Source organism: Acanthochromis polyacanthus, chromosome 3, assembly GCF_021347895.1.
Source record: "Acanthochromis polyacanthus isolate Apoly-LR-REF ecotype Palm Island chromosome 3, KAUST_Apoly_ChrSc, whole genome shotgun sequence".
Lineage (NCBI taxonomy): Eukaryota > Metazoa > Chordata > Actinopteri > Pomacentridae > Acanthochromis > Acanthochromis polyacanthus.
The window spans coordinates 38,384,838-38,456,470 of NC_067115.1; the positions used below are offsets into that span (position 1 = coordinate 38,384,838).

The following is a 71,633-nucleotide window of genomic DNA, read 5'->3' on the forward strand; positions in this document are numbered from 1 at the left end:
CACACAGTCAGTAGGCTTTGACACTGAGTTTCGTGTGGAGCCAGTATTTATCGCCGCTGATGAATGAGCTGCAGGTGTGCGTCTTCCACAGCTGTTCTGCATCTACGCTGACTCCAGCAACGCAGATGCTGCAAGTTGAGAGACACACACCCGCAGCAGAGGGGCAGACGGCAATAAAAGAGGGGGGTGAAACCCTGGCTGTGACAGCTGTTGCTAATTGTTCTCCTCCTTTCTCACCTAATTGTCCAGGAGAAAACTATGAGAATCTTATGACATAAAATCCAAACTAAAACAAGGTGGAGATGAAACTCACTATTTTGTCTGTAGCAACAGAGGAGCAAACTTTGAGCAGTAAGAGTAAGTACAGTACAATAAGTAAGTAAGTACAATAATGTATTAGCAAAATACAAAACATGTCATGGGCCTTGTCTAGCCCTGCCCCCTTTCGGCTAGCCTCTCCCCTGCCAGTGTGTCTCTAGTCTGTGAGGCTCTCTGCAGCTGCTGATCAGTGGTTTAGGTGCAGCTGCGAGAGCCTCGCACCTGCTCATCACACTGCTATAAAGACCAGCTTCACACAGCAGGGACCGTGGGGTCATACTGCCTTAGTTGCTGTGAGACACTGCTAGTATCAGGGAGACCCTGTGACTGACGGAACAGCCTGCTTCCCCCCCAGCCATCCTCTGGACCGAGGACGTGGTTTTTCCAACCTTACTCCAGAGAGAGAGGAAGTGGACCCTTGCCATCCTCTTCGACAGAGGACATAGACCTTTCCTGCCGGACTGCCCTTGACTGCCCCCCAGACTGCTGCTCTCCTCGAGCCTGACTCCCCCACCCCCACCCCCCCACCCCCACCCCCCGTGTCCAGGTTGTGAGTGCTGGCCATAGTCTGATTATTATTATTTATACAATAAATTCTGTTTTGACCTGCCTACCGACTCCTCTGAGTAATCTCATTTGGGTTCTTAATTCCACACGTCCCATGACAAAACGTGAGATCTTTTCTAGAATGTCAAACATCCATGTAATCCTCAGAAGAACTGTTTAATTTAATTTTCAAATAAAAAACATTTGTTTAAAATGGCTTTTTTTCCCTTCCTTACACCAAGTGTACAGCTGTTCTTCAAATCAGAATTACAGAAAACAGTCCACTCCAATTCTCAGTTCACTGCTCAAGTCAGTCTGTCATTTTAAGTGCCAGGCACAGATTTTTATGCCGTATATTGCAAACAGTATCCCATTAGAACAAAGTTCCCTTGGTGGTGGAGGATATAATTGCAGTGGCTCGAGCAGTTCCCAGCAGAAGTCTAGCCCAAAGTTGAAATCAGGCCCTTTCCACTAATAAGCTTTCTTACTGACCTCCATCGAGGAAATGCGCTCATGCCCTTTTGAATATCCCAGCACTGCCTCCCAAATGATATGTTAAGCAGGTTTTGGGGATTCCAAAAAAATGTCCCCCTCCCTTCATTCAGTAATCTGGCTGGAGATCAATGCATTTCTGTACCTGCAAAGCCCAGCCAGGTCAATCGTTGGCCTCATCTTTCTGAGGACTTTTTGTACTCCTCTGATGCTTTCCAATAAACTTTGACGAACCTGTCTGGCTCACACCTTTCTGCTGAATTCTTTTGATCTCATACAGCCTTAAAAGACCCCCGTTCTCAGCTGGACAGCCTTATTCAACTTTCATGTCCACTAGCTGATTCACTAGCAGTAATTTTTTCATTTTTTATTTTTTGGCTACTTGGAAGCACAGACAAATTATCAACTTTAAGACATACACCTCCTGCGGCAACTGAGCCCCATATCTAAGCTTATGTAAGCAATTATTCTGTCTTACCAACAGCAGGAATTTTACCTTCAGCTAATTGAAACAGCTATCACACAGATGACTGTACACATAGATCATTTAATTTTTTTATTTTGATTTGTATGAGTCATGACTTCATGGTAAAAAAAACAATGAGGTAGAGAAAATGTGATTTAACATTAACGGACATCAGAGGGCTGCATAAGTAATGCTTTGCCAGTAATTTTACCTGTACTATAACCTACCTCTAATTTGCAGCAAAAAGTACAAGACAGGATGTATTTCATAACTCATTTATAGATTGACTCTATTTTAAGGTTATATAATTTCCCAGAGGTTTGATGCTTTGTTGCATGTTTTTGTACTTGAAAATTCCTGTCTGTTGTAAAGTTACACAAATACCAAAGGTCAAAGTAATGTGAAACAGTAAAATATTCTGCCTGTAATTCATATCTTTGTTGTTGTAAGCATTAAGGGACCAATAAAAGAAATTATTTAATTCATTAAATATATGTTTTTAATTAATCGGTTATCAGAATTTTTTTCTGCCAAACTGTTGTTTTTCCTCCAATGCTCCTGAAACACCTGCCTGGTGGTAGCAATTCAAACAGTTTGTGGGCAGGGTTTGAGTAGTCCCTGACAATGTTCAGTGCCCTGCTCCTACAGCAGCTCTGGAAAAGTTCTTGAACAGAGAGGAGGTAAACTTCAATGACCCCCTCAGCTCCCCTGACTGTCCTCTGCAGGGCTTTTCTGACTATAGATTGTGTATATTGCACATTTTTTGCTATTATCAGCAGATTACAACAGATTACTGATTTTATCTATAAAATGTACAACAGAACCAAAGATGTCATGTTTACAAGCTCACAACATTATTTGTGTCATGGTGGGTGGGGAATTTGAACCCAAAGTGAGAGAGAACGGAACAGTCTGGTTTATTACAAAATACCACTAACTACAAAAAAACCCCAAGGCAACCACTCACGACAGGTGAGGGAGAGGGGACCGCATGCTCCAGGGGAGCAGCTGTCTGGCGAGGCTCATGCCGGTGCTCACCACATCCAGGGGGGAGAGTGGCAGGAGCCAGGGGAGACACCAAGTCCTCTTCGGGCCAAGAGCCAAGGGCCAAGGGCTCCCTTAACTTGGCCCTGCCAAGTTAAGGGAGCAGTAGGGAGTCCACGTCCCCTATATGGGGGACGGCTTCCAAAGCCTCTCTTGGGAGGCTTTCTAGAGGGGAGTCCAGGTCCTCTATCCGGAGGATTGTCTGGAGGGGAAAGGCAGGCTGCTCTGGTGTCCGCACTGTGTGTCCAGTGGAGAACAACAACAGGAATGATCCAGTGCTGCACTGCACGCAGCACTGGTCTTTATTGCAGAGGTAATTGTGATGAGCTGCAGGTGTGCAGACCTGGCAGCTGCTCTGCATCTTGGAGACAAACCGACAAAGGAAAGGATGACCAGAAGGGGGTGTGGCTAGGCTGAGGCCGTGACAATTTGTCAGTTTAGTTGCTTTCCCTAGTTGTCCAGCTAATTGTCCATCATTTTTTTCTCATTATGAAAGACAGTTGGCAGCAAATTCATCTGTGACAAAGCTGCATATTAAAAGCAGTAGTTAAACAATTTGGGAAATAAATCTACCTTTTCTTATCGAGCTAGATATAAATATGGGTCACCTAGCTTGAAAGGGTAAAAACTGTAAGCAAGAAGCTAAAAAGTGCTAAAAAGTTAAGAGTTGGGTTACAATGTTGTAGTTTTGCTCTTTTCTGTTCTTTTTTAAATAGCAGCTTTGAATAGAAGAGTATTAATATCGCACAGATCGTCTTTAATGCACATTTTTTTCTATTATCAATGTCATTTTATCTATAAAATGTAAACAGAACCCAAGATGTCATGTTTACAAACTCACAACAAAACACACTTAACAGAGTTTGGGATAAAATGTAGCCTTAACGTACTTATTACAGTTTTTCTCAATTGGGAAAAGACACTAAATTCCATTCTCTGCACACAGCCACCAACTGACTGCACACATTTCTCAAAAACAGGACTGTCAAAATTTTGGACACTATTTATGGTTTGCACAGTTTCCAAAACTCTTTTTGTCAGGCTGGCAGCTGCCAGATCCAGATAGTGCTCTCCCCTCTCCCTCTCCTCCTCCTCTCTTCCTCCTTAGGTGCTTCTCTGGAGTAATTACAGTGGCGTGTGTCCCTCATCAGCTGGATCAGGAGCAGCTGGAACGAGCGCCAATCAAACCTCACTCCCTCTGCATTTAACCAGACACCACTCTTCTCTCAGCGGGGTCATTCCAGGTGAAATGACCAGATATTCCTTGGGGGTGTTGCTGCACCATTTTCAAATTAGTCCTAAATTTGCATGCCATTGGATAGTCACAAAAGTACTTTCTATGGAAAATTGTAGGCCTGTAGCTCAAATAGTTTCTGAATTGTAGGGGTCTGAAATTTTCAGAATTTGGGCTATAAAAAGCCTCGCCAGCGGTTTTTTTTTTTTCATCTTTAAGTGGTTATTTCTCAGTCTCTAGACATACCAGAGAGCTGTGAGTTGGTAAACAAGACCTCTGCATGTAGCTAGTGCCCCACAAACATCCCCAGGTGTTTCCCTACACTCTGCAGGCCATGGGGGCTTGCTAAAAATGCTAAAAAATTAAGAGATACCTACTCACTAGTGGGGTTTGGGACCTTAAAAGTACTAGAAATACTGCACAGAAGTGTTCTAACACCCCTGGGTTCCATTCTACACAAACTTGTGTGATAACTTAGCAAACTGGAGCTTTCTAGGTACCTCAGTTTGGAAAATATGAGCTCCCAAAGTTGGATGAGATTTTTAATTGGCTATTTTTGGTGGCAAAAATCTCAGTGTGGGACAGGTACCAGAGACCCCAAATTTTTCTACGAGACAGTTCCATCTGTCTTCTATCACTGTAAAAAAAAAAAAAAAACAGCAGGGTTATATTTGTAGTAACTGAGATATTCTTACTCAAAATGGCATGGGTAATGTCAAAATCGTTTTTTGCTTTTCAGTACTTTAAATTTGGATACAAGAATTAGTAGTCATTTCAATGGTAGTATTATTAGTGTTATTTTGCTTGTAACATGGCATTGTACAATCCCACTGCACTGATACTGTAAAATTCAACATGGCTGCTGTTCTGTGCAAACTGTCATGAGACATTTTTATTGTGATATACCCTTCACTGCTGTTAGCTTTTGTTTTAATAAATTGTTTGAGATGAGGAAATCACTATTGCATGTTTCTACTTAAATGCTCTACTTTCATGATTTAATATCACCATCGCATTAATTTTTACAATTTCCATAAATGTCACCTGAAAGTTGAGTAACTTTTTGTGAGTAGTGTATGTAGACATGTAATGTAAGCACACTTAAATAATATATCTGCTGCAGTAGTGCAGTTTATCTAGCTTGGTGTGACATATGTTGTAAGAAACAACATACTGGTATGTTGCTGATATGTTTCAGATTGAAATCTGCTTGAAAAGCACAACTGATTATCTGTCAAAATGTGTGTACGTAGAAGTGTGCACTTAACACTGAATAAAATCTCTGTAGATTATAGACAAAACACGCATCTTTCATCACAAATATATTTGTATTCACCCAAAGTGCAAGAGTAAAATACCAGTGTACTTAAATAGCTAAGAAGGAAAAGAATTTCTAAAAAAATATGATTACTTTTTCTAAAAAAGGCAGGAATAGTGGACAATGCAGTTTATTTCTGTGACAGTCGCTCCAGCACCGACACCATACGTCCCATCACTCCAGCCAAGGTGTTTGAATTTTCATCCGTCCTCTGGATGTTCTGGAGCATGGCAGTGGTCAGGTCTCGGTGTCTTCAGATCTGTTCCAAGAACCGTTCCTCTGACGTCTCCAGATACTGCAGCAGATCCACAGTAGCATCCTGGTTCCTTTATCCAGCATAAAAGCACCCAAGCAGCATTAGTTGTCAGTAATTCTTTTCTATATTCATGAACACAGTTAACTTATTACCTCCGCCAGGAGGTTATGTAATCATCGGAGTTTGTTTGTCTGTTTGTCTGTCAACAGCATAACTCAAAAAGTTATGGACGGATTTTGGCGGCCATCTCTCAATTGCACAGAGTCCTTCAAAAAAATCCTGGATCCAGACGGGGATCCAGGTCACCCCCAAATTCTAATCGATTGTTACTTTTGCTCTTCCGGACATTCTGTAAAAATTTGGTGAAAATCTGTCCATAACTTTTTGAGTTATGCTGTTAACAAAGAGACAGACAGACAGATGACCTGGCGGAAGTCTGTGCTCTCTGCGTGCTTTTCTAGTTATTTCTGTTGTAGAAGTGTGTGTGTGTGTGTGTGTGTGTGTGTGTGTGTGTGTGTGTGTGTGTGTGTGTGTGTGTGTGTGTGTGTGTGTGTGTGTGTACTTGTTTCTGCTATACCGGTGGGGACTTTGACCTGACTATTTGCTATAAAGGTGGGGACTTGTCTTACGGTGGGGACCTAAAATGAGGTTCCCACGGGTGGCAACACCGTTTTCTTGGCCATATTGTTGTTAATAAAAAATGTAAAAGTGCAAAAACGTTTGTTTAGGGTTAGGCATTGATTTGGTGATGGTTAAGGTTAGGGTTAGGGTATGGGTTAGGAGTTAGATATGAATGGGAGTCAATGGTAAGTCCCCACCGGTATAGAAAAACAAACGTACGTGTGTGTGTGTGTGTGTGTGTGTGTGTGTGTGTGTGTGTGTGTGTGTGTGTGTGTGCGTGGCTGTATGACTGTCTGTGTGTGTATGTGTGTGTGTTGATAGGGAGTATGATGGGAGCTGAGTTGGGAGGGATGTGGGGCATTGTCTTTTTATTGTTTGTTTTTAACTTGTTAAGCACTTAATGCTACTTTATGTAAGAAAAGTGATATAGAAATAAACTTTGATTGATTGATTAAAATAAATGTTGTACTTTGTGATTTTAGGATGGGCCAAAAGATAACATATTGGTCATGTTGATGTCTGCATAGTCTAAACAAATCTTGATTTTTTTTAATTGTAAATGTATGGTGTTTATTAATTAAATCAAAATCTTACTTAATTTGGTCTGTAGCGAGGAGGACAGCATGACGGAGCTGCAGGACGGAACCAGTAAGCTGCAGAGTAGTGATCCTGGTAACTGGACCTCATCATCCTAGGCCGACAACTAAATAAAATTAACAAGAAATGTTGTTGATAGCATCTGTAATTTAAAACCCTTTTCTCCATTAATTATTAATTTGTCCGTACGATGTTAGAAAATGTTACAAAAAATGCCTGTAATAATTTCCAGCAGTGCTAAATGCCTTGATATATTTGAGCAACAACTAAAAACCATCAAAGAAATCTGTGTATAAGTAATGAATGCATTGAATTTCCACATCTGCAAAGCTGGAAAATCACAGAACAATCAGCATTTTACCTTGAAATTATAAAAATAGCTGCACATTACCAGTATTCCTCAGTTCATTGTGTTAATTTGATCTTTTGAATAAGTTTTAGACTCGTATTAATAATGTTAAACAGTTTATTGGTTCTTCAAGGGAAATTTCAATGATTATCATATAGTTCAGCAATATGATTAATGGGCCATTGTGTAACAACGTGGGAGGTTCTGAATACAGGTCTGGTAATGAAATATTGCTGCTGCTTTTCTCAGGTTTTATAAGACGGTTTTCATAGCTTGCTAGCTTAGCAGTGGCTAACTGGTTAACAAATAGTCGACCTCTGATCCTGTGTCCGGACCACGTTAGCTGGCGTAGCGTTCATAATATTGATGTGGATCTGTTGTAGCTGGCGTATTCATAGTCGGCTAACAGCAGGGTGTTTAAGAAATAAAACTTACCTAGCATGATCGGTACTGCGGCCTGCATCAACTTCTGCTCAGCTGTTGCGTTCAGGGACCTGGTTGGAATCATGGAATGCAGCCGGAAAAAAATGGGGCTCTTTTTGGCCAAAAACTGCTGCATCCCAGCTGCCTTTTCTGGTTCTTGTAGTCATTTCTGAACTTTTTAGTTGTTGAGGAGTTAGTCAGGCTCCGTTCGTACAGCTGTAGCCATCTCCCACTGGATTGTTTCGAACACTGGTGTGGTCCAAGAGGCTCCCTCTAACTTCCACTGAATTTCATATGAAGACCACAGTTCCAGGAAGCTTTGGGTCTCCTCCTCAGACCGTTGCTGCTTGGATTTTGCTTCTATATTTACCAATTTTTAAAACACAAACGCTGAACATTACTGCTGCTCGCTCGGCTGTTTAAAAACGGCGCTTCTGTGTTTCCGCTGTTGACGGTTGGACTGTAACCCCAGCCCCTGACGTACTGGGCTCTCACCTCGGACCACCTCTGGCCCAGCAACGAGTTGGGGCCGGTGCGAGTCCCAGTTTTTGGAGCCCAGAGGCAGCCCACCGCCTGTCGAAAAACAAAAAAACGGAGCCGAATCGGCCACCGGCTCCAACCTCGAACCGGAACTGCCTCGGTCGGAAAGGGGAGACTCTTCTTCGTCTTCTTCTTTTCCGCCAGTATGACTCACTGCTGCCTCCCCTGGCTGACTAAAATGAAAAGGCCAACTACACGAGACGCTCATGTGAGGCGGACTGGTACGCACGGTGCAGAAATGTTCTATTGTGTATGGCGACCGCACGCGTGTGTGAACGCGTAATAGTATTTGTCAAACAGTGACAGACAGGCGTGTACGCGCTGCTTCATACGCACGCAGCTTCTTGTCACGTGTGAAATACAATCTGCACATGACAACGCACGCACGCACGCGTAAGAAAATAATCATGCGTGCACAGACACGTTGCTGCGAGTTGCTTTGATTGTTTTGACACGATTCTGACGCCATAGTGCGTGCGTGTTTGCGCGTGCGTGTTTGCGTGTGCGTGTGTGAGATTAAGTGGTACTCAAAATATTTCGCCAAGGTTGGCAGGTCTGCTTTGGTCATCTCCACCCAGGCTCTGGTCCTGCAGTGAGCCCGGTTGAAGTTCTGTTGGGGGCCTGGTTCAGGGTCAGGGTATGAGGTCATCTGCCTGGGTTGTCATGGTAACCCCTGTCACCCAGCAGAAGGCCATCAAACTCTCCTGTAATGTATAGTGGATACATCAGAGTATATTAAAGGAGAGAGACAAATGAATTATATTGTGAAAATCTTTAGGCTGCTGACCACGCTGCAGTCTGTTGCTCAGGTTAGACTCTTCATAAATCCTGGAGTCATGAACAGACCCAGACCACTTGGCCTCCACATTAGAAATGATGTATGCAGCATCACATATGATCTGGACAGTGCAGAGAATGACAGATGTTGAACTATGATGCAGTCTTTAACATTTAGAAACCGTAGTCAGTCTACCTGTAGCCTACCTGCACATTTATGCTGTGAATGGACTTCCTGTTCATGATGTGAGGGAGCTGTGATGGGGATGTGTGTGCATCTATGCAGCCAATCACACTGGGAAATCCTAGAAGAAATTAAAATGACTAATCCCAGTCTGAGGTTGCAGCACAATGTCATTAACAGAATATGATTTAAAATGAATTTAACATATCTCTATATCATTCACCTGCAATCCTGTGGAACTCTTCCTTGATGCTCTGACAGGTATATGTCCAGGAAAACCACAAAGATGAGTAAAAGCCGTTTCAGGGCCAGGAACACTTTTCTGAATGTCCTCCATACAGTTGCCTTACTCTGCATCTCCGACATTATATAAAAACTTCCATTTGCAAAGAACTGCAGCGCAACACACAATATCTGCTGGATGTGAGAGCATGACTACGGTTGGTAATGTAAATGTAAGGATGGATTAGGTTCTTTATGTAGATTATGGACTTAAAACGATTACGAAACAGTACCGCTCAAACAGATACTTGTCCGGAAATGCGAGAACATTTATGCTCGGTCTGATAACAATCTACCGACGAATATTTAATTATCTGTGCAGTAATGCTGCTCCTTTATCCACTGGATCATTAATAAAAGTTGTTCTACGCCAAAACTCGCTTGCTTACTGACTGAATGAATGAGGAAATGAAACAGCGTGTGTGGCTGAAAGAGGGCGGAGACAGAGAGAAACTCGAAGTTTTCTCAGATAAACCTGCTGGCAACCAGGTTCAAGTCATAGAGTCTATTACTGCGGTAAATGACCGAGAGTTTAAGTTACCCCTCTTTGTGAAACAGACTCGAGTTACCCCTCTGTCTCAGTGTTAAGTTACCTCGCTTCATGAAACGGAAAACTCTTGAGTTTCCCTCATTTCAGGGTTAGCAAACTCAGAATTTTCAATGAACCTGCTTCGTGAAACAGGCCCCAGGTGTTACCGGTTGAACACAACAACTCAAAATTGATCACACTTGTGGCTAATGATGTGAGGGTACATACAGTGCCTTGTGAAAGTATTCGGCCCTCTTGAACTTTTCAACCTTTCGCCACATTTCAGGCTTCAAACATAAAGATATAGGATTGTAATTTTTTGTCAAGAATCAACAACAAGTGGGACACAGTCGTGAAGTGGAACGAAATTTATTGGATATTTTAAACTTTTTTAACAAATAAAAACCTGAAAAGTGGGGCGTGCAATATTATTCGGCCCCCTTGCATTAATACTTTGTAGCGCCACCTTTTGCTGCAATTACAGCTGCAAGTCGCTTGGGGTATGTCTATCAGTTTTGCACATCGAAAGACTGAAATTCTTGCCCATTCTTCCTTGCAAAACAGCTGGAGCTCAGTGAGGTTGGATGGAGAGCGTTTGTGAACAGCAGTCTTCAGCTCTGCCCACAGATTCTCCATTGGATTCAGGTCTGGACTTTGACTTGGCCATTCTAACACCTGGATACGTTTATTTGTGAACCATTCCATTGTAGATTTGGCTTTACGTTTTGGATCATTGCCCTGTTGGAAGATAAATCTCCGTCCCAGTCTCAGGTCTTTTGCAGACTCCAACAGGTTTTCTTCCAGAATGGTCCTGTATTTGGCTCCATTCATCTTCCCATCAATTTTAACCATCTTCCCTGTCCCTGCTGAAGAAAAGCAGGCCCAAACCATTAGGCTGCCACCACCATGTTTGACAGTGGGGATGGTGTGTTCAGGGTGATGAGCTGTGTTGCTTTTACGCCAAACATATTGTTTTGCATTGTGGCCAAAAAGTTCGATTTTGGTTTCATCTGACCAGAGCACCTTCTTTCACGTTTGGTGTGTCTCCCAGGTGGCTTGTGGCAAACTTCAAACGAGATTTTTTATGGATATCTTTGAGAAATGGCTTTCTTCTTGCCACTCTTCTATAAAGGCCAGATTTGTGCAGTGTACGACTGATTGTTGTCCTATGGACAGACTCTCCCACCTCAGCTGTAGATCTCTGCAGTTCATCCAGAGTGATCATGGGCCTCTTGGCTGCATCTCTGATCAGTCTTCTCCTTGTTCCAGGTGAAAGTTTAGAGGGACGGCCGGGTCTTGGTAGATTTGTAGTGGTCTCATACTCCTTCCATTTCAATATGATTGCTTGCACAGTGCTCTTTGAGATGTTTAAAGCTTGGGAAATCTTTTTGTCTCCAAATCCGGCTTTAAACTTCTCCACAACAGTATCTGGGACCTGCCTGGTGTGTTCCTTGGTCTCCATGATGCTCTCTGCACTTTAAACAGAACCCTGAGACTATCACAGAGCAGGTGCATTTATACGGAGACTTGATTACACACAGGTGGATTCTATTTATCATCATCAGTCATTTAGGACAACATTGGATCATTCAGAGATCCTCACTGAACTTCTGGAGTGAGTTTGCTGCACTGAAAGTAAAGGGGCCGAATAATATTGCACACCCCACTTTTCAGTTTTTTATTTGTTAAAAAAGTATAAAATATCCAATAAATTTTGTTCCACTTCACGATTGTGTCCCAATTGTTGTTGATTCTTGACAAAAAATTAAAATTTTAAATCTTTATGTTTGAAGCCTGAAATGTGGCGAAAGGTTGAAAAGTTCAAGAGGGCCGAATACTTTCACAAGGCACTGTATAAGCCAAAGCACTGGTTTGTGAGGCACTACAATGGATAGAAATCTAAGAAGAGGAGCATGGATATGGCATGCCAGGTTTTTTTTTTCCCCCCTGTTGTCTGGCCAGAGAAAATTCCGCTTCACAAGTGCTGGTAAAATTACAGAAAGTGTACATGACTGACTTTTCCCTCTGTTTTGTGTGTGTTTGTTCCAGAGAGTTTTTCAGTTGGATTTTGATGATACACATAAATACACCTGGGACAATGTTAGTTTTCATGGAGGACTATTGATTTGGGAATGGTTCATTATGAACCCTCAAGTTACTGTGATTTTTCTGCCTCCATATTCTCCCTTTCTGAATCCTATAGAAGAATTCTTCTCTACATGGAGGTGGAAGGTTTATGAGCAGCAGCCATAGTTTGGGAAAATGTTTTGCCATCAATGGTCTTGACATGTGGTGATGTTTCTGTTGATGCATGTTAGGGCTGGATCAGACACACTAGGTCCTTCTTTCCAGAGAAAATGTGGCCTGTGATGTAGATGAAGTCCTGTGGCCTGACCCAGTACGGAGAAATGATGCTGTGGCAGAGTAATGCACTTCTTTTCTTTGTACTTCATTTGTAAATTTTTGTGCTTTGTTTTTACGTACAAGTGCTACATGTAAATGCACAGGATTTCTGTTTTTTTGTAAATTCTTTTTTCTATGTACAAGTGTTGCAAATGCCCAGGTATTTAGTTTTGCACATGCATTTAGCCTAAATAAACATTTATTTCTACCGCTTCATGTCATGAGCATTGTGTTTTCCTTTTTTCTATGTAGTGTTTAGTGACTGCTCAGTAGAGTATTTAATTTTGATTTACTTGAGGCATGATTTGACAGTATAGTTCAGTTTTGAGCACAAGTTTGGTTTTGCAAGAAGAGTCAGAGGTTTTGTGAATGTAGCTTGAAAATTGGGTTTTGTGTTCACAGTTTACGGAAAAGGAGAGCAGCTTTCCAGAAATGTGTCTTAGCAATCGAGAAAAACTGTAAGACACAATAAAAAACTGAAAAATAAAAACTGAAAACACTTTTGCCAATGAACTGCACACTATAAAACCTGCTGGGAAATGGAATTAGTTGTTCAGAATGGATATCAGAGGAGCAAGAGGTCATGTTAGAAGAAGAGGACATGGACGACCTAGACCATGACCAGAACCTGGACCTGCCCATGCCCCTGATCCTGTACCACTTTACAAGATATGTAAATGTTGTTTGTCACTGCAGTGACATGTCTGTACTGTGACAATACAAGCAGTCAGAAATGTTGGGAGAATACTGTAAAAAAAAAAAAAAAAATCTAATGCATAATTCTGGTTCACAAGTGCTAGTAAAATTACAGAAAGTATACATTACTAACTTTTTCTGTTTCGTGTGTTTCTCTGTTTTTAAATATAATGTGCAGTGCTTTGGGAAATGTGTACTATTTTTCAGGAACAGTGTCTTATCAATAGAGAAAAACTGTAATTGAAAAGGGGCTGCGTCGTCGTTTCAGCACTAAAGACGAACGCTCACTCATCTCTGCATCTTTCACCTCCCAGCAGAGGAGTCAGTATAACCAGTAATAACCAATAACCAATAACCAGTAAGCTAAAAACAACATTTTCTGTTTTACAGGTTCACTTTTTCAACTTAATGGTGAACGGACTCCGGTGAGGGCCAGAGTTTGAGCGATCGACCCACAGAGGTACTGTACCGGTAGGGCATTGTCGAAGGCTAATGGCTCGCAAAAGTCACACCAGATAAGGCAGCCTGCTGAAAAATTTAAATGTACCCAAACTAAATATCACTCCAAGCACAGAATATTGGAAAAATGGAGCAGTGCTGAAGAGAGGGCAAGTGGGACAGTGAGTGTGTGAATGAGGGCAAGTGAGTAGGTGTGTATGAGTGAGTGAACATGTAGAGGAGATGATGCTATCAGAGCTTTGTCAGGTCCTGTTGGCTTTTTCTATATAAACAAGTGAACAAGGAGGCTTGTGCTTCATCTTTCTATCTATGCATCTCACACAGTCTCTTCCTCTACATTTCCCCTTTTTCTCACATCATTAGTCTCTTCGCTACTCTCCTTGTTCTCTCCCAGGAGCTCAGTGAGGATTTAGGCCTCCTCTCCTCCTAGACTCACCTACATCCTTTCATCCTGTTCCCTTCTCTCATCATCCTTAGTCCCCTCTCCCTCCTCTTCCTTCTCTTCTTCGTCTCTCTCTCTCTCTCTCTCTCTCTCTCTCTTTCTCTCTCTCTCTCTTCACGCCTTGTTTAACGTGCTTCCTGGGTACCCCCAAAATAAACCCCAACACACATTACACACTGTGCACGTACATACAGAATCGAGTCCAAACCCATCTGCAGCCAGCAGCACAACATCTAATCCTCGTGCTAGGGGAGAAGGAAGGACCACACAATCATTCCTGCTCCTTTTTCTACCCCTCCATTCATTTTTTATCTCTTCTGTTCTTCAATGATTTCCTCTTTACTTTAATGCGTTCACAGCATCCCACAGGGAGGTGTTGCTTTTGACACACTGGAAAAGCTTGGGTCCAGCATTATCACTCATGAAAGACACTGACGGATATCAGGCTGTTTCCCTCATTCTCCTAATAAAAAATGAAATAAGCTGATGTAGTGTTTAGTTTTCGGTGAAGCCGGCAGCCTGTAATCTCTGCGTGGCACATAACTGAGATCCACTGGTGCTGAAGTGATGCTGCCACCGTCCTGCTGCGCTGGATGCTGCTGCAGCTCTGTGGCCGCCTGCCTGAACTGCAGCCCCTCTCCTATAATGACCATTTTATTTTTTTTTTTTTTTTTTTTTTAGAGGAGTTGCATCACGAGCCCCCTCTTTGCGAGCACACCACCACAACCTCTGCCTCCCCTCTCCATCCACATCACCGCCACCCCTTCCTTTCTGGGTTGGATGAATATTGCTGAAAGATATATAACGTGTTGCTATGGTGATCAGCTACTGGGTTTTTTCTCATGGCGTTTGTGGAAGACAGGGACATGCTGGTGCACAGGGAGCTCTGAAGATCTGGTGTGTGTGTTTGAGAGAAAAGGATGGAGGAGGGGGCCTTCAGAAGAGGAGGAACATTCACAAAAACACAGCAGACCCAAAAATAGGAAACAATCTCTAAGACCGGGTGTTTTTATGCACGCCACGCACCGCTCACCTACCAGAGCCTGTGTGCACAAAACTGAGAGCCCCGACTAGCAGCCATCTCCTGGGAGTGTTTAACCTCTCCTCCTCCTTCCCTGGTTCCTCCTCCAGCACCTCCTCCTCTCCATCTAACCACCCCTGGTTTCTTGCTGCTCCATCTCTCCAGGGACGCATCCTCATCTCGCCTGATTGGCTTCTGCTTATGTGCATGCGCCAATGTGTTAACACGCCCGTGTGTGTGCATAAGCATGCCGTAGTCTATCAATTAGCGCAAGCTGGTGCAGCAATTACAATCACCCATTGTGTTTATGTGTTTGGGGATAACGAGTGCATCCTTGATCACCAGCTGTCTGCCATTGAAAACAATGGCAGACAGCCATTGTCTTCAATGGTCAAGCTCACACACACACACGCCATTGCTATGATGGAATGGAAATTTTTTTTGCGATGGTTCGTCAGATACGAGACCAACTCTCTGCTTCAGACCAGACGCATGTCCACGTGTGTGTGTGTGTGTGTGTGTGTGTGTGTGTGTGTGTGTGTGTGTGTGTGTGTGTGTGTGTGTGTGTGTGTGTGTGTGTGTGCAGCCCAGATGGCCATCTTCGAGGGGTTTTCTAGAACATTCAGACACTTGTTGCTTCTCATCATGTCTCTTTTCTCTCTCTCTCTCTCTCTCTCTCTCTCTCTCTCTCTCTCTCTCTCTCTCTCTCTCTCTCTCTCTCTCTCTGTCTCTGTGTCTCTCTTTCTCTCAGTGCTGCTTTTGAAGTGTGAAACAGCTTGCGGTCAGCTCTGCTCCCTCTTCCACTGTTCCATCAAATAGCAGCCTTCTGAGCCTTCAGATACATGATTAAGCAAAAACAACCATGCAGCATTAGCAGGGGAGAGGAAGAGCAGATATTGATCCTGGATGTGGCAGAAGACTGCGCATTTCTTCATCCAGCTCCACAGCGATGTATCAAACTGTGACGTTTACTCAGGCGAGGCCTAAAAAATGCGAGGTCCAGTGTGTACTTCTGACCTGGTGGCTCTTTTCTTTTCAAAGATGATACGTAATTAGTGCCGGTGGTTCTTTGGCGATTGCGTGAAGATGGACAGCTCTGTGTGTGTGACCAAATGTCCCCACAACTGTAGGAAAACCGAAAACAATGTCACTTGTGGGGACCTCATTTCGGTCCCCACAAGTTTAAATAGTGTTTTCTTGGCCATGTTGTTGTTACAAGTGCAAAAACGTTTCTTTAGGGTTAGGCATTTTTTTTGTCTGGGTTAAGGTTAGGGTTAGGGGTTAGATATGAATGGGAGTCAATGGTATGTCCCCACAATGATAGAAAAACATAGAGTGTGTGTGTGTGTGTGTGTGTGTGTGTGTGTGTGTGTGTGTGTGTGTGTGTGTGTGTGTGTGTGTGTGTGTGTGTGTGGTGGTGTGGTGTGTGAGTTCTATAATGATGGGTCATTCCAGGTGAAATGACCAGATAGTCCTTGGGGGTGTTGCTGCACCATTTTCAAATTAGTCCTAAATTTGCATGCCATTAGATAGTTACAAAAGTACTTTCTATGCAAAATTGTAGGCCTGTAGCTCAAATAGTTTCTGAGTTGTGGGGGTCTGAAATTTTCAGAATTTGGGCTATAACACCCATTTGCAATGCATACATGCAATTATAACTTACACATACAAATTACATGTACTAACTTGAATTCAGGGAGCTCTGTAGTAGTTCATGGTTGATTAATTTCAAAATAACAACAATAATGTTGAATTTTAAAGTATCAGTGCAGTGGGATTAAACATGTTAAATTTAATTGTACAATGCCATGTTACAAGCAAAAGAACCTATACCTAAGTTATAATTTAGGTATAGGTATAGGTTAGGTATAAAAGAACCTATACCTAAGTTATAACCTAAGTTATAACTTAGGTATACCTAAGTTTACCATACCATTACACTTTTTGAAGGTAATCACCTTTAACAACTAACATTTCAAAAAGAACAAAACATACATAATACTACCATTGGAATGACTAATAAACACTTGTATCCAAATTTAAAGTACTGAAAAGCAAAAAACAATTTTGACATTATCCATGCCATTTTGAGTAAGAATATCTTAGTAACTACAAATATAACCCTGCTGCTTTTTTGTACAGTGATAGAAGACAGATGGAACTATCTTGTAGAAAAATTTGGGGTCTCTGGTAACCTGTCCCACATTGAGATTTTTGCCACCAAAAATAGCCAATTAAAAAATCTCGTCCAACTTTGGGAGCTCATATTTTCCAAGCTGAGGTACCTAGAAAGCTCCAGTTTGCTAAGTTATCACACAAGTTTGTGTAGAATGGAACCCAGGGGTGTTAGAACACTTCTGTGCAGTATTTCTAGGACTTTTAAGGTCCCAAACCCCACTCGTGAGTAGGTGTCTCTTAATTTTTGTTAAGCATTTTTAGCAAGCCCCCACGGCCTGTAGAGTGTAGGGAAACACCTGGGGATGTTTGTGGGGCACTAGCTACATGCAGAGGCCTTGTTTACCAACTCACAGCTCTCTGGTATGTCTAGAGGCTGAGAATTAACCACTTAAAGATGCAAAAAACACTGGCGAGGCTTTTTATAGCCCAAATTCTGAAAATTTCAGACCCCCACAACTCAGAAACTATTTGAGCTACAGGCCTACAATTTTGCATAGAAAGTACTTTTGTGACTATCTAATGGTATACAAATTTAGGACTAATTTGAAAATGGTGTGGCAACCACCATCTGGTGAAACCACACGGAGTGACCCTGATGTGATTTTCGCTGTAGTGAAATTTGAGTCAATGGTGACTTATGTAGGATTAAATTATTTATTTATTTATTTATTTACTAACCTTTTTTTAACCAAGGTAAGCAGCAACCAATACAAAACACAGTTACAAAATTACGCAGTTAAAACACTAAAAAAGAATACACTTACAAGCAAATTATGAAAAACGGATGCATGTTGTGGAGTTAAACTGGAAGTTTGGATTTTTAATCGCTCAATAAGATTAACTCGTTTAGTTTACGGTCTTTCTCCAACATCTTCCATGTAGTGCAGAGTAAACGAAAGCATGGCCATATGGAACAGAAAGCAACAAATGATCAGTAGAATGGCAAGACTAAAGATCAGCACTTTTCTGTTCAGTTAAGGAACAAATGTAGATATTCAAGTATTGAATGTAATATCCAAATATTGCCTTATATGTGAAATACATATTGTTAAAAAAAAGACCCGATAAGTTCCAAACAAAGTTTCTACAGTTGAATTCATTCTTTCCATCCTGTTGATGTCTGAAGCCACAAAGATCCAAGAGTTTTCATTATTTGTCATACACAGAATGTTCAGTGAAATGCAAAGTGGATGTTATCAAGGCTGTGCAATAACAACAAGAAAAGCACTCAGAGAGCACAGTACTCCACCTAGGCTGCTGAGTCGTTGTATGACTTCCATCGGATAAGTCTTGATAAGTCCGCAGCTGTGGATTTGTACAAGGATCACAACCATGTGCTCGTCAGCAGGCAGCTGACGTAGTGCTCATTTGTCATAGGGATGGCATGGCTCAGTGGGTAGAGTGGCCGTCTTGTAACCGGAAGGTTGCCAGTTCATGTCGAGGTGTCCCTGAGCAAGACACTATGAACGAACCGCTCCTGATGGGTGGTGGCAGCTTCCACCATCAGTGTGTGAATGTGTATGAATGGGTGAATGTGATGTATTGTGTAAAGTGCTTTGGGTATCGTTTCAGGTACAGTAAAGCGCTATATAACTAAAGACCATTTACCATAGTTACAGTAATGCTGTGCCTTCTTGCAATGATATGAAATGTTTAAGAAAATGAAAATTTTATCCAAATTTGTTGAGTAATGTTGCTAACAGACGAGATCATCACATAACTCCGCCACATTGCTTGGTGAAGTAATAAGGCATTATAAAGGACAAAACTTTACAAAAAGAAACAATGAGGTAGAGATCATAAACAAAAGTGCAGTGTGCGTTGTGCAATCCAGATTTTGATTAATTATAATTTATAAACATTTGTTGCTTCGTTCTATTCAGCTGTTGTTAATCATTATTCTATTTTGTTTCTCTTTTATTTTTCTTTTATCAAATTTTTTAATTTTTAATATATAAGAAAAAAGTTTGAATACAAAAACAGAGCTATCACCTTTTTAGCATTCAGAAAGCTGAGTCCACCTGGTATTGTAATGTTTTATTGACGTTTTATTTTATTGACTTTTTACTGTCTTTTTTTAAATATATTTGTAAAATTGAGCTTCATTAAACTTATTTTTTCTGTCTTTTTATCAGCTTATCAGTCAACTGTGAAGTCCTATGAACTGCACAAATAAAGCTGATTAATCCATTCAAATTTATTGGCGATAAGAAAAATAAGTCTGACATTTTTCAGTATTAAATTTCACTTCAAATGTGCCAGGCGATTATTGCATTACTGTTAAATTATTTGCGGTGTGCCTTATAGTAACTAATGGTCAACCAAATACAAAGTTTGGATATTTTGAGCTCTGGCGTGGATGCAAACATTGTGACAAATAAAGAAATCATATAAAACATGTGGAGAAACACAACAAATGCTTCCACACAGGGTTGGTGCAATGAAACAATTAAGCAATTAACAGCCTGTCATGCTTTGTGGTGTGTATTAAAATACCGAGCAGATCCTGCTGATTCTGATTTTGTTCAGGACAGGAAAAAAAAAACATATATATATATCAAAGTGACTTTGATGAAGGATTTATTCATTTGTTTTTGTTCAGATGGCATGAGCTTCAGTAATGCAGACTAGCCAGCTAATTTCAGCAGAAATGAAATTGTTCTAAGTGATCACCTTTATTGTTAACATTTTTATCCAGATAAGAGTGGTTTCTTTCAGGATGACAAGCCCTTTTACAAGTGCGCAAAGGGCCACTGAATGGTTTGATCACAAAGCAGTCTAACACCTTTGGACTGACATGTTAGAAAGCACACCCCAGAATCAAAACACCAATTGAGTGAATATCTTTAGGAAAGATGGTGTTTATACCTGCAGTAGAGACTCATTTAAAGCATTAGGTGACTGTTTGTTTCCTTTAATTTGTCACCTGTCTGTACATGTCATAATAGGAAGGTGTGTCGATTTTTGGAAAATTCATAAGTCAAAATAAAGTTAGTCTTCATTAAAACTGTGGATTTACCACCACTGTGCATGAATGCTATGAGCTGAAACCATGTATCATCAGCATTTGGACACACAGGACTTGCGAGCACCGTATATTATATGTATAGGATAACAAAAAAACCTAAAACAATTCACCTTTCCAGACTGATTTTGTGGGCTTAAGTACAAAATTTTGCAAAGACTGGATGAAATTTGTAGGAGTGGTAAGCAAAAAAAGTGAAGACAATTTCTGTGTAGGAGGGTATGGTTGTGGCCTATTTGGGCAAATAAGTGTGGCGGTAAAAAATTGCTTGTGGTTTCATGGTTTTGGCGCTAGTTCCTTGTCTGCTCATGATATTCAGAAACATGCAAAGGACTGAAAATACAACAGTGTGAGCAGAGATCTTAAGCTTTCAAAATGTCTCATAATCATGCCACTCTGAAATGTTTTAATGACATTTTATAATGCTAAATGCTGTGCAGGTGAACTCAGAAACTACCACTAATTACTCATCAGCTGTGCATCAGTGTGTCAACCTCACACTAATGCATGGAGTCACCTCAAATGGTACAATTTGAATAATTTTGTCATGCTGCTTTGGGTCCTAAGATTGCTTATTTGTTCAATCACATCCTCTGTTATTTTACTTGGCTGTTTTGTGATGTTTATTTGCCCTTCAACAAAATAACACTGTGAAACAGAGCTAACAAAGACATTTGTCAGGCAAGAGTAACAAATAGAGGAAGGAAAAATAAATAAAATACATGCTGTGGGGAACAGAATCAAACTTGCCTTAAAGGTCGCATTTTTAGATCTCTGGAGTTGGAAAGTGCAGGTATAATTTCTGAAAAATTCCTTATTAGTTTATGTATGTCAAACTGTCATCTGTTATGATGTCCCATCCCTGTGTATTGCAGCACAAGCTGGGGCCTATTTCACGAAGCAGGTTTAGTGAAAACTCTGAGTTTGTTAACCCTGATATGAGGAAAACTCAGAGTTTTCCGTTTCACGAAGCGAGGTAACTCTAACCAGGGAATGTGGGGTAACTCGAGCCTGTTTCACAAAGAGGGGTAACTTAAACTCTCGGTCATTTACCGCAGTAACAGACTCTATGACTCTAACCTGCTCGCCAGCAGGTTTATCTCGCAAAACCTCGAGTTTCTCTCTGTCTCCGCCCTCTTTCAGCCACACACGCTGTTTCATTTCCTCATTCATTCAGTCAGTAAGCGGGCGAGTTTTGGCATAGAACAGCTTTTATTAACGATCCAGTGGGTAAAGTAGCCGCATTACTGCACAGATAATTAAATATTCGTCGGTAGATTGTTATCAGAGCGCGCATAAATGTTCTCGCATTTCCGGACGATTATCTCTTTGAGCGGTACCATTTCGTTTCAAGTCTATAATCTACACAAACAACCTAATCCGTCCTTACATTTACATTACCAACCGTAGTCATGCTCTCACATCCAGCAGATATTGTGTGTTGCGCTGCGGTTCTTTGCAAATGAAAGTTTTTATATATTGTCGGAGATGCAGAGCACTTCAGTAAGACAATGGAGGACAGTCAGAAAAGTGTTCCTGGCCCTGAAACGGCTTTTACTCATCTTTGTGGGTTTTCCTGGACATATACCTGTCAGAGCATCAAGGAGGAGTTCCACAGGATTGCAGGTGAATGATATAGAGATCTGTTACATTCATTTTAAATCATATTCTGTTAATGACATTGTGCTGCAACCTCAGACTGGGATTAGTCATTTTAATTTCTTGTAGGATTTCCCAGTGTGATTGGCTGCATAGATGCACACACATCCCCATCACAGCTCCCTCACATCATGAACAGGAAGTCCATTCACAGCATAAATGTGCAGGTAGGCTACAGGTAGACTGACTACTGTTTCTAAATGTTAAAGACTGCATCATAGTTCAACATCTGTCATTCTCTGCACTGTCCAGATCATATGTGATGCTGCATACATTTCTAATGTGGAGGTCAAGTGGTCTGGGTCTGTTCATGACTCCAGGATTTATGAAGAGTCTAACCTGAGCAACAGACTGCAGCGTGGTCAGCAGCCTAAAGATTTTCACAATAGAATTCTCTTGTCTCCCTCCTTTAATATACTCTGATGTATCCACTATACATTACAGGAGAGTTTGATTTTATTTGTTAAAAACTATAAAATATCCAATAAATTTCATTCCACTTCACGATTGTGTCCCAATTGTTGTTGATTCTGGACAAAAAATTAAAAATTTATATCTTTATGTTTGAAGCCTGAAATGTGGCGAAAGGTTGAAAAGTTCAAGGGGGCCGAATACTTTCGCAAGGCACTGTACATTACAGGAGAGTTTGATGGCCTTCTGCTGGGTGACAGGGGTTACCATGACAGCCCAGGCTGATGACCTCATACCCTGACCCTGAACCAGTCCCCCAACAGAACTTCAACCGGACTCACTGCAGGACCAGAGCCTGGGTGGAGATGACCATAGGCCTGCTGAAAGCCCATTTCCAGAGCCTACGTCACCTCAGGGTGACCCCTGAGAGGGCCTGTGATATTACTGTGGCATGTGTTGTTCTTCATAGTATTACCACTATTAGAGGAGAGCAACACCCTGCCCTACAAACTGAAGACCCAGATGATGAGCCCATCCACCTGCAGCTATCCAGGACAGCAGAGCAGTCAGACACCATATGCAATAATCACTTTAGAGTTTAAGTCACCATCATCACCACCACAGCAAATAAAGACATGATACACATTTCATTTGGTCTTCTTTATTTCCTACAAATAAAAGAGATAGTTCAGTTAATGTTCCAATAGTTAACATAATTCATCTGTGACCATCACCCACCTCTAACTTGTGCTCCAGTCTTTCAATTTCCAGATCTGCCCTCCTAATCTGTTTTTTGGATTTTTCTCAGCAAATGCAGTTTGTAAATCCATTTTACTGATAACTGGGAATACATAGAGGACATTCAATTATACAGTTGCACATGAATTCCACAGAATGAACCTCTGGTGTTTCCTGAACATCCATCTCACTGCAGTGGAAGTTGAGGAACCATCCTGCTGCTGTCCAGCCATGTTCTGTTAAAAATGATGAGAATGTGCAATACTTCAGTGTAGGCTAAATGTCACGCTCTATATTCCACCCAAATGTGAATGGGAAGAGAACAATCAGTAACATACCTCTGTATGCCTTTCTGGATCCCCCTCTGTAAAGGCAGCAGACACAGTTTCATCCTCTTCATCCTCGATCAGTGACATGTTTCAGTACACTTAAACTACCATTTGGATAAATCTTTGGAGTGTTGCCTACTTACAATTACAAGGTATATATATATATATATATATATATATATATATATATATATATATATATATATGCATCCATGACATTTTATACCACCGTTTTACAGGCATCTGCTTTCTTTCTGTTGGCTGAGCAGAAGTCTGTGTTAGTTTAAATAGGCTCAATTATTTAGCAGGACATGATATGGATGCAGACATTTAGGCTATGTGTGGATAAAACAACTGCACAGTCAAACAGCCACTTAATATTTAGGCTACTTTACAATGTAAAACATGATCAACTTGAAGTACCTCCATGAAATAATGCCGAGGTCTGACCTGTTTGAACAATGTTTTTATATTTCATCTTAAGCTGCTGCCCCGTCAGGATTTCACCTAAATGAAATAACTTACTAGGCTGCCATTCAGACAGTTATTCCCTGTAATATTATTACGATTACAAAGGACTACATTTAAACTTACGCATTGATCCGGGCAGCAGTGTTCTCTACGCCGTCTCTCTCTCTTTTGCAGCTGCAGCAGTGTTGCACTTCTTTCTAAAAACGTGTTCAAACTCGCCGTATGAGCGCGTTAAAAACTTCCAGTTCAAAAACGCAGCCTTTCGCTTCCCCATTTCCATGGTGACTCGTCGAATCGGGGTTCCATTGATGCTGTCTTTTCAGACTTGCGGTGCACGCGCGTAACTCCGGGTCAAACTACTCCGAGTTGATTAACCCAACTCAAATCAGCCGTTGTGAAACCGAGTTTTCTATCTCAGAGTAGATCAACTCAGAGTTGTGGAAGAAACTCAGAGTTTGTAAAACCTGCTTCGTGAAATAGGCCCCAGGTGCATTTATACGGAGACTTGATTACACACAGGTGGATTCTATTTATCATCATCAGTCATTTAGGACAACATTGGATCATTCAGAGATCCTCACTGAACTTCTGGAGTGAGTTTGCTGCACTGAAAGTAAAGGGACCAAATAATATTGCACACCCCACTTTTCAGTTTTTTATTTGTTAAAAACTATAAAATATCCAATAAATTTCATTCCACTTCACGATTGTGTCCCAATTGTTGTTGATTCTTGACAAAAAATTAAAAATTTATATCTTTATGTTTGAAGCCTGAAATGTGGCGAAAGGTTGAAAAGTTCAAGAGGGCCGAATACTTTCGCAAGGCACTGTACATTACAGGAGAGTTTGATGGCCTTCTGCTGGGTGACAGGGGTTACCATGACAGCCCAGGCTGATGACCTCATACCCTGACCCTGAACCAGACCCCCAACAGAACTTCAACCGGACTCACTGCAGGACCAGAGCCTGGGTGGAGATGACCATAGGCCTGCTGAAAGCCCATTTCCAGAGCCTACGTCACCTCAGGGTGACCCCTGAGAGGGCCTGTGATATTACTGTGGCATGTATTGTTCTTCATAGTATTACCACTATTAGAGGAGAGCAACACCCTGCCCTACAAACTGAAGACCAAGATGATGACCTCATCCACCTGCAGCTATCCAGGACAGCAGAGCAGTCAGAGACACCGTATGCAAGAATCACTTTAGAGTTTAAGTCACCATCATCACCACCACAGCAAATAAAGACATGATACACATTTCATTTGGTCTTCTTTATTTCCTACAAATAAAAGAGATAGTTCAGTTAATGTTTCAATAGTTAACATAATTCATCTGTGACCATCACCCACCTCTAACTTGTGCTCCAGTATTTCAATTTCCAGATCTGTCCTCCTAATCTGTTTTTGGATTTTTCTCAGCAAATGCAGTTTGTAAATCTGTTTTACTGATAACTGGGTATACACAGAGTACATTAAATTATACAGTTGCACATGAATTTCACAGAATGAACCTCTGGTGTTTACTGAACATTCATCTCACTGTATCAGTCTGTGCAGTGGAAGTTAAGGAACCATCCTGCTGCTGTCCAGCCATGCTCTGTTAAAAAGGATGAGAATGTGCAATACTTCAGTGTAGGCTAAATGCCACGCTCTATATTCCACTCAAAATGTGAATGGGAAGAGAACTATCAGTAACATACCTCTGTATGCCTTTCTGGATCCCCCTCTGTAAAGGCAGCAGACACAGTTTCATCCTCTTCATCCTAGATCAGTGACATGTTTCAGTACACTTAAACTACCATTTGGATAAATCTTTGGAGTGTTGCCTACTTACAGTTACAAGGTCTGTGGTGTGAAGGGGCCAAAAGATAAAAAAGACACAAAAGAGAACTAAATAATCATATATATATATATGAATGCATCTTTTATACCACCCGTTTTACAGGCATCTGCTTTTTTCTGTTGGCTGAGCAGAAGTCTGTGTTAGTTTAAATAGGCTTAATTATTTAACAGAACATGATATGGATGCAGACATTTAGGCTATGTGTGGATAAAACAACTGCACAGTCAAACAGCCACTTAATATTTAGGCTACTTCACAATGTAAAACATGATCAACTTGAAGTACCTCCATGAAATAATGCCGAAGTCTTACCTGTTTGAACAATGTTTTTATATTTCATCTTAAGCTGCTGCTACGTGCACTTCCCCCCCGCCGGATTTCACCTAAATGAAATAATTTAATATTCTACCAGTCAGACAGTTTTTCCCTGTAATATTATTACGATTACAAAGGACTACATTTAAACTTACGCATTGACCTGGGCAGCAATGTTCTCCACGTCGTCTCCCTCTCTTTTGCAGCTGCAGCAGTGTTGCACTTCTTTCTTAAAACGTGTTCAAACTCACCATATAAGCGCGTTAAAAATGTTCAGTTCAAAAGCGCAGCCTTTCGCTTCCCCGTTGCCATGGTGACTCGTCGAATCGGGGCTCCATTGATGCTGTCTTTTCAGAGTTGCGGTGCACGCACTTAACTCCGAGTGAAACTACTCCGAGTTGATTAAACCAACTCAAATCAGCCGTTGTGAAACCTAAAACTCAGAGTTTCCTGTCTCAGAGTAGATCAACTCAGAGTTGAGGATTAAACTCAGAGTTTGTTAAAGCTGCTTCATGAAATAGGCCCCTGGTCTTGAGAAAGCAAACAAGGCAGAATAAAGTAGTTTGTGTCACCCTCGTGTGTTGCTGAAGAGGAACTGCATGGTGTTTGTCAAATTTGTTTTGCAGTTTATTGACAGCCTGCTTTTACAGAACTCTGCTATACCGCATCACATCATCAGTAGAGCCTTTATTCTGCTGTCTTTAGCGAGATGAAAAGATAACCGCATATAAAACTCTTTTAAGCAAAGTAAGGAATGGTTAAGGGCTGGAGAAAGAAGGCATTAGTTAAGAGGTAGCATTGTGACGGAGAATAGCTGAAACTCTTCGGTTTCTCCACTTCAGTGTGTCCTTTATCCTTCTTTTCTTAACCCTTTGATGCAAAACATGGGTCAAAAGTGACCCATATCCAATGGAAATTGCGAACTGAGGTAATTCACAGAAATATCCCCTTTGAGTAAAGCTTGAATAAAATGTCAGGCAGGTGACACAAAAAATTCTGTCAAATATGATTCCGTTAGAAAACTCAGACAACTTAGTCAAACATTTGTACTTTCTTTATTGTCAGAATCGTTATTGTACATGGACATCCCAATGGATTTTGCACTTTTTTTTTTTTTTTTTACAATATGTACCACATATAACAGCACCTACATGTTATTTACACACATTACACAAGATTGTATCACAAAGCAGTGTGTGAAACGAGCAAAAACAAGTGTTCTGCTGTACCAACACACTCAATAGTCCATGAGCTGGCTAAACAAAATAAAACATCACAGCCATCGGCCTCCATCGGTTCACAGGTAACTGCCCCTTGGAATTTTCTAGGTTTAAAGCTGAGATCACGAGTGTAAAATTGTTGTAAATCTTAAAAATCAAGAGGCAAAAAGATGCAATGCAACAGTCTCATATTAATAGGTCAAATGTAAACACAGAGTTTAAAAAGCAAAAGCTCTGAAACACTGTTACTGCCTGTAATGCAAGAAAGCAATAAGCAGTCAGTCAAGTGTGTATGGATGGTGATGTGGAAGTTGTGCGCATTTGTATGTTTGTAAACTTAATAGGTAACAGTGTGGCTATAAAATTGCAAATGAGAATGCAGGACAAGGGTACTCGCTCAGAGAAAGCTTTGCTTAGAACCCATCACAATTTTTCATCCCATCGCCTCACTCATCTGAGTGAATTGGACTGACCTGCTTTGTGATAAAACCCTGGTTTGGGCAGCAAAGTGCAACTAAAGAAAATAAAAACGGGCTGAATTTATTTAAAAGAAGAAATAATTCAGTCAAGAGGCTGCCAGATTTTCCAGAACCCTGCATCCACAGGCACACACACATTCACACAAGCACACTCACTGTTGCACAACGACCAGACATAGTGTAGCAGCTTTCTCAAAGGCGAAGACAAGTATAACACAGTAAGTGGCAATTCTGCTGTCAGATACGCAAACACACAGAGCAGCAGCAGAATGGGACACACGCCAACAAGTGCTTTTGAGTCGAGCCACACAGCAGGGAGGTGGGTCGGCCTCCCAGGGAGCCCGGTGTTTAGTCCAGTCTGGTTTGGCCAGCACTCTACAGAGAAAGAAGTACGTTTGAAGAGAGAGAGAAAGAGAAGTGCAAACAGTAGGCAACAATCTGGTTGATCTGATTATCAAACATGAAGCACAAAGAAGCCTGTTCAAACAAGGTTTAAATGCAACATTCTGAAATTTACGGATTTCAAGTGCAAGGTGTGCTTGCTTCAGTATCAGATTTGCTGAGGGCAAACAAACAAACAGAAAAATAAATTTGCTGGAAAAAAAACAGAGCTCTGCCGTGTTGAAGATGTGTGACAACAACAAATGTCCTGCTGACAAAGTGTGGGCGGTGGGAAAATAAAGGAGAGGCTAAATATGTAGGCTGATAATAGTTACGCTTTTCTTTATTCGTAGCATTGCAACTAAGGAGGAAGATTTCAATGGTTGGCCAAGGCATCAGTCTCCATCAGCTGTCCAGTCGGCCACCAAGGAGAGGACAGAGGAGGGATCAGTTGTGTAGGAAAAGTTCAGAGCATTCTGTTACGTTTATGAGTGGGTGAGTCTGTGATGACATCACTACAGGGGGCGGGGCCTCGTTTACGGTTGGCAGTGGAATCTAAATGGAGTGCCATCTCCTCAGCTATGAAGGTGTTGAGGTCCACGTCATGAAGACCGTTCCTACGACGACTGAGGGATTGGGCAGGGTGAGTTGGGGATCCAGGAGGACCAGAGCGCACAGAAATACTGGCCATGGCACCACTGAGACCTGGGCAGAAGCAAAAACAACATGAAGTTACATCAGACTGTATGAATTCAAGCATTACATCATTATAGTGCAACACTGTCCTCTTAAACAAGGCATTTTGGCTAACCGTGCAGCGCGATGGCCTCTCTGAAAGGCTGCAGGTCAGTCTCCACAGAGCTGACCGTCTCTGGAGGTGATGGTCGGCTTGTAGACACTCTCGGCGGGGCGCGAGCTGTCCGTGGAGGTGGAACTTTGCCACACAGGAAGCTGATGAGGTCTTCTCGCCTGATAGTTCTTCTGCGCTTCTTCACCCATGCAATCACCTCCTTATTTCTGCGCTGGTGGCCTAAGTGGATGCCGAGGTCATAGCTCCGCTGGCGGGCCTCCATACTCTCTGATGGCACATAAGGATTGCTGATTTAAATAAATGTGGACACCGCAAACAGAGCTCCAGTGATCCAGTACTTCGGGATATAACATGACATACAAAGATCATAAAGCATGTGTTGCTTGCCTTTATATAGGTTGGTGACAGCCGTGGCCGCATTCTGGAAGGGCACCCAGAGAGAGAGGCCTTGCTGCTGACATACTCGATCTGTAAGTTACATTTAAGAACTTAGTAATGCTGTGGTCATAACTTATTAATGCCATTGTTGCTGTACGAATCCCAAACTGCCTTTGAAAAGCTCTGATTTTCATTTTTTTTCTTCTGGGGAAATATGAACATAAACAGCCAGATACAGGTTACTGAAAACCAAATGCACTTGTGTACAAAACAGAAAACTAAATTGGGAGAATGGATGCTTTTCATCATCAGTGTCTCTTTATATCAATTGCTTTCAGAACATTAACTTTTTCGTGCGATTACATGAGAAGTGAGAATTTAATTGTGCTGATTTAACCATTAGTTTGTAAAAAAGTAAGTACAATGTGTATGAAATCTACAGCTGCAGAAACAGAAATGTAAAGAACCAACCTACCAGCTAAAGTCTGGGTCTGCCACAAAAATACACAAGTATATGAACTTTGGGCCTTTCAGCACTACTATTGCAATGATTATTTCACAAGTTCAGCAGTTGTACAGAAAGTTTTCTCCTAAGTATTTTATTGTGTGCACATACAGTGATGGAAACTTGGAAGCATCCAACCAAACAGGATTCATACACAAAATGAAGGACCATGACTGCACTTGACTAGCAGTTCCTAGACAATGTTGTCACATACTGTAGCCTTTGGGTAAAATAAGTCCTGTGTACAAATGGTTAGTTGGCAGTCAATAAAATTTTACTGAAAGTGAAAATTTACCAGCCAAAATTTAGTCAACCAGGATGTCTCCACATTAGAAAATGTTCTGTTTCAATATGTACAAATGGCGGAAGTTGCCAGAGACCCTAGTTATTATTCCCCATCAACTCATTTTAGTGTAAAGTCCAAAACTGTGCAGGCTATAACGAGATTTCAACAAGAAAACAGTTAATCCTTTCGCCATTTTGTTCTGCTATGAACAATAATGCAGTCATCAGCAAAAGTCAACTAAGCTGTATCTTGTGTTAAAATATCTGCGTGCCGCTAATTTAAAAACACCCACCACCACACTGCTGCGAAAACTATTGCAGTGTTTGAGCGTCAACAAATGTGTTCTCAATCTGAAATCTCCTCCCTGTGTATCGCCATTTTGACTAGCTAGACAGTCGTTAACGGGTAGACAAAAACATTTTTAGTGTTAGCCATGTTGTGCCCAAACAGGAACAAATGTGTTGAAAACTGTGAAAGCACACACCGGTGTGTTTTCGGACACAGTTCGTCCGGACTTTAGAATAAATCAGTGGAGACCCGAAGACCTCTTGACAGCTCAGGCCACGGAGAGCCGGATTGTACGACACTGACACAGTGACCGGCTCATAGCGGCTGCGAGCGTTAGCATGGGGGTGTTGTTGGTTTAGCTGGCAACGAAACAGGGTCCCGATGCCGAGAAGAAAACCATAGAATCATCAACACTTACTCAGTTTGAAAAAATACACATTCTTGTATTAACCACCCCAACCATAGAAAGAAGTGTCGCTATTTGTTTTGTAAATAATTAGCAGCGACCAGCTAACGCCGTTAGCCCTAACAGTGTCCTTTGTGTCTCTCCGCCCAGAGATAATGTTAGCTGGCAACATTAGCTTCCATTAGCTCAGACAGTTAGCTTCACTTGAACTTCACTACCTTCAGTCCATACCTTTGTAGAGCTGTGCCACCGCAGTGGCTGAGTTCTGAAAGAGGTGCCACAGCTTTTGCTGACTTTGTTCGGTCTCCTCTTCGTTCGGATCATTTTGCTCTGCTTCCGCCAAGCACTGCCGTTCCCATTTGGAGAACCAGTGTTCGGGGCCGTGCTCCTGGATCTCAGCTTCTCCCTCCTCTTTCCTCTCCTCCATAGCTAACGTTAAGTGTTAGCTAGTAGCTTATGAGCTAGCCTTTGCGTTAAATGTGGAATTGTCAGTTTTCAGTCCACTAAACTGTCTGTCTTTAGTATGATATTATAGAAATAGTTATATAACCCTAACAGCCAACAGAAAAGAAAAATATTACTGCTGTTAGAGCCGCATTGTGAACATTCTTTCCTCCGCCCGCAGGTCTATGCTTAAAACACAGCAAGGAACGAGATGACAACACCTTAGAATTTCTGGCACTGGTCCCTCCCCCTTTCTCGCTTTGCTGGAAAGTGATTGGCGGAAGCGATAATTCAAGGCGGGCCTTGGTGCCTAACACGAAGCCTAATTGGACGATAGCTGAAAAAAAAAGGTCAGAGAAAAACAACGTTGATCCCACCCAGCAGAACCACAGACTGCTATGTTGCATTCTGTACAGCAGGAGGCAGCCTCACCAAACATGTGGCCCACACAAACACCTGGGGCCTGTTTCACGAAGCAGGTTTAGTGAAAACTCTGAGTTTGTTAACCCTGAAATGAGCTAAACTCAGAGTTTCTTATTTCAGAGTAGATCAACTCAGAGTTGAGGATTAAACTCAGAGTTTGTTAAACCTGCTTCATGAAACAGGCCCCTGGTTTGCACTAGAGAGCTTTTCACTACTTCTGGTGACGTGTGATTTCATTGTTTGATTTAACCTTATTTAAATTAAAGAATAATAATAATAATGTATGTAAACTTATCTGCACTATCATGTCTCATTTGCATATTTCTGTATACTATTTAAAAAATACTGTCACTTTGTATACTCTGTTGATTTTTTCTTTTTTATAATTTCAATATATATATTTTCATTATCATGTTTCACTTTGTTATATTTTTTATTTTATTTGATCCTATCTCATTATATTTTGCCTTCACTTCATACCCTGTTATTCTGTGTAGTCTTTACCCTTTTATGAATATCCATGCTGCCGTAACAACTTCATTGCCCTCCAGGATTAATAAAGTCATCTAATAACTTTTGCTGATTAAGGACGTCTGAGGATAAGCAACAATTATAGTATAATGATGAATATGAAAACATAACAGTAGAGGAACAATTCTTTTTTTAATTTTAAAACTAATATTGCTTCTCAAGGAAAATCTTAAAACTACAACACATATGCTGTTAACTGAAGGCCTTTTCCTGCATGACAAAAAAAAATCCATTTTGCTGTGGAAGAACTGGTTTACAAAAATCCCCATCAAACACCTTTGGGATGATTTTGAAAACTGTCTGAATTGGGCCTATTTTGCAAACATTAGTCTCCAACCTAAATAAGTTCATTTGGCTAAAGTGGATCCAGTCTCTGCAGCTATATTCCATCTTGTGGACAGACTTTCCAGGAACCCTTTGCGTAATGCTACAGTCTCCAGCTTTCCATTAATCTGAGGATCATCCATCCATCCATCCATTCTTTATACACCGCTTTATCATCACTAGGGTCGTGGGGGGTGCTGGAGCCTATCCCAGCTGACTCGAGCAAAGGCAGGGGACACCCTGGACAGGTCACCAGTCTGTTGCAGGGCAATCTGAGGATCAATAAACCCTATTTATAACAGATGGATGGCTGCCACTTTGCACTACAACATGGGTGAGCAGCAGAACGCCCAGTAGACACTGTCATCTGTCATCAACTATTTCCTCAGCAGCTTGTTGTGCTTGTGCATGCAATAACTTCTGTAGTTGAGATTCTGAGTGGAAAGTTCAATGTCACACTGTGTTTTATGGACACAATTCAATGATCCAAACACTGGGAGAGTCCAAAGGCCACATACTTGCTGATTATGTACTCCACCTATCTCGGTATCAGACTGCACCTGTCTCTCTTTGAGTCTGACTCGCTGGTTCTCCGTCTCTGCTGGTACCACTGCTGTGTTTGAAGATGAGTAAAGGGAAGGAGATTGTTTTCGATGTCGAGGAACATTTCCAGGAAAGAGGGCCGACCATCACTTTCAGCAACTTGCAGTACTGTGTTCAAGAGAAAAGGCTCTGCTGCAAAATAGGTGCTGAAAAGTACATCCTCAAAGATGTCAGGTAAGCCACAATACTCGCCTGTGACAGTGTGAAATTGCAAAGCACAATATTGCATAATACTAACAGCAACATCACTGGGTTGTAACTCTGATAATGTGGCACTCAAGGTGCTTTTCTTGTGTTATTTAAATACAATTTTCATGTCACTCTTTACCACCTGATAGTTTGTGTTATTTATTTTGTTATTTTACTGAGAGGCAAGGCAGGCTGTAATGGAGAAAACAGAGTCAAAGATGCTAAATCTTGAGCCAGAAGGATGCATTTACACCATAAATATGTCTTTTCCCTGAATATTGCAGTCATCACTTAGGACCAGAGCCATTCAAGCAACATACAGTTGAGTGACTTTCAAAAACACCGGATTTTATTTTACTTTTTTGATTTTAAAGTAGATATCTATGAATTATACACAGAATATGTAAAGCTTAGTGCAACTTTATGGATGTGTTTGGTCTCAAATAAGACACAAAATATATGATTAAGACTTCACCATCACCATAGAAGCTGTAGGAAAATTATTGAACGACATATCTTGTAACTCATAAGTAGAAATGTAAAACTATATTATGGCCTTTATGCTTAACAATGCTGTTAATGTCAAAAAGTTGAGCAAATATCTATTGACAGACACTTGACGAGTTTAGAAGCAGTGGTCGAACCCACTTTCTGTAGTTTTTCATTTAAAAAAAAGGGTTGAAAGTTTTGTGTTTTCCAGAATGGTCTAACATTCAAAGCACCACAGTAACGCTATGTTTAAACATAGCGTTACTGAACCCAAATTTGGGTTGTTGTTCGGACTTTGCCACCAAAATCTAGACCATAAAATATTACATAAATTATATGAAACTCAGCTTTTGTGTGGATTAGACCACTCTGCTTCTAAACCCCTCATTTGTGATTAGATGGTTTGTAATGTAAGTTTTTTTTTTTTTTGTAATGGGACTTACAAACATAAGTCACACATAAAGGGTCATTGCTGTGTCAGGAAAAATATTTTTTAAAGTGTTCTTTAAACAACATCTCTTAATGTAATTGCTTTGTATGACTTGATTGTTGCAGTGGCATCATGAAACCAGGGATGAATGCCATCATGGGGGCCACAGGAAGTGGCAAAACATCGTAAGAAATGTTGTAATCTAAATACAAATACACAGACATGAGCTCGTACACAAAGTCACATAAAAATTAGTTCTTTACTTTCCATGACAGACTACTGGATGTGATCGCAGGCAGAAAAGACCCGGCTGGTCTGCGCCAAGGAATCGTCTTGGTGGATGGAAAATTTGTCACATCTAAACTCAGGCTCAGCTCTGCCTATGTGGTTCAGGTACACAAACATACAGCTATTCTTTGAGTTTATAAACTTGGGTGTAGTTTATTTACGTCCTCCTCTTGTTTCCAGGATGATATCGTGATGGGCACTTTGAGCGTGAGGGAGAACCTTCTGTTCAGCGCCAACCTGCGTCTCAGCCGGAAACATCACAGCTCTGACGATAAAAACAAGAAAGTAGACGAGATCATACAAGAGTTGGGTCTCACAGACTGTGCTGACACAAAGGTGCAGAGCTACACTTCACTTTACTGCACTGCTGGAAACAAAACTAGAAGGCCGTAGTTAATCCTAAAGATAAAGTTAGTTATTTTATGAGTTCTACAGCAAACACAGATAATGTTTTATGTATAAAAAAAATGACCTTCAGGCTTTCCCTAATCCTTTTTCTATGACTTGTAAAATTTATAGACCAAGGTTCAAACTAAAGTGTGTTTCAATGGTGCCAAAACCCTTTCAGAATATACAGTTCTCCTCATAAGTTTACATTCCCCAGCAGAATTTGTAAAATATGCACCGTTTTTTTTAGATCACTAACCCTAAATGAAAGAAAAAATTTTACCTTTTATTTAAAGGACAATATTTCACAAATTTTGCCAGGGTATGTAAACGACCACAACTGTATGTAAGAGAATACAACACTGTCTGTAAATTGTGAATGGTTCTGTGTTCGTCAGGGGTTAGTAATGATGTGATTTTAACTGTAGTGAAATTGGGTATTTCAGCCAATAGTAGCTTATTGACTGAATGTAGGATTGTAGGACTGAAAAAAGACCCAATATGTTCCAAACTCATTTAGGTTCATTCTTTCTGTCCTGCTGATGTCTGAAGTCAAGTAGATTCAAGATTCAGGAGTTTTTATTTGTCACATACAGTCTGCGCAGGGAAATGCAAGGTGACTGTTCTCCAGGGCGTGCAACAACAATAAGACATTATAAAAAGGGCACATCTTTAGAAAAAAATCTCGAAAAAAGTCACAATGTCATAAATAATGAGGTAGAGATTTTATCTCTCCTGTTAGGTTCGTTTCTCAGGAACAACAACGATGTTCCTGGGTCATGTTTAATTATCCAAAAATGTCAGAAACAAAAAACTCCCAATTAACATTGTTTATATCTCATTGTTAACTCCATTACTAACCTTTCTTTAAATCAGTTTAGTGCATAATGTTCTTTACCGCTCAGAGATCATGGTTCAATGAGGATAATTCATTTAATTTTTCATTTAAAAAAAAATGCATATTAAAACTTTTCATATATACATTGGAAAGACCCACAAATAAAGTACTGTAGTTTTACATTTTTTTTTACTTATTTAACAGTTTGACATTTTTTGTTTTCATGTAGTTGATAAGTTAACACAACACACTTCTTCTGTTCTAGGTAGGTTTGCAAATGTGAAATGAAACATTTTCGTTTTATATGTTCACTTAATAAGCCAAGCAAAAGAATTTTCAAACTTAAAAAATAATTAAACTATTTATTTATTTATTTTTATGTTAAAATCAGTCAATCTGACCCACAGCATAACGGTGCAGCTAAACTAAAGTGCAGTGTACATTGTGCAAGAGTTCCTTTGTGGGTGTGTGTGTGTGTGTGTGTGTGTGTGTGTGTGTGTGTGTGTGTGTGTGTGTGTGTGTGTGTGTGCTCGCATGTGCTATGTTTGTGTGCATAGACCTACATGTTATTTGCATGTTTACATTCATCCAGTGTCCTACAGTACAGATGAAGGTGCTGTATTTTAGATTTAGAGCTGAGGTCAGAGTTCACTGTCTGACTGCACGAGGGAAGAAGCTCAAGTGTTTGTCTATGTGTGTCTATGTGTGTGTGTGTGTGTGTGTGTGTGTGTGTGTGTGTACTTGTTTCTGCTATTCCGGTGGGGACTTTGACCTGACTATTTGCTATAAAGGTGGGGACTTGTCTTACGGTGGGGACCTAAAATGAGGTCCCCACGGGTGGCAACACCGTTTTCTTGGCCATGTTGTTGTTAATAAAAAATGTAAAAGTGCAAAAACGTTTGTTTAGGGTTAGGCATTGATTTGGTGTTGGTTAAGGTTAGGGTTAGGGTAAGGGTTAGGAGTTAGATATGAATGGGAGTCAATGGTAAGTCCCCACCGGTATAGAAAAACAAACACATGTGTGTGTGTGTGTGTGTGTGTGTGTGTGTGTGTGTGTGTGTGTGCATGTTCAGATAGGCACTGAGTTCCTGCGTGGTGTGTCAGGAGGAGAGAGGAAGAGGTGCAGCATCGGGATGGAGCTCATCACTTCACCCTCGCTGCTGTTTCTGGACGAGCCGACCACAGGACTGGACTCTAACACTGCAAACAGCATCATGAATCTACTGCACAAGTACAACAGGATGATTAATTGCTCACACATGTCACATACCCACACATACAGTAAGATGCAAATGATAACTGAATCATGGCATGTGGCAGTGGGCAACATGCTTATTATCGTCAGCTTAAATGATTGTTTGCATGTGTCTTCACCGTCTACTGCATAAAACTGTTCAAACATATGTCCAGGCTGTCGAGACAAGGCAAGACTGTGATCTTCTCCATTCACCAGCCGCGATACTCCATCTTCAAGCAGTTTGACCACCTGACGCTGATGCATAAAGGCGAGGTGGTGTATGCAGGAGCAGCAGGAAACGCTCTGGACTACTTCACAGGCCTCGGTACATAGTGTTTGTGTTTGTGTATTTGTTATAAAAAGTGGAGTACCTTGAGAGAGATTCATTTTCAGAGATTCAGAGATTCATATGATGAATACTAACATACCAAAGGGATTATATAGTTCTGAATCTGCATGTGAAGTGCAGATACTTATCACTCATCTACAGTTACAGGGGCCAAAGTTTAGCTGTGTACCATTATGTACCATTATGTAACATGTAGATGCAATATGACATTATATGTCATATTGTGTGTGTGTGTATGACATGTCATATTGCATCCACCTTAATATGAAAACAAACTGTACTTGCACTTTTTTTTGTTTGTTTGTTTTTCACAAATGCCCTGCCCAAGTTTAATTTGTTTTCACAGAAGCATTCCTCACAAAGCTGCATGATGGTTTCTGTGTATGTTTGGACAGGTTACCAGATAGAGTCTTTCGACAATCCTGCTGATTTTTTCATGGACATCACAAATGGAGAAGCAAAGTCAACTTTAAAATCATACATTGAAGGTAACCTAAAATAAAGCAAACTACTATTTACAACACCAGCTGAAATCATGAATATGTTTTCTGGTGATTTCTGAGAAGGATAACATTTAGGTGGAAAGGTCAAATTAGACTAAAATTGGTTGGACACTTCTAGCTTTAGACAACGAGATTACGTACACATTGTTTTAACGACACTTTAGCTGAAGCTGCTACATTATGAAACATAATTTAACAGTTGGTAACTAAAGAAACTCCACTTCTTTTTCTGAGAAGTAGCACACAAGATCAGATTCTATTCTTCGAAGAATACTGGGTAAAGAATGACAATGCACTAATAACAACAATAAATAATATTGCTTTATGCTTATATAATCTCAAACAGCTTCCTTCTTGATGCCCTGATGACGTTTCTTTTTTGCAAATTATGTAACCCTCAAAATGAACTCAACCGCTGGTGTAAAAAAAGAATTTTATTGCACCATCTGTCTTTATCTGACACGAGACTGTGACATTTCGTCTTTCCTAAGAGGATGGTAAAAACATGCTGGCAGTAAAGTATCGGCAGTCCCAGCTGTACCAGAACGTGACTATGGAGCTGAACCATGTGAATCAAAGCATTGACGAAGGGGTCAGAGGTGAAGACAAGCCAGTCAGCTACGCTACGTCCTTCTTCTATCAGGTCAGCAGCTATATATTTCAGAAATGGATCACTATTTATTGAAAAGTTACATAAAAAACAAGTTTCTTAAGTCAAAACTATAAAGAGTACATTTTAAGTTGGGGGAAATAATATCTGTGCTGGTGTAATTAACATTAGTGAGTTTATGGTGTTACGTCACACATTGTCTGAGGCAGCCAGCTGTTATGTCAGTCTGCTTGGCTGCCCGCTGAATGAACCCATTTTACTATCATTATGCCAATAAAAAGTAATTCTCATATCCTCATATTTGTGAGACAGTTGCGTGTGGTATGTGGCAGGACGGTCTTGAACACCTTGAGGAATCCTCAGACCTCCTACGCCCAGATGGCTCTCAACATCTTTTTTGCAATTTTGGTGGGACTCATTTATTACCAGATGCCCAAGACCCTGCCTGAGGCCCTCCAGAACAGGTACACCTAACCTGCAGTGTAACACTCAACCTAGTGTGACTCATCAGATCTGCTCTGTTTTAACCTCTGCACACAAACTTACAGGAAACAGAGGCTTTCTTCACTGTTCATTTGGTTTTTATTGTAGATTATTGTGTTGAAACGGCAAATGTAAAAGTCTCCATTTCAAGGAAGGATGCAAGGCTCAGGGTGTCATGCCAAGAATGATTTAAAAAAAGATTTTTGGTATTTAAATAAAGATCTAATATGGAGTGCTGAAGATTTCATTACAACTAAAAATACAGTGAGTGAATAAATATACACCAATCAGACATAACATTATGATCACCTGTCTAATATTGTGTTGGTCCCCCTTTTGCTGCCTAAACAGCCCTGACCCATTGAGGCCTGAACTCCACTAGACCCCTGAAGGTGTGCTGTGGTGTCTGGCACCAAGATGTTAGCAGCAGATCATTTAAGTTCTGGAAGCTGCAAGGTGGGACCTCCATGGATTGGATTTGTTTGTCCATCACGTTCCATGTCAACACCTCAAACTGGTTGTTGTGCTCCTCAAACCATTTCTGTACCATTTTTGCTTTGTGGCATGGTGCATTATCCTGCTGCAGGAGGCCAAAGCCATCAGGGAATACCGTTTCCATGAAAGGATATACAAGTTCTGCAACACTACTGCAGGTGGTACGTGTCAAAGTAACATCCACATGGATGACAGGACACAAGGTTTCCCAGCAGAACATTACACAAAGCATCACATTGCCTCCCCTGGCTTTCCTTCTAGTGCAGGGGTCGGCAACCTGCGGCTCCGGACCCGCATGCGGCTCTTTCAGCCCTCTGTTGTGGCTCCCTGTAACTTTGGAAAATAAATTGTTATGCCTTTCAGGCGCGTTTCAATGCATTTTAATATAGAGTTTTATTGTGAAATTACCGCTCTTATTTTGATGTGTCACTCCATCGGATGTGCTGCGGGTTTCCCCTGGGACATGAGCGCAAAGTTTATGCAGAGAAGATGGATAAGCAATGCCTGTAGTTTCACATCGTTTTGTACTCAAGAATGGCAAGCATGTATATTAAAGCTCCACTCCAAGAAAGACACATCTTGTCTTTGAGTCAAAAGTACTCGTGAGTACTAAGGTAAACTATGGATAATTGTCTTGCTCAGTATCTACTCTTTGATAGGGTAATACACGTTACTCGCAAGAACACGTCCAGCATCCAGGCAGCAGGTCAGAGAGTCAGAGGAGTGTCATCTTGGAAAATAGGGCAGCGACTTACCGGAGAAAAGTTATTAGCTTAAGATAAATAGATTTTACAAGATAAACAGACATTCGCAAAATATTGATTTCCAGCTAACATTACGTAACATATGAGGTCCAAGAGCAAAAATGACATTAACCAGGTAAGATAAATATTAGTGGAAGAACACAATTAAAAAAATGAATCTATCTAATCAGAGGCTTTATAATTAATTAATCACGACTGATTAACAAGGGCATAGAGGTAAAAAAAAAAAAAGCGATATATGCAGTGTTGTCTTCATTTTAAATGCCAAAAAGATTTTGCGGCTCCCGGTGTTTTCTGTGGGAAACGGGTCGAAATGGCTCTTTGAGTGTTAAAGGTTGCCAACTCCTGTTCTAGTGCATCCCAGTCCCATGTATTCCCCGGGTATTGCACTGGACCATCCATGTGATGTCAGAGAAAACGTGATTCATCAGACAAGGCCACCTTCTTCCATTGCTCCTTGCTCCAGTTCTGACACTCACATGTCCATTGTTGGTGCTTTCGGTGGTGCACAGAGGTCAGCATGGACATCCTGACTGGTCTGCAGCCCCATACTCAACACAATGTGATGCACAGTGTATTATGACACCTTTCTAGCAGAATCGATCAGAACCAGCATTAACTTCTTCAGCAATATGAGCAACAGTTGTCTGTTGGATTGGACCACATGGACCAGCCTTTCTCCTCATGTGTATCAATGAGCTTTGGCCACCCATGACCCTGTTCCTTCCTTGGACCACTTTTGATAGATACTGACCACTGCAGATGGGGAACACCCCACAAGACCTGCAGTTTTGGAGATTCTCTGACCCAGTTGTAGAGTCATCACAATTTGTCCCTTTTTAATTCACTCAAATCGTTAGGCCTACCCATTTTTCCTGTTTCAGCACATCAACTCTGAGGTTAAAATGTTCACTTGTTGCCTAATATATCCAACTCACTAACAGGAGCCATGATGAAGAAATAATCAGTGTTCTTCACCTATCAGTGGTCAGAATGTTATGCCCAATCAGTATTAAGCCATGATATGCAAAGGAGGAAACTTTTATGATGCTATATTATCAGAGCAGCATTTGATGACATTATCTGCTTTACTATCTTCTGCTGAACTGATAAAAATTTTCTCTTCCCTTTTCTGTCTCAATAACAGGACTGGAGCATTCTTTTTCCTTATCATCAACATGGTGTTTGGGAACCTTTCAGCTGTTGAACTCTTTATCAAAGAAAGGGCGATCTTCATGTGAGTGAGCTATAAACTACATATACATATGCTATTCTACTTTTTTTTTTCCTGTTTTCTTCTTTTAAAAATACTAAAACCAACAGGGCCTCAGTCTATCTGCTATGAATGAGGCGGTTTGAACCCAAGCAGCAGGCAGACAGACAGGCAGGTGGATTAATAATGAGGTTTAATATGTTAGAAAATAAAGAATAATCAAACAGGAGGCGCGGGGAATGAACAGAACGGGGCTCTAAACTGAAACTAAAAGCAATGGTGCTCGGCCACGGAGGAAACTAAACTAAAACTAAACAGAGGGGGAGAGGAAACTCACTTAAAGCTCGTGTCCGGAGTTTCCGTTTGTTTTCAATTTATGTATCATTGTTTAACAAAGCTTAAATGTGTTAGTCTAGTTCGATACTATAATATAATGTTAGTATGACGCGATATGAAAATTTATTCCTGAGCTCCGCCTTCCTCTCATAGACCCCCATGTTATTCCAAAAAGTGCCGGTCGCTGCCGACCAATCAAGTTCGAGCTTCCGCTTTGTCATGCTGTCAATCAACGGTTACGCGCACAGCAAGCAAGCCCATGCAGAGGTGGGTGAGCTACGCACTATGCAACCGCGAGCACATTTGTTTTGCTTGTGGAGGAGATGAGAGAGCATCAGGGATCAGCAACTTCCAGAAAAGTTACCAATCCCACGGCTTGTCAGGCCAAGAGACTGCAGGACGTTTTTTGGCTCGGGGTGCTCGATTTCTTTTCATTGCTATGCAGATGACCTACAACTATATATTCCCTTGGTCCCTCAAAGTGTTTCTGACACTGATAAACTCCAGGCCTGTCTCTCAGCTGTTAGGAGCTGGTTATCAACGAATGTCCTGCTCCTGAATTCTGCCAAGACTGAAATGATGGTGATTGGACCTGAAAGTATTAATCCTCTGCTTGATGACTTTACTCTGTCTTTGGATGACTGTGCTATTCATTGTAAAGACAGAGCTAAGAATCTTGGTGTACTCTTTGATAAAACTCTCTCTTTTAAACTCCATATTAAAGAGGTGACCAGATCGGCCTTTTTCCACCTCAGAAATATCTCTAAAATCAGACCAAGTCTGTCATTTCAGGATGCTGAAATGCTTTTGTTTCCTCACAGTTGGACTATTGCAATGTCCTTTTATCAGGTCTTCCAATGAAGAGCCTTCATGGTCTGCAGATGGTCCAGAACACAGCAGCTCGTGTTTTGACCAGAACAAGTAAATACGACCACATTACTCCAGTGCTGGCCTCTCTGCATTGGCTACCAGTTCATGTTAGAGCAGACTTTAAGGTTCTGCTACAAACCTATAAAATTGTTAATGGAATTGCCCCATCTTATTTATCCATCCTGCTGAATCCGTATGTCCCCGCTCGGGCTGTCCGTTCCCAGGGAACTGGACTTCTGAATATTCCGAAGGTCTGTAAAAAGACGGTGGGGGAACGGCTTTTTCTTTCCGGGCACCTACATTGTGGAACAGTCTACCTGCTGAAGTCAGGCAGGCATCGTCCATTCATGTATGTAACCCAGCTCTTTTCTTTTATATATGCATCTTAAATTGTTTGTTTTACTGATCCATCCATCCGTCCATTTTCTTCCGCTTATCCGGGGCCGGGTCGCGGAGGCAGCAGGTGAAGCAGGTCGTTCCAGACGTCCTTCCCCCCCAGCAACGCCCTCCAGCTCTTCCTGGGGGATCCCGAGGCGTTCCCAGGCCAGACGGAATATATAATCCCTCCACCGAGTTCTGGGTCTACCCCAGGGTCTCCTCCCAGGCGGATGTGCTTGGAAAACCTCCAAAGGAAGTCTCCCTGGAGGCATCCGAATTAGATGGCCAAACCACCTCAACTGGCTCCTTTCGATGCGAAGGAGCAGCAGCTCTACTCTGAGCTCCTCACCCTATCTCTAAGGCTGAGTCCAGCCACCCTAAGGAGGAAGCGCATTTCGGCCGCTTGTATCCGCAATCTTGTTCTTTCGGTCACTACCCAAAGCTCATGACCATAGGTGAGGGTTGGAACGTAGATGGACTGGTAAATTAAGAGCTTCGCCTTATGGCTCAGCTCCCTCTTCACTACAACGGACCGGTACAACGCCCACATTACTGCTGACGCCGCACCGATCTGCCTGTCCATCTCCCGCTCCACTTTCCCATCACTCGTGAACAAGATCCCAAGATACTTAAACTCTTTTGCTTGGGGAAGCAACTCCCCCCCAGCCAGCAATCCACCGGTTTCCGGCAGAGAACCATAGCCTCAGAGTTGGAGGTGCTGATCTGCATCCCTGCCGCTTCACGCTCGGCTGCAAACCGCTCCAGTGCGTGCTGAAGTTCACGGTCTGAGGACGCCAATAAAACCACATCATCCGCAAAAAGCAGAGATGCAATCCTGGAGCTCCCAAACCGAAAACCCTCCCCACCATGACTGCGCCTTGAAATCCTGTCCATGAAAACCACAAACAGGATTGTTTTACTGATGTCTTTTTTTTATTGTTCTGTTTTTATTGTTTTTATTTATCTGTTTTTATTGTTTTTATTTCTGTGTACAGCACTTTGACGGAAAGCTCCTTATAAATAAAGTTATTATTATTATTATTATTATTATTATTATCCCACAGTATTTTCCACTGCTGCTGCTGCATCTTGAACTCAGCACCACCCAAGTTGAAAATGATAGCAGAATGATAAATGGTGCAGTCAGACCATTCTTCAGGGCTTATACAACTCTAAGACGCTATGTGTGACTAAATAGATTATTGTTTTTTGCAAGTAAATACTTGCTACAACAAGCTTTTTGTTGTGACTTTTGTGTTATTCGTGCAATTTATTTACAAATTGATAACATAGACAACCACAAACCTCATAGTGTCAGTTGTAGTGGAAAAATAGAATTTTAAGCTGACATTTTTTCATACCTTTACAATCGTCTGCTTTTAACTTTGTCACGTGTTTGTATTTATGCCTTTCTTGAGTGTCTTTGTTATTGTCTGTTGCAGTCATGAGAATGCCAGTTGCTATTACCGTACCTCCGTTTACTTCCTGTCCAAGGTCTTTGCTGATCTCATCCCCAACCGCATCGTCCCGATTCTTGTGTTTTCAGCCATCGCCTACTACATGATGGGTAACATATATGCACGTAAACACAAAAATGTACACAACATAATGTGTCATAGCAGTCAGATATCAAGTACAGAAAGGAGTAGATGCTGATTTTTTTCCATCCATGAAATTATGATTATTTAGGACTCTAAATCTATAAAATGCTTTTTCAATTTATTCATTGAATTTGAGAGTGAAAGCAATAACTTGTGTAGTGAATAAGAAAGCAGTGCAAATATTTCTGCATGGGCTTAATCTCAAAGGTGTTCCAGTTTTGTTGAATACAGTTTGGATGACACTTTTAGATGTCTCCCGAATTTTTGCTGAATGCTTTTTGTCGGAAACCATCCATTTAACCTTTCCTGTCATTTCTGAAGAGAAACCTGCCTAAAGCAACGTCGTGGATTGTTTTAAAATGCCCATTCTTCTTTACCTTCTTTCAGGTTTGAAGCCTGCCTTTACGTCCTTCTCCTGTTTTGCTCTGACTATGTGTCTGGTCAGTTTGGCAGGAGTTGGTCTTGCTTTCCTCGTCTCAGCAAGTGCATCTTCATTCGCAATGGCTAACATCCTCATTGCTCTGCCCTTCGTCTTCATGATGGTGAGATGCTGAGACACAGAATGTGTACACTTGAAATAATGAAGTAGAATTATGTTTTTTCAAGTGTGTCATTATGCCTCTTGCCCCCTCATGTTACATCTTAGGTCTTTGGTGGTTTCCTTGTTAATCTCAACTCCATGCTGAGCTGGCTCTCTTGGCTGAAATGGATCAGTATCTTCAAATACGGATTGGATGTAAGATATAGAACATAGGCAGAGTGAGGAAGGAGGGTGTGTTTGTGACAATGAGATCAGTGGGGTTAAATTTAATCTGCCGTTATCAGCCTGATCTCTTTGTCTCTCTTAGGCTACATTCATCAACGAGATGAAAGGACAGGTGTTCTGGATCGGCAATGAAACGTGAGTGTGATAGCACAGTTTAAAACATAGTAACCAACCACGTCTCCACACACACAGTCAGCGTCTCTTTCCTGTGTTCAGTTACCTAGGGGAGAGGTACCTGGAGGAGCAGGGCATCGACTACTCTGTGTGGGGCTTCTGGAAGAATGAGGTGGCTCTGATGGGAATCATACTCGTCTGCATGTTCCTGTCCTATGTGCAGCTGCGACGAATCAACCGCTGGAAGTGAAGCCCATCCATTTCTGTATCCATCAGTATTGATCTTATTTATTTAACAAACAAAAAAGTACCTGCGAGCTAATGTTTTATATGTTTGCACCACATAAAGATTTCTAAATGTCATTAATTTAAATTTAAAATCTAATATTTGCTAAACATTACACATGGAGTCCCTCACTCACAGACACTCTCATGTGGGAAACAAACACGTGTCGTAGCATTTGACTCCCAGGTGGATAAGCTGCTGATAAGCACACTTGGTCTGTGCATGTGGAATGTCTAATAACAGCCAAGCCGGTGTCTAAATCCTTACAAAGCTACTTACAGTGAGTGAGACAACTTAAGCAGCAGGAAGGAAAATACAGGGGGCATGTCAAATTAAAGGAAAAATCTGAAATAAATGAGTGGAGACACAACACCAAAGGGCACTGCATGGTACAGCTGAACGATTACCATCCAGTCCTGCTCTGTGGTTTGTATAAAAATGGCAAGAAGAAGGTTCATTATCGGGACACAGATGGCAGGAGCTTCAGTAGCAAAGATTGCTGTGTTTCAATAGAAAAGACACTAAATTTGATTTTGTTTGGTTCAGAAAAAGTAACAAATGCATTTTCATTTATGGGATGGACATCAGTAAATAAAACTGTGGTCGACAGCATACATTTGATGACTGCATTAGTGCAATTTGTAAAGAAAAACAGAAGCGCAAGTCTTCCTCACGTGACTAAGAATGTCATTGACAAATTGAGTTGCAATGCATAAAACCCTTATCATAAAGGTGAATGCACGTCTGAGAGTGCAAAGACCAGATAAATTTGGTTAGAAAGTTCTTAACAAATGGTTGAATAGTTTACAGGCCTGAATGCTGGATCCCTACAGTCATTGGATCTGGTGGCTCTGTTGTACTGTGGGAGAGATTTTATTGACATGAATGCAGTCCACTTGTCTCCTTAGAGCAAAGGGTCACTGCAAATCAATGATGAGAAGTCTCTACCCTGATTGGATGACAATACCCCCATCCATAGGGCATGAGGGTCACTGAATAGTTTGATAAAAATGTATATCATGTATTATCATAGTCACCACATCTCAACCTAATGTAACAACTCGGGGATGTTTTAGACAGCACTCTTAACCATCAAGAATGGGGCGATGTTAGAGACTTGGCAAAATAAGGAACATTGAAGCAATTCTGCTAGCCCTTTACATTGGTTTTTCCTGTGATATGGCACCAATCAATATTTACAAGATCCACATTTTACAGATAATCTTTTTTGTTTGAAAAACAGACTATATTTCCCCGTTTCCCAGGTGAAAAGTCACAAAGTCGGTGCATTAAGCTACTCCTCTTTTTATTAATGCTGTAAAGAAATAGTGAAAGAACTTCTTTAAATTAAAGTGCAATGTACCTTTTTTGTTAAAACTTAATGTCTGTTTTACAAGAATGCTGCTAATAGCTTATCAAAATGAAGTACACTACCATTCTGGGTCACCCATGTGTTTTTCATGAAAAGTCACATTTTAATTCATGTGCAAACATAATTGCACAAGGGTTTTCTAACCATCTATTAGCCTTTCAGACTATTAGCTAACACAATGTACCATTAGAACACAGGAGTGATGGTTGCTTGAAATGAGCCTCTGTAGCCCCCTATGTAGATTATTCCATTAAAAATCAGCCATTTCTAGCTCAAACAGTCATTTACCACATTAACAATGTCTAGACTGTGTTTCTGATTAATTTAATGTTATCTTTATTGAAAAAAATGCTTTTGTTTCAAAAATAAAGACATTTTAAGTGACCCCATTATTTTGAACGATAGTGTATGGATGTAAACTAATTAGCTGTATGCTGTAAAATGCAGACAGAAAAGCATTCAAGTTGGATTAGTTTTGGAAAATTCTACTCTGATGTTATCAGACTTACTGCACTCTTGTACCAGCCCTTTGTTGAATGAATGTGATTAACAATAAAAACCTGCTTTAAACCTTTTGTGATTTTTACAACTGCACAGTAGCACAAAATGTAAATACTCCAAATCGTGTATAATTTTTACATTTTCACTAAATTGTGCAGCTCCGTGTCTGAGACTCTCCATTTCCAACTTAGTAAGTGCATGTTTGTCTTTCCATGTGCTTTACAGATTGTTATACACTTCAACCTCGTTAGAAAATCCATTCTCCATCCATCCATTCTCTGTACACCGCTTTATCCTCACTAGGGTCTCAGGGGGTGCTGGAGCCTATCTCAACTGACTCGGGAGAAGGCAAGGGACACCCTGGACAGGTCGCCAGTCTGTCGCAGGGCTACATATACAGACAAACAATCACACCTACGGGCAATTTAGAGTGATCAATTAACCTCAGCATATTTTTGGACTGTGGGAGGAAGCCGGAGTGCACAGGGAGAACATGCAAACTCCATGCAGAAAGATCCCAGGCCCAGGCCGGGATTTGAACCGGGGATCTTCTTGCTGCAAGGCGAAAGTGCTAACCACTACGCCACTGTGCAGCCACCCCATTAGAAAATCACATCTTTTATTTTATTTATACATTTATTTAATAGGGACAGAACAAGAAGCATTGTTACAATAACCGATGCCATGTTCATAGGTCAATAGCTAACAGCTAATTCACTGATCAATGTTAAAAATAAAAATTAAAAAAATTACATGCAATTCATCACTCACCCTGTGCTTTTACAGGGCTGTCCACAAAAGTATTTCATTCAATTTCCTTACCTCTAGGAGGCTGTACCACAGTCATAAATTGTTTTTTCTCTGAAGGTTCTCTGGTTAAGGTCGGTAATGGCATCAGAACTGTGAGGCTGCCGTTACCTACCATCCAGTGCAGACAATTTGAAAAGGTTTCGGGACAAGTGATTAAATTATTTTCTGAGTGGTATGTAATTTGAAACAAATGTTTAAAACATGGAACAGCCTCATAGTAAGTTTTTAATATTTGGGCCAAACAATATCATATTAAGAAGACACAAAATGTATCTATAGGGGCATGATTTTGATTTGAAGGGAAAAGCCTGACCTCTGACCCATGTTAGATTTTTCACTGTACAGGGACAAGTTTGTACTTCAGAAGGCCACACAATCGCTCACCAGAAATTGAAAAACATTTACATATTTTCAAGCCTACTTCATATATTATTGAGTATAAGGTGGTTCTTTTATTGCTACCGTAATATTAAATGTATTTAATCCATCACAGTCAGGGTCTAGCCTAGTAAAGAAGGTACATTTTCACTGCTCAAATATCATGTAGTATTTATCCATTTATTTTTATGCATGTTAGTTCTCGAGAGGAATATCCCATACAGATACAGATGTTTGTTTTTTCTTTTTCCTCAAGATAGGTGCGGTGCTGCAGCCCGAGCTGCCATTGGCAGGACAGCTCAAATGAAATGTCATTGTATATAAAAGTGTATAATGACAATAAAGGTCTGGTTGATTGATTGATTGATTGATTGATTGATTGATTGATTGATTTCTTCAGTACTTTTTTCGTTTGTTTTGTTTGGATACAGTGGTTCTTCACACCACACACACCAGTGCATTGAGCATCTTATGACTTTGAAATGGAAAACCTCAAATTTGCTGCAAATAACATGTGGTCACCTTAAAAAATACATCTTAAAAGTGTCACAGTGGATATTTAAATGGTAAATGGTTGTATTTATATAGCGCTTTTATATGACACATCACATTTACCCATTCATTCACACACTGATGGCGGGAGCTGCCATGCAAGGCACTAACCATGACACACCAGGAGCAATTAGGGGTTAGGTGTCTTGCTCAGGGACACCTCAACATGAGCTCAATGGGCCGAGGATCGAACCGGCAACCTTCCAGTTACAAGATGGCCACTCTACCCACTGAGCCATGCCGCCCCCTCTAGAACAAGAAAATGGACAGTTATCTTCTCCTAGAAACAGAGAGTGGATGCATAGCACAACAACACAACAAAGTTACACTGTAAGACTACCCGTTTACATTCACCTTCAGAATCTTTTTACACTGCTTCCACTCTTATTCAGGCTCTTTCCAATTGTAACTGGAGTGTTTTCAAGCCCACGGAGCCACGCTGTACATTTCAGCACCACACGTTCATCTACAGCGCAGTCCTCTTCCTCATATTCCACATCATCGTATTTATGTTGGTCATTCAACAATGAGATTTTCAAAAATGAGCCGATGTCTCCGAGTTCAGCATCAACAATGTTTTTAGCAGCCATTCTGCTATTTATCGGGCCATTTCTTGGTGTTGCTGGTTGATGCCTTCTCGAAATGTTCTCCCTCCTGCGTCGGGAATCTGTTGCACTTCCTGTAGCGATGCCTCCACTTCCTGCATTTCTGGCGGCTGAGCATTGATACCTCTCACTGTTCCTTCGCTGCAGCAGCAGCACAGCTTCAGGTGTGAGGGTCAGGTTGAAATGGGACTCCTCTCGATCCCTGCTCCTCGTCTTCAGCTCCTGTTCGGTCTTGATGGAGCTCACATGTTTGTGCTGCTGCATCTTGCACAGAGATTCCCCTGAGCTGGAGGCGGGGTAGCTGTCGGTTTCTGATGAGGGCAACAAGCGGTCCCTTCTCTTTGTAAGCACCTCTGCTCCTGACAGTCCTTTATTCGTGGGTAGATGACTCCTGGGTTGACTCTTCTTCCCAAGCTGCTTCAGGTTTAAAGTCAGTCGCTCTTTCACTGAGCTGCCTTTGTCTTCTCTTGGAACTTTAGTTTTCGTCACAGTAGTTGCCAGCACAGTGCTGCTGATAGACCTCTCCTTCCCTGTCAGTCCTGACACAGAGCGCGTAATCGACACTGGTGGTATAAATGGCATTTTGGCCAGACAGAGGATCAAGTAGGAGAAAAGTTCAGTTTTGCGGTTAAAACGGTGGAAGAAAAAAGAAGAGGGCACTAAGGAGGAAACCGATTTACAGAGGTAGGCAAGATACTCTGGTGCATCTTCAGCCATGTAGGGGTAAGCAGATCCACCCGTGATCCTCTACCCTGGAACAGCAAACATCCCGACGGTGTTTTATACCTGAGCAGGGGGAGGGAGGTGGCATGGCATGCTTCAGAGGAGTCAGAGGACGGCTCTTCAGGCATCTCAAAGCTCTAAAATAAACCTACGCGTCTAATCCTCTGGTGTGATCAGTGAGTGCACGTTTACTACACGCATTACAGGCTCACATGCAGACTTAACCCACACAAAGTATATAGACGACTTGTGTAATGGTGGAAAAACAAATTAAAACTTTAAATCTTGGACTATGTAGCAAGGTTAATAAAAAGTGTCCTTTTTTTACTTTTTCCACAGCATCTCATGGTCTTCCTTAGTGAAAGGAAAAGCTATAAGAGTGTTTTTCTTTTTCGTTCATCCATCCCTTATCTATACATGCATACATCTATATGCTTAATCCTCAATAAGGCAGTCCTTCCAGGATTTTGCAGGCTATTTTTGAGATTGCTGCAACCTACAATGCCTGAATTTGCTTTTCTAAAAAATTCCGATGTAAGTTTTGATGTTTTAAGCGTATTTGTTGCGACAAAATTGTGGGAGACAGTGACAATTGCTAAAAAGTTGCAATTTTTTCAGCTTTTACAACACGTTTCAACATTTTAATTGAGAGTGTTTATTCTGAAACTAATTCTTTAACACGCTCCAGTCCATTTACACAAAAGCTGGCACACCATGGTGGGATATTAGCACCAGCTAGGTACTGATTTAAAATAAAGCGGTTGGTATTGAACGAATCATATTTGGACATATCTGTCAGTGGCTTAAAAAGTGAATTTCATATCATGGCATACATGTATCACACGCTCACAACTTGTCGTGTCAGCTATGAAGAAAAGCACTCAGAAAGTGAAGTACTCCGTAAAGACTGCTCATTCCCTGACCTTGCGCTGAGCACAGGCATGTGTTATGCATGTATACTTTATGCAAGGACACCGAATTGCATGACCTAAATATGTAGCGGGCAGCGGGAATTGCTGGGACTCAGAAACACTCCCACAATTTAATCAGTTGTGCCTTGTATCATTTTCAGTAAGTCCACAGCGGTGTATCTGCAGTACGATCTCAGTCATGCGATCGTCAGCAGGCAGCTGAGGTAGTGTTCATAGTTATCGTGGTGCTATCTCAATGGGAAATCCTTAACAAATCCATGGATCCAGACTATAAGCCACATCACTGCCAAAATCTAATCCTTTCGTCCTTGTGTCATTTCTGACCTTCCCTGAAAATTTCATCCAATTCTGTTGGTCCATTTTTGAATAATGTTGCTAACAGAGGAAGGATTCACATACACTGATCATCACATAACTCCCACACGTTACTTGACGGCGTAATTAATCTCACCTTCATTCTTTCAGTGTTCGCAACAGATCTGGATGCAACAGCTTCTGTCACAGTGATTTGTCTGGTCTGTGGTCCGCTCGTTTCAGCCATTCTCCTAATATGATTCGAGGTAGAGAAGTGTTTGTCAATCGATGATTTTCGCTTGTATTCTACTACAATATTGCGCGGGGTGCCAAACACTTTACCTCCGCTTTCGTGAAGGACATCAGGGAATTGCTTTGCACGGTCTTTAGTAGTAATTTTTGTTGATGAGAGAGATTAGAATCGAACATATCTGCATCTTCAAACCATAAACAAGGAAGTGAATTCGGTGATGTACGTGCAACTCGCAGGAGGCTGGCCAAAATTGTGAAAAAGTTGCAGTGATTGGTCAAAATTGCAAGGTTACGCAGAATTCATGGACATTGGTTGAATTTGCATGAATCGCAACATAGCGAATTCCTATTAGGACTGATATGTGGAGTGTAGCCCAGCTGACTTAGGGTGAAGCCAGGAGACACCTGGACAGGTCATCAGTCCATCACAGGGCTACACATAGAGACAATCACACTCACATTCACACCTACGGGCAATTTAGAATAACCGATTAACCTCAACATGTTTTTGATTGTGGGAGAAAGCCAGAGAACCAAGAGAAAACCATACAGTCACAGTGAGAACATGGAAACTCCATGCAGAAAGATCCCAGGCCAGGATGCAAACAACCAAGCCACTGTGCATTCCCCTTTTCTTTCATACTAAATTAATATGGAGATATTTTGGTTAGCAAGAAAATATACACAACTTTTCTTGTCAAGTGCTCAAAAAGCAGAAGAAAAAACAAGTTGGCACAGAATACATTTATTTTATATGATTTTATTTCAAAACATAATTAAAATTAGGTTCAAAATCTTTTAATTCTACATGACATGAACTGATCTGTGTTCTTTTACATGTAAACAAAAATCTGACAACAAGTCTGATATGTTTTATTCCACATTTCATTGGCAGCATATCTTCCTGTGCACATGAAGAGCTTGTCCACAGTGAGGACATGAGTGACAGGTGTCGTTAAAATGGTTTATGATAAATGGAATCAAACAGCAGCCGAGCACCAACCTAAAAGACAGAAATTACACATTAGTCTAGTCGTCTGAGTGGTGCTTTGTAATTAGATAACCAGATTTAGGTGCATAAATTTGCCTTGTCTCACCCGCACAACACAAAAATAAGACATATAGTGGAGCGGATAGTAGAAAAATCATGCAAAATGTGATACCAAGCACCAAATTTGGTATGGTGATTCACATTGGTATACTAAACAAATCTGCCCAATTGGCCACTTGAAAATCCAAGATGGCGGCCATTTTTCAAGATGGCTGCCAAATCGGCATGCTGAAAGTGTGTTTTTCTCATAGAAATGCATGTACTTGGCCGATTTGAGTGATCTTGGTGTCTAAATATATGTTTTTGAGGATGCTGAATTCAATTTTCGTAGTCTAAGCGGCTTCAGAGTACACATTGTGACATAAAATGGCACTTTACTTAAGAAAAAATAACAAATATAACAATAACGCGACACTTCCAAGTAACAACAGAACACTTTTAATCAGAAGTTCCATCAGATGAAATGAACACATTTAGCACTTGGAACATTTTAGTTCTTACATGACATAATTCTGGACGGAAGCATTAAAATAATACAGACTGTTAGAGAAAATAACACAAAGCTCTTAATCTCTTAATACTGTTGTAAGTAAAATAAATAAAATTTGAGCATTTAGAATGGCTCTTAGCTGGGAAAATAAAATACCATCATTACAAAACACCCATACTGCACGGAAAAATGACTGTACTCTAGTGTTGTGAAATCAAATCAAGGCACTATGTATTGTCTTTGTTGAATAATTCTTCACAGTCCTGTTGTAACAATGTAACAATGACGGTACATAATGTTTGCAGCTTTTTGTATGTCAAACATGTTCCAAGTGGACTGAGCTGAGTGTTCCTGCAACACAGTTCAGTATTAGTAGGCGTAGTTCTACTGCTCACACACACAGCTACAGAGTTGCAGTGCAGGAGAACCCTGAGCAGAAGCATTTGCATCTCTGGTTGAAGCCTTTCTTGCAGGAACACTTGGTCAGTTCCTGGCAGCATGTCGTAATTGGTGGAAGGGTCGTCCAACAAATCTCCCAAGTCTCTCCTTTCAGGGACCAGTCCCAGTCGGCAGGACTGCTGGTCTCTGGGTTGGAGAGAGTTGCCTGTCCCCAGATGATCCCAGCCTGGTAGGCAGCACACTTGGCATGCTCCTTGAGAGCAGCACTTGATGGTGGAATTGCATCATATGATATCTGCTTGCGTGCAAAGAGAGCCAACCTTGCCTCGGCCACACCCGTCGATGTACTAGATCTGTCGTACATGAGGACAACAAAGTTCTCCAGCTTCTGCAGGTCATCATCAGAAACCTCTGTTGGGCAGTGGCTGAGTTTTGTGAAGGTTTCAGAAACGTCATCACAAACATCCCATGTCAGCCATGCAGATTTCTTTCCTTTTCCATGGAAAGCAGAAATGACATCACAGCCGGTGAAAGCATGGAAGTATAGGATCCCACTGGTTTTCTCTGGCCCTATTTCAGAAACTACCTCATGGACTGGAATCCATCGAGCACTGGCTCCTTGGCCAAAAACAATCCACATCTTTTGAAGACCAAGCTGCTGTAGGGATGGCAAGACGGACACTGCTATGACCACCAGGTCGGTCATTGGCTTTGATGATGAGAGGCTTGCTACCAGCCACTGTTGCATCCCTGGCATGCACAAACACTCGGGTATTTGCTTGAGGGTATTGAGACTAGAAAAATTGAATTCAGCATCCTCAAAAACATATATTTAGACACCAAGATCACTCAAATCGGCCAAGTACATGCATTTCTATGAGAAAAACACACTTTCAGCATGCCGATTTGGCAGCCATCTTGAAAAATGGCCGCCATCTTGGATTTTCAAGTGGCCAATTGGGCAGATTTGTTTAGTGTACCAATGTGAATCACCATACCAAATTTGGTGCTTGTATCACATTTTGCTGCAAAATTGATTTTAGCCGCCCCACTAATATGAGCCACGCCTGAGTCCCAACTTTGAAGGTGACCTCCGTGATGACCCGAGTCCGACAGGAGCTGCGCGTTGTCGGAGTTGGAGAGCAACACAAACTGGTTTCGGAGCTTATAAACTTGGCCACTGCAGTGCTTGGAGGGGTTGCAGCCGCTATAGAGACATAAGGCGATACAAATGAATGCTTACAGTGAAACTGCACTTTTTGTTCAAGATTCAAGAGTTTTGTTTTAGGTAACGTTGACAGGGCTGTGAAAGGCACAATGATTGTTCTCAAGGCTGTGCAATAACAATTTCTACAGTTTCATTTATCTTTTATCCAAAGTGATGTACATCTGAGTGTCATGAACACAGCCTGAGGCTGTGGTCAGGGGCAGTGTTCTCTCCTTTGGCTCTATTCTCTCCCTCACTCACTTTCTCTCTCTGACTCTCAGGTGTTTGTTGGTGTAGAAGGCTGCAGCAGGTGTTCTGAATTGGTGATTGTGTGCAGGTGGAAGCCATGCAATCAAGCTGCTCCCGCTCTGCTTATAATCAGATGCCACTCTGCTTTAGATGTGGGACTGTGAACAACAGTCAGTGCTTTTGTTTCAGTACTCCTGTTTTTCCTCTGTTCAGTGTTGACTTCTGCCTGCTGGATCCTCTGCCTGGTTACCTACCTCCTTTCCATTTTGGAGCCTCTGGATGAAACACCTGCTGCCAGCCAGACCTCGCCACCTGAGATGCCATAAACCAACCAGGTGGCTTACAACTTTATGGAAGCCATTCCATCGCTGGATTGTACAGCTGTGAGAGGCCTCACTTACCTGGACTGGCCGAGCCCAGCTTCCCCCCTCCTTGCCCTGAACACAGTTTGTCCATGACAGTCAGCTAAGTCTCTGTTCCCAAGCAGTATCAGACTCTTATTTACCAATGTTAGTATTTACAGTTGTTTGAGTTGTATCCCGTAATGTTCTCCGGTATAATATAGTAGTTTGTAAATAGTTGTTTGGGATTAGTGGGTTTTTGGAATACTGCTAGTATTGATTCTGTTTTTGTTTATTTGCATTATTTAAGATTCCTGCTCTGGTGTTACTAAACATGGGTTTCATAAGTTCTGTAATCATTCTGTCAGCCCTCTAGAGGGCTATCTCTGTTTCTTAGGTACTAAAAACTACTCCAAAGTTGAGGAAATAAAATGCAAGTCGGAGGATGAAAGCTGAAGGCTTCCTCTGGACTACAGAGGAGTGACCCTACTGTCCATTGTGGGCAAAATACTAGCTTGTGTTCTACTGGACAGACTCATACAGCCATTACAGAAGAGGTCCTCCCGGAAAGCCTATGTGGATTTCGTGCCAACTGTAGCACCACAGACATGATCTTCGTCCTTCGTCAGAGCCAAGAGAAGTGCAGAGAACAGAATATGGCCCTGTACGCAGCCTTCATTGACCTGACGAAGGCGTTCGATACTGTCAGCAGAGAGGGCCTGTGGCAGATTCTTGGCAAGCTTGGCTGTCCTCCACGCTTCCTTTCCATTCTGCAGCAGCTCCACGTTGGCCAGAAGGGACAGGTGAAGCACAACAGCGAGTTCTCCGACTCATTCCCCAACAAGAACGGCTTGAAGCAAGGCTGTGTGTTAGCCCTGACTTTGTTTGCAGTATTCTTCAGTATGATGCTCCGGGAAGCCAAGGAAGACCTGCATGAGGGAATCTACATACGATTTTGCAGCGATAGGAGTGTGTTTAACCTGCGTCGCCTCCTTGCCTGCACCAAGACACTGGAAGAACTCCTCCTCGACCTGCTGTTTGCGGATGACTGCGCTCTCCTAGCGCACACAGAGGAAGCTCTTCAGGTCGTCGTCAACCGCTTTGCGTAGGCAGCTAATGATCAGCCTAAAGGAGACTGAAGTTCTGTTCCAGAAACCCCCATGGGAAGCATACACCCCACCCCAGACTGACATTGAGGGGTACCAGCTCAATGCAGTAGAGCATTTCACTTGTATTACCTGGGAAGCATTATTTCCAACGATGCAACCACGGCAAAGGATATTGATAACCGCATCGCCAAAGCCAGTAGCTCCTTCGGACGCCTACAGAAGCGTGTGTGGCTGAATCACTCCCTACGCCCCACAATAAAAATCCAAGTGTACAGAGCTGCTGTTGTCACCACGCTACTCTATGGGGCAGAAACTTTAGTTCTGTACAGAAAGAAAGTGAGACTGTTGGAGCAATTCCACCAGAGGTGCTTGAGAACCATCATGGGCATCCAGTGGCAGGACTAAGTCACAAACGAGGAGGTCCTTGAACGCGCAGACATCACAAGTGTGGAATCCATGCTGATGATCAGACAGCTTCGTTGGGCGGGCCATGCATGGACGACTCCAGGATGCCTAAAGTCGTCTTCTATGGTGAACTACGACAAGGCAAACGTGATCGTGGTGCCCCTCAAACGCTTAAAGGATCAACTGAAGCGGCAGCTCACCCAAGCAAACATCAACCCTAGTGAGTGGGAGCAACTGGCTGAAAACAGAACAGAATGGAGAGCAACCATCAAGTCAGCGGCAGAAAACTTTGAGGACAGAAAAGCAGCGGCGGCAGAGAAACGTCAACGACGAAAAGACTCAGCAAGCCAGCTGCCATCTGACACTACATATGTGTGCCCATAGTGCTCGAGGGTCTGCAAGTCTAGAATAGGCCTCTACAGCCACCATCGAGCCTGTCACCAGACAGCCCCCCCCCTCCCAGTGATCTTTGCACGCGAAGAAACCGCCATCATCAGGTGCTGGTTAGTTATACTTCTGGTTCTGTTCCCAGGTTTTTTGCTCTGTATTTTCCCCGTGTGGTAATTGGTACATTAAAGCATTCTAAACATTATTAGTGTCTGATCTCTTCCCTGCATCTGAGCCCTTGCACTCGCTGTAACACAGTAGATGCAACACAAGCAAGGATCTAGTCATGAGAAAACAATCTGGATAAGAGCCTTTAAAACAAGTTCAAGTGTGATACTACTGTGGAATCTACAGGCAGTGTGGGAGAGAACATAAATTTTTGCATTTGGTTCTTTTCTTAAAGACTGAGAGAGACTCTGCAGCTGGATCAGAGTTTGGCAACTCATTCCACCACCAGGGAACCACAGAAGAGTCTAGCCATGGACCGACTCTGTTGTGGAGTGGTATCTGGTGCCTTTTGTTGCTCAAAGGGAGTGTAGACCTGAATGAGAGATTTCAGGTAGAAAGCAACTGTTTTCACTGTAGTTCTGGATGCAAATGTCAGTTTTGAATTTTATACGGGCAGCAACTGAAAGCCGGTACAATAAACCAAGAAGATATGACATTCCTTAAAAACAGAGATAAATACTAAGGAGACAAACTAAAGTGCAGTGTACTTTGTGCAAGAGTTGCAGTTGTGTGTGGGTTTGCTATATTTATGCATAACTATGTACACCTTGATCATGCATAACATTCTGACCACCTGCCTAATATGTTGATCGCCTTTTATGTGGTCAGTAGTGCTCTGAACCACTAGACATGGACCAGAGGACCTATCAGGGTGTCCTATCAGCCCGGTCTCACGGGGATTCGTGAAACTGTCACGTCAGTTTTTGTTTCAGTTTCGTGCGCACCAACACGATGTCGTCATGTTTTTCGTGCCGCTCACCACGAGCGAAACCCGCTGTGGTAATCACATCTGAAAGTGGTTTATACCGGCGGATTCATGACGATTTAAGCTGTCCATCGGCGTTTGTGGCCGCCATTGCGGCTGCCAGACATCTGGCTGCGGCGGCCGCAAACGCCAATGGACAGCTTAGATCGTCATGAATCCACCGAATTTGCATAGGAATTTAAAGAATGTCCGGCGACCTCAGCGGCGGCCGCTATGGCGGCCGCAAACGCCGATGGACAGCTTAGATCGTCATGAATCCGCCGGTATAAACCACTTTCAGATGTGATTACCACAGCGGGTTTTGCTCGTGGTGAGCGGCACGAAAAACATGACATCGTGTTGGTGCGCACGAAACCGAAACAAAAACTGACGTGACAGTTTCACGAATCCCCGTGAGACCGTGTTGGTCCTATTGGATCTGGAACAGGGTGTTGGCAGGGGATCCTTTGGGTACTCTGGGTTGTGCATGTCTGAATCAAACTTGTTCCACTGCATCCTGTTGAGTGATCAGAACAGGATCTAGGAAGTTTGGAGGTCAAATCAACATCTTGGACGATTGTCATGTTCCCGATGATTTGATGTTTTTGTGATGTGGAGGTAGGCCAGTGGCATTTAGGATTTGCATGAAGGAGTGTGCTTCTTCTGAGACCATGTTTACTTTGGTGTCTAAGCCTCATCAACACAGATGCCAAAATCCAAGATTTTCCACCGGAACACCACATAGTACAAATATGATCAATGTTATTCACTTCACCTGTCAGTGGTCTTAATGTTGTGAATGATTGTATATGTTCCATACATATTTACACTGTGCCAGTGCACTGTAGCTGAGAGATGTGGTTTGGATGTAGATCTGAAGTCAGAGTTCACAGTCCTGACAGCTTGAGAAGAGAGGTTCTTCCAGTATATAAAGCACACTTAGATTGGGAATATTGGTAAAAATCAATTGAAAACTCCTTTCTAGCTTATGTGATTACATCCATCCATTATCTATACATCACTTATTTGTCATTAGGGTCACGGGGGGGCTGAAGACTATGCCAGCTGAGGAAGGGTGAAGGCTGGGTTGACCTGGACTGGAAACCAGGCTACCACAGGGATACATACATTACCAGTCAAAAGTTTGGGCTCACCTTCTCATTCAATGCTTTTTATTTATTTGTATTTTCTACATTGTAGATTAATACTAAAGATTAAAAAATTTTTTGTTTACAGCATAATTCCACAAGTATGATTTTATAGCTTTGATGTCTTCAGTACTAATCAACAATGAATAAAATAATAAAATAAAAACCATTGAAAGAGATGTGTCCAAACTTTTGACTAACCGTGTATATACACACATTCACACCTACGAACAACTTAGAATCATTAACATCAGCATGTGTTTGGACTCTGGGAGGAAGTCGGAGAACCCGGTGAAAACATGCAAACTCCACACAGAAAGATCCTAGGCCCAGACTTGGACGCGAACCCGGGATTTTCTACCTGTGAGGCAATAGTGCTAACACCGAGCCTCCAAACAGAGCAGTAGGTGATGTGTTTTCAGATGAGAGGATAGTTTTACCTGGTAAAAAGTATGGAGGAAGTATAGAAAATGGCTGATCCATGCTTGAAAATGATTCCATTTATCATCTTAATGAAAAAAGAAGATAAAACCTGAATGTCTGCAGCCAACAGCAGCTCATCTGTAGAACTACCAGGTGCAGTTAATTGGAATCTCCTCTGATTGGTTAAAGAACGTATTATCCACAAGTCAACAGCACCATGATCTCTTCAAACAGAGAGGTTGTTAAAAGCTGCTTCTCATTTTCACCAAACAGCCCTTGTGCTTGTCAAAGAATTATTAATAAGGTGCGTAAAATGCTGGTATTTACAGAAATATGCAAAAAAAATGTTAGTTTTTACAGTAAGGTGCAAGCCAGTGACACAATAAAAAACATACAATAAAATATAGCATTTAAAAATGCAGAATACAATAAAATAGAGTATTTTAAAATAGAGAATCCAGTAAAATGGAGTGTTATAGAGTACAGAATACAAGAAAAAGTATTATAGAGTACAGAATACTATGACAGCGTTTTAGGGCCACATTGACTTTCTTTTTTTTTTTTTAGACTTCGAGAATAAAGTCATAATATTACTAGAATAAACTCGTAATTTTACGAGAATAAAATCGTAAAATTACGAGAATAAAGTCGTACTTTTATGATTGAATAAGAATGAAGCTCCAAGAAGTCAGTCAAGAGCAGCCTACAGGAAGATCGCTTCGTTGACGACCATCTCTTCTGTAGTGCTGTTCCACATTGTTAGCAGGTAATGTAACATCCACATCTATGTCTATAAAACTGTTTTTGTTTTAGCTAAACATTGGTTTGAGGTACAATTTAATTAACTTGTTATCTAAGGCTGCCTCCAACTAACTATCTAGATAGCTAGATAGTTAGCTAAATTTGCTGGTTCGTGTCGAAATTTAGCCTATATAGCCTACTTGACTTGTTGAATGTAAGGTTAAATATTAACCCATGGTTTTTCAAAATTATCCACGTAATAATTTTACGAGCCAGGTCTGTGAGTCGGCGTGCCACGTTTGGACAGTTACCAATTCTCGTACAATTCTGTTAAATGTTGGGCTAATGTTCTGCACTCAGGCTGATCGGTGATGTTTCTGCTTCCTTCGTCAGAATTGGGAACATCAGTAGATGATACAGCTAAGCCTACTTTAGAAGATGCCTGTAATGTCTGTGCATTATATTTGCTGAAGAAAAATAACGAGAGTCGTTGTTCTAACTCGTGGCTTTAATCAGGGCCAAACAACCAGTAACTGAACTGCTCACGGTGCATATCCCGCATACTCCCAGTGACCTCCGGTTCCTGTCTGTAGTAGACCTTCAAAATAAAAATGCATCTTTCTAAACATCACATCGCCCCCTTTTTTTTTTTAAGACAGATGGCAAATGGACCGAATATATTCCATTGCAACTCACACATTTAGCTTATAGTTTAAACTTAGTGCAAAATACTGTATTGATGCCCTTAATACACTTATAATATTCCTACATTAAACAGGTAGTAGTTAGCCAACCAGCAAACATTAGATTTAGCTGAACAAGCAAATAATCAAATGTCATGAATGATCAACATGAACTTCAAACATACCTCACATGGCCATAGACAATCACATTGAGTGGCAACGGCAACCTAAACTGTGGGCATGACGTAATCATTCAAATGAGCAGGAGCGCGCCTATTAGCTCTGAATGGATATTTGGGTATGACAGTAGATGTAGAATTGTCTTCGGGATCAGGAGGCACATTTTCAAGATCAGACGTAACCTTCTTAAAGAATGACGCATTCCTGACAATGGAGTGTCCATCCCTAGATGCTGTAACTGTTGAACCTTTGACTTCAGTCACGATGTAAGGCATGATGTTGTATGGTGTAGACAGTTTGTTGTGCTTGGGTTGGCGATGTAGCACGGTGTCGCCTGGGATGAATGAATGTGGCCTAGCATGACGCTTTGCGTCTGCAGTCTCTTTCATTTTGGCTTTTGCGTTATTGTCTCTCGTTCTCATTTCCAGATCAGAGTTTCGGTCTGCTTGGTGGCTGAAAGAAGGAAGTTTTGTGTACATTTTGCGCTGGAACAAAATCTCTGCTGGTGAACTTGCTGTAGTGCTATGCGGTGTGGCTCAATATTCACGCAGGAAAATGTTCAGTTGCTGTTTCCATGGAATGCCTTGTGTTTCTGCAACACGGAGTGCTTTGCCTAAAGTTCTCATGAATCTTTCGGCGGTGGCATTGGCTTGAGGCCAAAGAGGTGTGATCTTACGATGATGAAACCCCAAATATTCTGCAAACTTTGAGAAAGAGTCACTGTTGAACGGCGGACCGTTGTCTGTTTTTAAAATCCTGGCTATTCCAAACATGGAAAACACTTTGTCAATAACTGGAATGACAGTAGATGCTGATGTCGAGCGCACAATTTCAACAATGGGGTAGCGAGAGTAGTCATCCATAACGACGAGCAGATACTCTCCTGTGGGAAGTGGTCCATAAAAGTCTGCGCTTACACTGTGCCATGGTGCTTCAGGTAGTGGTGACATTCGCAATGGTTCATTTTGTGTGGCAGGTGTGTTAGCTTGACATGCCAGACAATTGTGAACTATAGCTTCTGCTTTGCGATCAATGTCGGGAAACCATACCTTGGTTCTGAGTAACGCTTTGGTTTTGACAATACCTTGATGTCCTTCATGAGCAAGGTGTATTGCTCTTTCTTGCAGGACAGCTGGAATAACGATTCGAGTGTCTCTGAGAACAATGTCTGAAGAGTCAGCCACAGTTAATTCATTGCGAACATGTCTGAATTGCTGCAGTATAGCGGCACGTTGTGACTTGTCTGTTTGATGCCACGTGCTGTTTCTCACATGACCGATGACTTCCTGTAGAACAGAGTCTTTCAATGTTTCTGCTTTTATCTCTTGGAGTGACATAGCTTTTGGTGTGGAGTAGTAGGAGAAGAAGTTTACATACTCCTCTGCAACTTTGCTTGCACGAGTGCTTTCACTTGTATGTGATGGCAGTGGATGGCGGGACATGAAGTCAGCTGGATTGTCCGCACCTTTTCTGTACTCCACTCTGAAGTTGTATGGCTGAAGTCTTAGTCCCCATCTTTCAATCCGGGCTGGTGGTTTTGATCTCGGGTTGTTCCAAATGATTTCGAGTGCTTTGTGATCAGTCACCAATGTAAAAGGATGTCCATAAATGTACAGGTGGAAGTGTTCACAGCTCCATACAATAGCAAGTGCTTCCTTCTCAGTTTGTGAGTATCTTCTTTCAACGTCACTCAGTGATCTGCTGGCATATGCTATGATATGCTTCATCCCCTTTTCATCTTTTTGACAGAGAATTGCACCTAAACCCACTGGACTCGCGTCGACAATGAGTTCAGTCTGTCTGTCTTGGTAGAAGTAGGACATGGTTGTATCGCTTGTAAGATTGTCCTTGAGAGCCTTTAATGCAGCTTTTTGTTCTTGACCCCACATCCACGGGGTGTCTTTCCTCGTAAGCTTGCGCAGCGGCTCAGACAGTGATGAGAAATCTTTAATGAACCTTGAGCAGTAGTTTGCCATGCCTAGAAGGCTCTTGATGTCAGCGGGTGTCGTCGGGTCGGGAGCGTCCTGAATAGCGGCGACCTTTTTTGGATCCGCTGAGACTCCACCTGCAGAGAAGATGAAACCAAAAAACTCAAGCTTTGTCTTATTGAATTCACACTTCTCGCGATTTAGAGTGAGTCCTGACTCTTTAAGTCTTTTGAACAGAGCTTTGAGATTGTTGTCATGTTCCAGTTGGGTTGTGCCGTAGACAATGATATCATCACTGAGGTTTTTTACTCCTTTCAGTCCTTGAAGTGTTTGATAGATTGCGTTTTGGAAAACTTCAGCTGCAGAAGATATTCCGAAGCTCAGCCTCTTGTATCGCCGTAGTCCAAGGTGAGTGGTGAATGTAGTGATATAGCGACTGTCTGGGTGCAGTTCCAGCTGATGGTACCCAGCTCTGAGATCGAGTTTTGAGAACACAGTTGAGCCGTTTAACTCATGTATGACATCATCAATGGTAGGTGTAATGTGTCGTTCTCTTTCGATGGCTGTGTTTGCCTGCCTCATGTCCACACATATTCTTACTTTGTCAGGGTCCTTGGGCTTGGGTGGTGTTACAATGGGCGAGACCCATGGTGTTGGTCCGGTGACCTCCTCAATAATGTCATCAGCTTCAAGTTTACGCAGTTCATTCTCCACTTTTTCACGTAGGTAAAAGGGAACACGCCTGTGAGGTTGACAGGTTGATTTGACATCAGTGTTTATGTGTAGTTTTACTTGAAAGTCTTTCAGTTTGCCGATCCCTTTAAACAGCTCCGGGTGGCTTTCAACCAGCTCATCCGAGACTGAGCGCTGTATTTGGCCGGACACTGCTGTGACAATGTGGATCAGTCCCAAATCTTTGGATGTTTCATAGCTCAAAATGTTAAAGCCATCTCCTTTGATAACGAAAACGGTACATGTTGCCTTCTTATTGTGTTTCTCTACACAGCACTCAAATGTGCCACACACTGGCAGAGAGTGTGTTGAACGATACGGATAGATCTTAGTGTCGGTTGGATTTAGTGTGGGACGGGGCAGTAGCTTGTTGTAAGTGACTTCGCTGATGCAGTTGGCAGTTGCCCCTGAGTCAATGAGTACAAGTGTTTGAGTGCCCATCATGCTGACAGTGGTTTGTGGAAGTTTAGCAGTCTTGGCTGTATTCACCACATATACATAGGCTTCATCACTGCTAGACGTGTGTCCTGTTTTCTCACCTGTTGCATTATCTGATATTTGATGCACAGTTTGTGGTGGCTGACTTTTCTTGCGAGTGCGTTTGTAGTTTGTTTCCTTTGCTTTCGATCTGCACTGTTTTGCAAAGTGATTCATCTTGCCACATGCCCTGCATTGCTTGTTTTTAGCTGGGCAATCACCTTCATGGGGATATGGTCCTCCGCAGTTTCTGCAGCGATTGTTCTGTTGCTTTTTGGGTGTCCAGTTGCTTCTGGGTGGGTTGTTGCTATCAGTTTTGTGATACACTTTATTTACTGTCGCTACACTGCCAGTTTCCATGCCTGTAGCTTGCATTTCAGATACCTCACTTGCACGTCCATGGTTTAAAATGTCTTCCAGAGTCAAATCAGGCTCTCTCAATGCTTTTCTGCGCAGCCTTGATGAAATGCAGCACTGTATTATTTGAGTTTTTATTTCTTTACTTGTGTCAGCAAACTCACAGTTTTTTGCTAGCATCCTCAGTCTGGTATGGTAACTGTCCAAGTTTTCTCCAGGTTCTTGCACGGCCTTTCTGAACAGATAGACTTGATACTGTACATTTTTTTTGGAGAGAAGTAGGCAGAAAGTTTCTGTTTTGTATCCGCGTATTTGTCGCCCTCTGCTGCCAAAGTGTCGTAAATATCATGCACTTTTTCTCCAGCGTTGTGTAGTAGTAATGCTTTTAATCTAGCATCTCCGGTAATATTCATTGCTGTGATGTAGTTTTCAAACCTTTGGAGCCATTTTGTCCAACGAGGTCCAACAGAGCCTGGTTCAGTCTCTGTGTCAAAGGGTGGAAAAGGTGAAACGTGGGCAGCCATGCTTGTGTTCAAAGCAGCCTGCTCCCACTAGCTTGCTTTTCCCGTTCTCCCGTCCTTGTTTGAAAAGCTCCGCAACGTCTTCACGTGTATTGTCCTTGCCTTTACGCTCGTCGCCAATGTAATGTCTGTGCATTATATTTGCTGAAGAAAAATAACGAGAGTCGTTGTTCTAACTCGTGGCTTTAATCAGGGCCAAACAACCAGTAACTGAACTGCTCACGGTGCATATCCCGCATACTCCCAGTGACCTCCGGTTCCTGTCTGTAGTAGACCTTCAAAATAAAAATGCATCTTTCTAAACATCACAATGCCATAGCAGAGGACAACTGGAAAATTAAAAAAAAACAGGTAGCACAAGGTAGAGCCTATTTATAATGCCTATTTGCTCCCAAGTCTAGCTTCTACCATGGCACGAGTTTTCAAGTTTGTTTTGAATGTGTTTATCTATGGAAGTTGTCTAAGTGATACACCTGTTCTCAGTCATAATTAGGTCATACAAGCAAATATCACATTCCTGTGGTGTGATTGTAATTAACACAAATGCGCTCAACCGTGACAGATTCAATGTCAGCTGGTAATCAAATCAAACATATAACATCATGAGGAGATAACATGAAGAGCATGATAACAAACATTACATTTACTAGTATCTGAATGCACACTAAGTTCACCACAGTATTAACAATAATGCTCAGAAGAAACTCTCCCCCTCTCATTAAAATTTTGATTACATTCTAATGAGAACTTTTCTACACTCACCATTCACTTAGTTGTTTAGTACTCATTCTTGTCATTAGCTGCTCATTGTTTTACTTCATTTTAACTTCCCTGTTTTTTATTCTGCAGACCCAAGATGACAGAAGTCTGATATTGTAGCTTTCTTGAGAGGTCGAGGTGTTCCACAGGAAACAGTCAATTTGATTGAAGAGCAAAAGGTACTGTCCTGATAGAACTATAAAATAAAACAGTCCCACTACCGGTTTTGTTTTGTAACTCTGAGGGGCCAAGAAAATTAACCTTTAAGAAGTTTGATTTCCTTAAACTAGACTGAAAGCAATATGTAATTTCCAAATGACATATTGCAGCATTTCCAAATCATAGAATTTGGTTTCTATGTTGTAATTATGAATAGTACTTGATTTAGTAAGAATCTGTTAAATAAATTGTGAGCAACTTTGCTCAAAGTGTTTGGTTAAACAAGCTGACCGAAGCACTATCTTGATGATTGTTCTATCTGGAGTATGAAACATAAATGGATTACTGAGGAGGGCTATATAATACGACATTGACTTTTTTAGCTGGAGTGATCACTACTGTGCTGATAACAAGCGTTATATACAGTGCCTTGTGAAAGTATTCGGCCCCCTTGAACTTTTCAACCTTTCGCCACATTTCAGGCTTCAAACATAAAGATATAAGATTTTAATTTTTTGTCAAGAATCAACAAGTGGGACACAATCGTGAAGTGGAACGAAATTTATTGGATATTTTAAACTTTTTTAACAAATAAAAACCAGAAAAGCGGGGTGTGCAATATTATTCGGCCCGCTTGCATTAATACTTTGTAGCGCCACCTTTTGCTGCCATTACAGCTGCAAGTCGCTTGGGGTATGTCTCTATCAGTTTTGCACATCGAGAGACTGAAATTCTTGCCCATTCTTCCTTGCAAAACAGCTGGAGCTCAGTGAGGTTGGATGGAGAGCGTTTGTGAACAGCAGTCTTCAGATCTGCCCACAGATTCTCCATTGGATTCAGGTCTGGACTTTGACAGTGGGGATGGTGTGTTCAGGGTGATGAGCTGTGTTGCTTTTACGCCAAACATATCGTTTTGCATTGTGGCCAAAAAGTTCCATTTTGGTTTCATCTGACCAGAGCACCTTCTTCCACATGTTTGGTGTGTCTCCCAGGTGGCTTGTGGCAAACTTCAAACGAGACGTTTTATGCATATCTTTGAGAAATGGCTTTCTTCTTGCCACTCTTCCATAAAGGCCAGATTTGTGCAGTGTACGACTGATTGTTGTCCTATGGACAGACTCTCCCACCTCAGCTGTAGATCTCTGCAGTTCATCCAGAGTGATCATGGGCCTCTTGGCTGCATCTCTGATCAGTCTTCTCCTTGTTCCAGGTGAAAGTTTAGAGGGACGGCCGGGTCTTGGTAGATTTGCAGTGGTCTCATACTCCTTCCATTTCAATATGATTGCTTGCACAGTGCTCCTTGAGATGTTTAAAGCTTGGGAAATCTTTTTGTCTCCAAATCCGGCTTTAAACTTCTCCACAACAGTATCTGGGACCTGCCTGGTGTGTTCCTTGGTCTTCATGATGCTCTCTGCACTTTAAACAGAACCCTGAGACTATCACAGAGCAGGTGCATTTATACGGAGACTTGATTACACACAGGTGGTTTCTATTTATCATCATCAGTCATTTAGGACAACATTGGATCATTCAGAGATCCTCACTGAACTTCAGGAGTGAGTTTGCTGCACTGAAAGTAAAGGGGCCGAATAATATTGCACACCCCACTTTTCAGTTTTTTATTTGTTAAAAAAGTATAAAATATTCAATAAATTTCATTCCACTTCACGACTGTGTCCCAATTGTTGTTGATTCTTGACAAAAAATTAAAATTTTATATCTTTATGTTTGAAGCTTGAAATGTGGCGAAAGGTTGAAAAGTTCAAGGGGGCCGAATACTTTCACAAGGCACTGTACCATATAACTCTGCATCAGAACACTTGCACAGCAACTGATGCATGTTTTCTTTGCTTTTTACTGGACATATTTAAGTTTCTTGTTTCTCGCATTGTTCTCTCACATCTTTAGTTAACAGACCTGTCCCTTCCCTATTCACAGATTGACAAAGAGGTCGTCTTGCTCATGGAAGATGCACAACTGGCCAGTTCTCTTCCATCATATGTAGATAGGGTTGCCCTGTTCAACTTTTGCAAGCGTAACACAAACTCATCAAAGCAGTCTTTTGAGAAACTAAGACAGAAACTCAAATTTAGAAAGAATAATGACAAAGAGGATGAGGACCCAGAGACATCGAACAGCACAGAAAGTAGAACAAAGCAGCAGACAAGAAAAATTGAAATAGGATGGATTCACAGTGACAATAATGTGACAAAACAAGTGAGAACAAAACAGGGTGGAGGGACAAGAAAGTCACAATGAACATTAAGGCAACTTTTGACGACATATTACAACAAGGAAAGGCCCTGTTCTTTCCAGAAGGTGAATCTTGCAAAGGTCATGAATCTGACCTTGAATTTGATATTTGGGATTTCAAGCAAATTTCTCTTCCCAAGGAGGTTTCTATTGAACAAGTATTCAACACTGTCAAACTCCCAATTTTGCGCTTTTACTTAGCAACTAAGCCAAAACTAGTGTTTAGTGAGGAGTCTGATGTTGAGCTTACTTGTGCTACTGATGTGTCTGAACCTGATGTCGAGCTGCTTGATGAAAGTTCAACACCAGAGTTCACAACTACTGAAATCAGTGATGCGATCACAAACTTTGCTGTCCTAGGCGATGTCTTGGAAGTCACAGAGGCAGACACGTCTGATTCTGAAATCATATTTGGTGCACAACTAACAGCTGATGATGAGTCTCTCAGTGACACACTGATTTACAGTCCAGATCAGCTCCCTCCTAGCACTCTTCATATTTTGCCTGAAATAATCTTAATCTTACACCACTCGAACAGCTTCAGTGAAATGATAGAGGCATTCTCTGACCCTGACATTATGAACAAAACCCTGAAAGTAAAACGCCTGCTTCCTGACAACTCAGTAGAAAAGGGCAGTGGTTCTGGTGTAGTCAGAGATGTCTACTGTAGTTTCTGGACAGAGTTTTATGAACGTTGCACACTTGGAATGACTTTGAAAGTGCCTTTTCTCAGACATGATTTTAGTGCTGCTACATGGAAAGCAATTGGACGAATTCTCCTGAAAGGGTTTCAAGATTACCAGTATTTGCCCATCAGACTAGCTCCACCTTTTTTAGAAGTGGTGCTTCTTGACAGAGCTAACAGTGATCTGAAGACAAGTTTTCTTTAGTTTGTGAGCTGCCAAGAGAAGGATGTCCTCAGGCAGGCTTTAGATGACTTTTCATCCGTCGATGCAGGTGATCTTCTTGAATCACTGGACACTTATGAGTGTAGAAAGACTGTCACTGCTGCTACTGTCACACATTTTGAACGAAATTTCTCACAAGGAACTCATTCAAAAACCGATGTTTGTAATCGACTGCTGGAAAGAAGTTACACAGCTACAGTTCAATCTTAGCTCAGAGGAACTGGCTCGAATATACGGCAACCTCAAACCAACTGGAAAAAAAGTGATAGGGATAGTAAACTTTCCTTCAGAGATGACAAAGAAGGAGGCGAAGGTAGCCAACCACCTCAACAAATACATCAGGGAACTCGATGATGAGAACATGGGGAAATTTTTACAGTTCTGCACTGGTTCTGATTTGCTTGTGACTGGACACATTATGGTTGAGTTTGCAGTTCAAACCAACTTCACCAGACGACCCATAGCACATACGTGTGGAATGATCCTTGTTATGACAATTTTCCAGATTTCCGAAGCGAGTTCAATTCCATTCTCGAGAGTAACATCTGGATAATGGACATTGTATAAGCAGAATGTGTGGGTCGTCAAATGCAGCCAATTTTTTCCTCACTGAAATCTAGTTTTGCTGCTTTACTGTGTTTTGACCTGTTTCTATTTGTTTCTGTGTCTATTTTACATCACACCAGCTTTAATGCAACCACAGTTTTGATTTACTTGCAGAAATTGTAAAATGGTTGAAAATGGTTGTGATTAAGCCAATGTTTCTACATCTTCTCAGAAAAATGTATTCAACAGTTGTGATGAAAATGATATTGCTGGTTATTCACAACAAAAATGTACTGATCTGTTGTAATCAGAGAGTTTACTAATGGTTCTTGCTGTTAGATTGTCTTTGTTGCTGAGGATTACAAAGGTAGTGTCTACAGATACGGACCGTACCCGTAGCCTGTGGCCTACGGCACTTTCCCTTATCATAAATATTAATGAGACGGACATGAATATTAATGAGCCGGCTGATGAACGCGCTTTGTGATTGGCTGGTAATCCGACGTACATAAATATTAATGAGCCGGTTTGGTAATCCGAGTGATGAAGGCGCTTCCGTGATTCGAGGTGAATCTGCGTGGCGAGCCTGTCATGTCAATCATCTGCTGTTCTCTTTTCTATAATGCATAATGTCTTATAAATATCATTATCTGACTTTTTCATGGACAGCGATTTGGGGGTTGAAATCAGCACTACTATTAAAAATAGCAAAACTTTTTATTCACGTGACCCTGTTCTAATAAAGCACAAACGGCAAACAAAACAAATGGCGGAACTAACAGCCAGCAAACTACAAGTATTTTTTTACCTTCAAAAGTAGCGACAGACTATTACATATTAACAACCTAAACAAAACCCTGACGTATTTTCTACGTCTGTCAACACAGACACTGCACGTCAGTCACTTTAATGTTAGCGGACTCTGTTGAATGGCTAAGTCACATACCACATACCACAAACAAATCTCACAATATCACAGTAAATCGAGTTTGTGGGTTTTTTAAATTCATGCCGAATTAAAGAGCTGCTCCTCACCATTCACGAGTGTTTGTTTCATATGCGACATCCTTAACTTTATCTTGTAAATTAGCGTCCGAAATTAAATGGGAACATTTG

At 41.5% G+C, this 71,633-nt stretch overlaps 3 protein-coding genes and 2 long non-coding RNA genes across 13 annotated transcripts; 1 reads left to right on the forward strand and 4 right to left on the reverse strand.

Moving 5' to 3' along the window:
* Positions 1-5,409: 5,409 nt before the first annotated feature.
* LOC127533189 (uncharacterized) lies at positions 5,410-8,323 on the reverse strand. The gene is made up of 3 exons (XR_007940963.1): positions 7,677-8,323; positions 6,890-6,998; positions 5,410-5,744 (listed from the first exon to the last, which is right to left on the reverse strand). It is a non-coding gene; the product is annotated as an uncharacterized LOC127533189 (long non-coding RNA).
* Positions 8,324-22,721: 14,398 nt separating this feature from the next.
* Positions 22,722-26,489, reverse strand: LOC127533181 (uncharacterized). Of its 9 annotated transcripts, XR_007940947.1 has the most exons (5): positions 26,123-26,489; positions 25,965-26,035; positions 23,347-23,409; positions 23,200-23,244; positions 23,008-23,111 (listed from the first exon to the last, which is right to left on the reverse strand). It is a non-coding gene; the product is annotated as an uncharacterized LOC127533181 (long non-coding RNA). The 9 variants fall into 9 exon arrangements; XR_007940949.1 differs by lacking the exons at positions 23,008-23,111; positions 23,200-23,244; positions 23,347-23,409; positions 25,965-26,035; positions 26,123-26,489 and adding exons at positions 22,722-22,809; positions 24,959-25,261; positions 25,350-25,406; positions 25,510-25,956; XR_007940954.1 differs by lacking the exons at positions 23,008-23,111; positions 23,200-23,244; positions 23,347-23,409; positions 25,965-26,035; positions 26,123-26,489 and adding exons at positions 22,916-22,938; positions 25,160-25,261; positions 25,350-25,406; positions 25,510-25,951.
* Positions 26,490-27,003: 514 nt separating this feature from the next.
* Positions 27,004-31,395, reverse strand: hapstr1b (HUWE1 associated protein modifying stress responses b). The gene is made up of 4 exons (XM_022215693.2): positions 30,953-31,395; positions 29,246-29,326; positions 28,859-29,125; positions 27,004-28,752 (listed from the first exon to the last, which is right to left on the reverse strand). The coding sequence occupies exons 1-4, from the start codon at positions 31,146-31,148 to the stop codon at positions 28,514-28,516; spliced, it is 783 nt and encodes a 260-aa protein (XP_022071385.1). The 5' UTR covers positions 31,149-31,395; the 3' UTR covers positions 27,004-28,513.
* A 715-nt stretch (positions 31,396-32,110) lies between these two features.
* abcg2b (ATP-binding cassette, sub-family G (WHITE), member 2b) lies at positions 32,111-47,608 on the forward strand. The gene is made up of 15 exons (XM_022215691.2): positions 32,111-33,220; positions 34,280-34,339; positions 34,430-34,547; positions 34,623-34,778; positions 36,741-36,898; positions 37,078-37,229; positions 37,649-37,741; positions 38,248-38,399; positions 38,679-38,830; positions 41,256-41,345; positions 44,348-44,472; positions 44,894-45,048; positions 45,153-45,242; positions 45,355-45,407; positions 45,489-47,608. Exons 1-15 carry the CDS (start codon positions 33,069-33,071, stop codon positions 45,634-45,636), a joined length of 1,854 nt encoding a protein of 617 aa, XP_022071383.2. The 5' UTR covers positions 32,111-33,068; the 3' UTR covers positions 45,637-47,608.
* Positions 47,609-49,641: 2,033 nt separating this feature from the next.
* Positions 49,642-50,472, reverse strand: LOC127533330 (uncharacterized). The gene has a single exon (XM_051945995.1). It carries the CDS (start codon positions 50,470-50,472, stop codon positions 49,642-49,644), a length of 831 nt encoding a protein of 276 aa, XP_051801955.1.
* Positions 50,473-71,633: the final 21,161 nt, after the last annotated feature.

Coding starts and splice junctions, on each gene's coding strand:
- hapstr1b (XM_022215693.2), bottom strand. CDS start 31,148: ATGGAGGAGAGGAAAGAGGAGGGAGAAGCTGAGATCCAGGAGCACGGC. Junction 29,327..30,952: donor GGTGGCACAGCTCTACAAAG/GTATGGACTGAA, acceptor TGTAACTTACAG/ATCGAGTATGTCAGCAGCAA. Junction 28,753..28,858: donor AGAGGCCATCGCGCTGCACG/GTTAGCCAAAAT, acceptor GCTTCTGCCCAG/GTCTCAGTGGTGCCATGGCC.
- abcg2b (XM_022215691.2), top strand. CDS start 33,069: ATGAGTAAAGGGAAGGAGATTGTTTTCGATGTCGAGGAACATTTCCAG. Junction 45,049..45,152: donor TGCCCTTCGTCTTCATGATG/GTGAGATGCTGA, acceptor GTTACATCTTAG/GTCTTTGGTGGTTTCCTTGT. Junction 45,408..45,488: donor TTCTGGATCGGCAATGAAAC/GTGAGTGTGATA, acceptor TCCTGTGTTCAG/TTACCTAGGGGAGAGGTACC.
- LOC127533330 (XM_051945995.1), bottom strand. CDS start 50,472: ATGCCATTTATACCACCAGTGTCGATTACGCGCTCTGTGTCAGGACTG.